The sequence below is a fragment of the Mytilus trossulus genome, chromosome 1, assembly GCF_036588685.1.
Source record: "Mytilus trossulus isolate FHL-02 chromosome 1, PNRI_Mtr1.1.1.hap1, whole genome shotgun sequence".
Classification (NCBI taxonomy): Eukaryota; Metazoa; Mollusca; class Bivalvia; order Mytilida; family Mytilidae; genus Mytilus; species Mytilus trossulus.
The window spans coordinates 61,645,534-61,717,622 of record NC_086373.1 but is presented as its reverse complement, the minus strand read 5'-3'; the positions used below and the strand labels follow the sequence as shown (position 1 = coordinate 61,717,622).

General features: G+C 32.2%; 2 protein-coding genes across 2 annotated transcripts; one reads left to right on the top strand and one right to left on the bottom strand.

Annotated features, from left to right (window-relative positions):
* Window positions 1–26,420: 26,420 nt before the first annotated feature.
* On the top strand, window positions 26,421–62,962 carry LOC134684564 (multiple epidermal growth factor-like domains protein 10). Its single transcript, XM_063543892.1, has 12 exons — window positions 26,421–26,521; window positions 28,834–29,076; window positions 32,259–32,486; window positions 43,556–43,753; window positions 47,956–48,090; window positions 50,951–51,088; window positions 51,561–51,704; window positions 53,607–53,741; window positions 56,777–56,885; window positions 59,051–59,112; window positions 59,499–59,529; window positions 61,589–62,962. The coding sequence occupies exons 1-12, from the start codon at window positions 26,467–26,469 to the stop codon at window positions 61,719–61,721; spliced, it is 1,611 nt and encodes a 536-aa protein (XP_063399962.1). The 5' UTR covers window positions 26,421–26,466; the 3' UTR covers window positions 61,722–62,962.
* Window positions 62,963–68,822: 5,860 nt separating this feature from the next.
* On the bottom strand, window positions 68,823–69,179 carry LOC134684473 (uncharacterized). The gene has a single exon (XM_063543797.1). It carries the CDS (start codon window positions 69,177–69,179, stop codon window positions 68,823–68,825), a length of 357 nt encoding a protein of 118 aa, XP_063399867.1.
* Window positions 69,180–72,089: the final 2,910 nt, after the last annotated feature.

Sequence of the window (72,089 nt, the reverse complement as noted above, 5' to 3'; positions counted from 1 at the left end):
CATTGAATTTTAGAATACATGAATGTCATCTGACTACAGAGCTTAAAATATTATAGCACATCTATCATTTTGTTCATCATGTATAAGAATTTCATCAATACCTGAGTTTTCATAAGGATTTTATTATTTCTATATTTTAAATTATAAGTCTGTCTAAAATTCAGGTAATTTCCATCTACATACCTTAATCCCCAGAAATTTGAATATCTTTAAACATATTCTAATGAATCTTTTTATACTTGATTCATATTAATGCATTTCGATTTACTGATAAAAGACAAGATGCAATCAAGTTACAGCTAATTTTCAATCGTTAACAAAACTGTTAGATTTAGTTTGAATGCAATGTCAACCAGAGACACACAAATACATGTATATATATTGTCTGTGTCCACGTATCACATTATGTGTGGCATTATACCTTAAATCAATTTATCACGCCAAGAAATAGCTGCAACTGCAAATCTGAGTTGTGGTGTTTCTCTCTTGAAATCGAGAAAGAGTAGTACCGAGACATCCCGGTCGATAGACGACTTCATAAAGTTTATATACATACATCTCAGACCTTGGAAGATGAAAGACACTTCATATTACATTGCCCTGCTTAAAATGTATTCATAACAGAGAAAGCGTATGTATATGGACTGTAAACAGAGAAATAATTGTAACTTTGAAAACATGTCTGATCTGGATGAATTCAATTTTTACTCAGTGTCGATGTTAAAATAGTGTCAAATTGTATTGTTGACGTTTCTAATAGCAGAATAAAAAACAATAATGAGAAAAAAAATTACCTGTTTATTGTACAAGAAAAAATTATATTTTATACTTATTACAGATGAGTATAAAACTTTAGAAGTGTAGTGCATCATAAGCCTATGAAGGCCGGATGACATTATACAATGTATTTCATATTTGTATTAATATGTTATATCAGGTTGTACTTGAATAAAACAATATAGTCCTGTCGAATTGTGAAACAATTGCTCAGATTGTGGCAAAGGCATCAAACTTTGCAGAGTGTTAGTTAAGGTCATAACTAACATTTTTAGCTATGGGTCCAATTTAGAAAATCAAAATGGCGGCTCTTGGCGGCCATTTTGAAATCATGTCCCAAAAAATAATGAAAATAATTTGAAAAAATATGAAAAATATATTTCTTTACCAATTTTGATAAACTTTTGTATTTCTTATGACAAATGATATCAACTGAGGACTATGGAAGTATTTAGTAGCCATCTTGAATGGTGGCCATTTTGGAAACGTAAATTTCCAATATATCATTATTTGCTATCCTAAATTGTTTTTTGAATTAATACTAAGTTTTATTTGCATTTAAAACTAGTTTTGCTAATCATTTATTTATGACTGCTAATATAGGATATATTCACTAAGTGCTCAAATAAGCCATGCGTATGTTAACATGGTTAACAAATAAATGTATGTAAAGAAATATGTAAATTCTTTTAATTGTGTATATACAATATGAGTTGTGACCACTGCATGTTGAAAATGAAAACAGCGTAGCTATTGAAATCACAGGAGCTGAAAAAAATTAATAAAAAATAGACTCGAAAGAATTCCGTAACGTGAAGAGAGGACACGTGAGGATTTACAATGCTAAGCAAATACAAAAAGAGCAGAAATAGACATTTGAGCTGGTAATCAGTCATTTGTTGTAAGCATACAACTGTTCCAAGTTGACGAAGGCCATGTAATGGGAGAATCACAAAGCAAAAGGTATTAATCCTTTCAAGGCAAATCTTTAGATCAAAATATATTTTGTCAGGAAAAACGAAAAAAGTCTAAGATGAGTCACGGATTAAAAAAAACAGTAAAATATCCAGCCACAGTTGTGATGAATCAACAAGAACAATGACTGCAGGGTGTTTTATTTTTCTTTTTTTTTGATGAGGTATCTGACTACCATTCATCATGAAGCATCGACAATTATGATCGACAATAGTGTACGTTACTGTCACTTGAACTACTAACCATTGTTCTTTTATCCATACTCAGTGCTGGAGATTAATATTTCAGGAGCAGATAACATGCTAAATGATTGTTAAAACTGCACGACAAGACAATTAGACACAATTCGAGACACAGAAAGAAAGTCAAGAACCTGTTATCAATGAAATGGGCCTCGCCAAAATGATAGAAAACAGTGAAGGCTCACAGTCTGGAGTTGATTTAATATTTGAAATTGATGATATCTGTAAATTGTATAGTATATGCTCTTAGTAAATATGAGTTGTTATGAAAGGAATGATTCATACAACACTACTAAAAATTGAAAACTACCTGCCATATATGAACTGCAAGCACACATGAATGGTTGCGTTTTTCTCCTGATTCTCAACGAATATGTTGAGGAAGTTCTGAATCAGGCCATGTCTTTCGGTCGTGATGTTGAAAGCCTCTCCATAGTCAAAGTAACTAGAATAGTTTGAAGAGTTAGGCTCGCTACTATAAAAAGGTATACAGGGACATTCAATGTAGGCTTTCAAAATGAATCAGTTCCACAATCTTTGAGACATCTTACTCTCTATCTGAGGACTGATAAGTTGCATTTGTATTCTTTCGACTACGAGTTGCACAATTGAACTATTATACTGAGAAATGGTATGTTTGTCTGCCACTCAACGATGTAAATAGACTGTGTCGCGATGTTTAGCCATCATGAATCATTCTTACTGAGGAAACTTATGTCTGTTGAACTGATTCGTGTTAACAGCGTTTACTGAGTGTCCCTGTAAAGCTATTTTTAGTATCAATGAAATTGAGAAAGGAAATGGGGAATGTGTCAAAGCGACAACAATCCGACCATAGAACAGACAACTTATATATTTTTCCTGCTATGGCTATGGTGATGCCTTTATTTTTACCCTTTTATTATGAGGTCTGTTTTAGAGCGTCACGATAACCATTGTTGAAAATCAAGAGAACTAACTTATATTGCTTTTATGCTTGCTATTGCAGCTATTTTGTGAACAGCGTTGTATCAATTCTTCCTTCCATGATAACTCCAAGTTGTTCCAGGCGTTAACTGTATGTACTCTGCAAGCTAGGAGATTAGTAATATACTTCTTCCAGACCGTGTGCCATCAATGTATTTTATTATTTTGGAAAGCACAGCTCCAAATAAAAGATTTCTGGCTTTCTTTCTGTGTTTTGTACTCTCTGATTTGCTATGTTGTCAAGTTTTATCAATCATCAAGCAGCATGTTCAGTTCTTACTTTGGCTAAGGGAATATGTCTTGTAGTACAGGTGCACAGTCATGCCCTATTTTTGTCGATTTGAAAATTTTGATGTATCATGGAGATCTTCAAATTCTGGAGTGCTTCTGCAGTTCCATAGCCCTCATTCAATTGTTTTAACGTGGATGGAAGGAAAAGCATTTCAAAACCCAACATCCTCATATGTTTGCATCAAAAGAGTGATTGCCAGCTCAAATGTCTATGTCTGTTCCATTTGTATCCGTTTTGCATTGCCCTCACATTTCCTCTCTTGCCGTTTCACACATTCCTTCCAGTCTAATCGCCCATAATAATCTTCTGATATCTAGCCCCAGGGTTTTCTCAATGTACCATTTTGACCTTTTCCAACAAAACTTCCGGTCATAAATTATATCATATATACTTATATTATGTTTTAAAAAGCTACTTAGGCAAATATGTTAGTAACAAAAATTCAGATACTGATATCTTTATTTTGTAAACATGTGCATGCCTTATCTGACTTCTTTGTGAATATCAAATATAGATTAGTAAAAAATGTATGAATGCAAACAGTGAATTAATATGATAAGCGAATAATGATATATTGGAAAATAATGTTTTCAAAATGGCCACCATTCAAGATGGCTACCCCAAAAAAATCATTATATATGAAGTTCTCAGATAAAAGGCCTTGCCATCTGTGATGAAAATACCATATGACTATATAATAACTTCCTGCAGTAAACGCGCAACTTATACAAGTTATAAATCAAAGTGAACACGGTTACAAAGGAAATGCAAATGTGTAAAGGCAGTATTAAGTAGTACTACGATATGTAAATGTGGATGACAATGTGGTCGAATTTGATAGACAGAGTGTGGTTTGGCAAAACATGTACATTTCATTTATTGGTAGATATTTTACCGTCAATTGAAAACATTTGAGTAATTGATGTTCTTTTAACATTACTTGCATGATGTGAAATTCATTCTGTCTGCAACTAAGGTTTTTGAAAGTTGTTTCAAATGAACAATATCAACAAAACGAATTATCCTGTAATCAGACAATTATTATAAACGACAGGTATACACATATTTTCTTGCTTTATTTGTACTTGTAAAATAAAATCTCCTGTTATTCTATGTTGAACAAGCGGTGGAACGAATATTGCTTTTAGAGTAATAGTTCATTTTATTATCCTCTTCGTGGTCCGCGTTTTAATGCTGTTATACCCAATACGAAACAGAAGAAAAAATCGGGGAGGGGGATATTCTCACTTTTTTTCCTGTTTATATAGCTCAAACAAATACATTTATATATCTTCAACAATACTTTTTTTTAATTTTTATCGAAAAATGACTACATATGTTGGCTGACAAAAACATGATATTTTCAAGATGGCCGCCATTCAATATGGGTAATATTTCTAAAACTTTTGTTCAACAAGACAATTGAAATCAGCACTGTTGTTCTATTAACCAGGTCACATATCAATATCTTCTCTAATATCATTTTCCTGATTTTTTTTATTAATATACAGAGATCAAACGGCCGCCATTTTAAAATGGCCGCCTCGTCCACAAATTTCGTCTTTTAGAGTGGGTCCATTGCTTAAAATGTTGTCCATGACATGTACTTCTACTATGCCAAATGTCATGCTTTTACCACAATCTGAGCAGTTTGTAAAAAATCTGCACAAATCGACTGGACTAATAATAAAACAATGTATACACTTGAAATACTTTCAACAGTGTCGTTTTTTCTCGCATATGATTGTCTTAATATTAATCTTTTGAGAAACCTTTAATATTTTAAACAATGAAAACATTACCAGGTCGTACCTGTATTTTACTACAATGTTTGGGTTTGTGAGTGAAAGACAAACAACAAATTAAAAACGATAAATTTTCAAAACAACGCAAATAACAAAACCACATACAACAACTCCCAGCCCCTAAAACAGGTGTACCAGTGCAACGACGATTTACAGCTGTAAACAATATTGGAGCAATGACCGTTTTGTCAAACAAAATGTCTCAGCTGAAGCGTTTACATAATACATGCAAATGTAAGTGATTCAGCCTTAAAGATAAATTTCTTATTTACGGGTCTTTCACTTGAATCGTAATTCAAATCAATTTTTTTGAGAGGTGTTTAAATAACGCTGTAAATGTTGTTAATGAATGTGACAGTTTTGACCGATAAACTATAATGTAGATCACTAATGATGGGACAAATTTTACTTATTAATTTAATTGAGTGTCAAGCGTTTATAAATTCCATGATTACACGAATGTGTAAAAGCTTAACCTTAAGAAAAATAACTTGATCGATGAAAACATTGTTTACATATATATATCCAAATTTGAACGATAATTTATAGTGCTTAGTTAATATAAAATTGAGAATGGAAATTGGGAATGTGTCAAAGAGACCACATCCTAACCAAAGAGCAGAAAACAGCCGAAGGCCACCAATGAGTCTTCAACACAGCGACAAATCTCGCACCGAAGGCGTGGTTCACCTGGCCCCTAAATAAACATTTGTACTACATGTAGTTCAGTGATAATGTACGTCATACTAAACTTCGAAATATGAATATGAACTAAAATTAAAAAGCATATACAAATACCAACAATTCAACACTTTAATTAGATATTTGAATATTGTTTTTTATTGGTATTAGTATTGATTTTGATACCAATAAAACAATAGTCAATGATCTAATTAAAGTGTTGAATTAGTAACCAGTTAGAATAAAGTTATTTAAAGGATCGATAAGTTTACCAGGATCGTTTCTAAACTTCCGGGCACGGTAAACAACATTTCCGTAAACATGAGGATTTGCTATCCCATTTAATATAAGTTTTTTTCAGGTATAACCGAACTTCAAAACCAAAACTTTATATCTATGGAAAAATTTCGTAAAAGATTTTAGTAATTTGATGTAACGAAATACCTGGTATGGTATAGGATATTAAATGCCTTTGTAATTTTCATCTGACTACGCCCGAATCAGGTCGGATGATAATGAATCTTAAAAATAAGCTGGACAAAGAAACACAAGTGTGTGCGTAAAATAACTACTTACATTTCCGTTCTTCAAATGGACTTCCAACTAAAAAAATAGTTAAGGAAATTAATCTTCAAAGCATTACGATAGAAAAATATTGCATAATGAGAAATCCATTTCTGTTGACAACGTTTGAGTACTACTAATCTGCAGAATCGGGTTATAAAACGTCTGTTTTATTCATCATGCATTTTCTATAGTTTTGGAACTGAACTTTGTTTCGTTCTCTTCGATATATAAAATTCAGTACACACAATCTGACATTTAAATTCCGAGTTTTACTTAGTTGACACAAGCGACTAAAATTTTTTTTTAAAATGCGTGTATCCCAGATGTATAGAAGTTGTATCGATGAATGCTTCATTTGTATGAACCTAATACAGGTATGTACAAGATCGAATTATATTTTAAAAGTAAACAGAAAATTGACATTACCGCAAAGCGGGACATAACAGAAACCCTGGAGTGTGTTTACATCTGTAGTATAACACCAAGGTCCACCCTTATCACTGTTTGGGTTTCGGCAGTAGTTGTGGTCTCCGACCCATGTATCACTGTGATTGTGAGGAGTATCAGCTGACCATTTCTGACAAGTGAATCCGTTTATGGTAGAGTTGATCGTGCCTTTATACGTAGTACCAAACAGATCAGACATACAGTTATTATCTGAGTTAAAAAAAACCAAAAAAAAACCCAAAGCAATGTTAAAATTACATGTGTAATACTATTATATAAAGCAACTTTACTTTCAATAACAGAATGCAATGATAACAAAAGGCCTAAAATAAAAAAAAATATTGTGTTTCCACAAACCCTATCGGAATGATTGTGTTTTGTTATTGTTTGGACACACGCTATTAAGGTCAGTTAAACTAATTTACGTGTTTAAGAGTGTTGAAAAAAAATAGTTTGTCTATAAAATTAAAGGTAGCTATCAACCCTCATTGTTATAAAATTCTGAGTGGAGAAACATTTATTACTTGTACTTTTTTTATTACTTAATTGGACCAAAGGTCAAGTAATATGTAAATATGGCTTATTTTTTACCAGATAATTTAACAGAAAATGAAACTATTCTCAGTTCTGTAAAAGGTCAATAAAAAAAAATCCGCAATACTTGTAATGGGTATACTGATATGATATATAAGCTGCGTTTTCAATTGGGCATTATTACTTGTTTAAGTAGATATAGGAAGGTGTGGTGTGAGTGTCAATGAGACAACTCTCCATCCAAATAACAATTAAAAAAAAAAAAAGTAAACCATTATAGGTCAATGTACGGCCTTCAACATAGAGCCTTGGCTCACACCGAACAACAAGCTATACAGGGCCCCAACATTACTAGTGTAGATCCATTCAAACGGGAAAACCAACGGTATAATCTGACTGTTTAAGGGTCTTTGTACTTCTATCTCATTGGTGTAAACCGAAATGCACCATATGTCATCAATGATATTAGCTTGTAATGACCGATCATCTTTATAGGTATTATTTTTCATAATTTAAGAACATGAAAACCAATCAGTTTTGTTGATTTTTAAATGTTTCAAGATTTTCTTAATCTTAACCAGCATTTCGTATTTTCATTTTCAGTTTAGTAGTTAAAATTGGTCTTTGGATGGCTCAAATAGATACTAGTACATTATTTTCAATATACAAGAGAAAGGAAATTCAAAACTGTTTGTGTCTGCCAGAAAACTGCAATGAAAGTGTAATGGTCAAAAGGTTTCGCGGTAGAACATACTTCAAATATAATTTAGTTTTCCTGAATTTAAAGGCAGCTGTAAACAATTGTCGGAAAGTCTATCCCTTTTGAGAGATAGAGTACATTGTAGGTTAATATTTATTCCGCTGTCTATTGTGGGTTTGTGTAGCCTTCTATTGTGTGCATGTGATAAGACCGCTCTTTATCAGATTCAATTACATGAATTATAAAGTCAAAATACTATTGATGAATGCTTGGCACACTTATATTTACCATTTTTAAAAAGTCATTTGAGAAATATGACAAATGTAGTTCCGAATATATACATGCAAGTGTTTTTGTCAAAAAAACCCACAAGTTAACGTTAGTAAACTTTTACGGCAAATCGTTTCAGTGAAACAACACTACTATTTAGTTATTTATTATGAAAAAAAGTATCTTTATCAAAACATAATTTTAAAGTTTATTTCATTTGGTCCCTAGCTAGTGGAGAGTTGTCTCTTTGTCAATCATACCACATTTTATTTATCTATTTAACAATAGTCCAGAAGGACTACTGTAGTACAAGACACATAACTCAACAGCGCCAGCATTTAAACATAAATAGAATATACAACAAGTAGTTTGAATTCTGAAATTAATTACTAGTAATTGTAAATGCATGTATCTTACCGTTGAATATTGTTGCCGGCATTATAACAGCATGGCAATGCCTAAACAGCCCAAAGGAAATTAGAACAGTTATGATCGTTTGCATCTTCGATTCAGTTCAGCACCCAGCAACATCGACCCATCTTGTCAATAGTCGTTTAAGATCTGTTCTAATTTATATATAACGACAAACACGTGATTATTTCATATTTATTTCAAACTAAATAACAGATAATTTCACGATTGGCACGAAAACAATGAACTAATATCATTTATAAAAGCAATTTTAATATTGGACATTATATTAGGTATTTAGCATTTTAAATAATAAGTGACTAATTTGATTTAAATAACAGTCATATTATTATTAATAAGCACATTTTTTTCATTCGATAAACTCGCTGCTTTTTCAAAGATTGTAGATACATGTAGAAGGTTAAAAGTTTGATTTTTTGGTCTTATGCAAGATGCTGTTATGACTGATCGTAATTCATTTCAGTTAAGGATCTTCGTAACTCTGTTTTAAAATAACAAAATCTTAAAAAGACTATTTTGAATTATTAGTATATAAATAACAAAACTATAACTTTTTGAAAGCAGACAGAAAGAAGGGTCCCTGTCCTTATTAAAGATATAAACCACAGAAAATTGATGGGAAATGATTCTCTCTAGATTTTTCATAAACTTAACATTATCTTTGAAAAGTATGGAAAAGTCACAAGGATTTTATAAGACTTTCAGAAAACTACTGTTAAAATATATGTTTAAAATTATGAAAAGAAAGGAAGGGGTATAGCCAGGGAAATTGCACCCAGTCTGGCATAACATGGATAAAACTAGAGAATTCCGAATATATATATCTATGTAAGAAAACATATATACGTACATTAATTGTCTGTGTATTGCATATGTAAGTGTTTATAATGATATTGTTTAAAGTTGAGAAAAGAAATGGGGAATTTGTCAAAGCGACAACAACCCGACCATAGAGTAGACAACAGCCGAAGGCCACCAATGGGTCTTCAATGTAACGAGAAACTCCCTCACCCGTAGGCGTCCTTTCTTTAAAAAAATATGTATACTAGTACAGTGATATTTGTATGCTATATGCACTCATGGGGACATAATTTGGTAAATGAAAATATTCTATTCTATTCTATATATTAATGGTAAGTTATTACGCCATGGGCCGGTTTCACGAAGCTATCCTAAGACCAGTCATAAGATATGTCTTATGACATGTCGTATGATCCTTTTATGACTTAAAGAGATCATGTCGTAATTTAGGACCGCTTTGTGAAACCCACTTAGGACTAAGATATGTCGACGTAAGACCATCCTAAGACATGACTTAGTCCTAAGACAGCTTTATGAAACTGGCCCCAGGTATTTTGTAACCAAAAATTGCTTAAAACGTTTACTAAATTCTTCCATAGATATAAAAATTTGGTTTTGGAGTTTGTTTGTTACTGAAGAAAACTTATATCAAAAGGGATGGCACATCTTCATTTTTACGGGAAATGTGTTAATTGCTGTGCCCGGAAAATTAAAAACGATCCCGGTAAATGCATCTATCTTTTAAATAATCTTATTCTAAAAAGTTACCAATTCAACACTGTAATTATATCATTTAATATTATTTGTATTGGTATTAATATTGATTTTATTATCAGTAAATTAAAAGCAAACTAAATATTATCGTTACACAGATATAGGCAGATTCGGTATGAGTACATGTATATGTTCCAGACCATATGAGTATTATGCGGTAAATATTACATATACTGAAAATGATCATAATTATATATCTTCAAGCAAACATATTATATAAATTTGCCACATGTCGATAAGAATCATCTTACTCATCCGGAGCACATACGAGCATCCACGGTTGTTGGTGCGGTTGGTAACCCTTTTCTACAAGAGGATAGATGGTGGGGCGGCTTAATAGAGAAATTTGACAAAATCATGCAAATGGTGATACAAGCAAACGATTTGGCACAGACGGTCCTTATGGTGTAATTTATCATATAAGAGGGGTAACCAACATGTTTTTGATTTTTTTTTTCACGGCGGCCATCTTGAATTAAAAATTGACATCATTTTGCTCAATAGTGGAGATTGAATAAATATCCTAACAATTTTCAACGTGATCTAGGTCATTATAACTATTTAAAATACAATAGAATTACATGAAAATATGTCAAACAGACAGCAATAATAAAAAAAAATCACAACTTCCGGCTAGGCCGTAAAAGTTCATACATTCGTGTTAAATATTAGTGGTAATGATATGCGATTAAAATGTTCGTTTGATATATCGGTAATTATGTAAGACCCGCTGGAGAATTGATCAATGTAATAATCTACCATATGTTCCCATGTATTCCGTTTCAACAGCTAAAGAACACGTACAATGTTGAACAGGTCAAGCCAGCTTTGTAACACTTACACCCACCAGAACAAGTGTTCCTGCAGCCACATTGGCGTAACTCCTAGCAAGAAGCAGCAATTGCTGCTAATTGTGTCCAATAAGGAATCCACAACCCATCTGCGTTTTCCTTTACCCATCCATAATTACCAGGACTAAGTAGATGTTGTTCATGTGTGACGTTCACCTTGGTATGCAGCTCGTTTGGTATATGCTCAGGCAGTGCAGGTCTAGTTGGCGGAATCGTGTCGTTGTTTGCTAGCAAACAGTTCAAGCCTGTATTCCTTGATGTCAAATATTGTGGTATTTCTGTCGTACAGAACCACAAACAATCAGTATGCCTCTATCAACTCCATATCAGCTTCATTGACCAATACAGGTTTCTTATTCAATCGTCTAAACGTCCGGTTCATTGAATATCTCCCACGTCTGCTATGCCGATTTCGTTCTCTTTCCGTGAAAAACGGAGACAGTGTTATACATATATCCAGTGAAAGCATGAAAACTTGGCAAAAGCTTTTGATTTAGGACCAAGAGCATGATCAATTTCGTGAATCGGAAGCCATCGCAGGTCTTTTTCTTTTCCAAATGCAACCCAAAGTTTTTCTACTTGTAATGTTTGTAAAGAGACATCGCCATAACTACTACATCAGTGTCTGAGCTGATTATCAGTGAAGACTTACACCCTTTTTTAGCTGCACATTTGACATTATGAACAAATATCCTTGTGTATGCTTCCTCGTAATAACAAAGACTGAGATCATTATGGTCATCAAAAGTTTTTGTCATAACATTTTCGCTTTTTGTCACACAAATAATTTTGTCAGATGGAATGTCGGCAAGGAAATGAAACAATTCCGTCTTGTTTTCATCCACTGGAAGGAAGATTGACCAAGCTTTCGGAGTCTTACTGGTGCCGACAATTTTCCACCTGGTTCCAGCACCCCTCACTTTACGTGTTTGTGCTTTAAAACTGTTTCTATGTAAATATCAAAGGTAACGTCTACTCTTGAATGTTTTGAAGTGAGGTGCACGTATATAATGTACGGCAGAATCCCATCTTTTGCGTATTTATCAAAAGAGTATGTTTCACGCGGTGGTCTCGAATTGGCCATAGCCGCACCATTAACTATACTACCAAGCCTGTCTAAGGTTCTTCTCTTTGTAAATATCCCTTTACTTCTAGAACTTCCATAAGCTATGACTTAACGCCAATGTCGATTTTTCCACTTTGAGACAAAAAGGAGGAAATTTCTGATTTTTTTGTGATCTTTCATTGGATGTTGGAAAATAGAGATTCCGTTCCCAATACAATACAAGCAAAAGGGATCATATATTTGATGTATATTCCCTTTAAAGACGTCATTTTGAAAATCCAAGATGGCCGCCAAGATCGAATGAATTGTTTTCGTGGCTACCCCCTTATATGATTACATTCACCTAAAAACATGTTCTTACAAAGTTTCGTGCTTGTATCACCATCTGCATGCTATTTTTAGTAAGCTGCCTAACTAAGACGATTTATATAAAATTTACATGAATTGTTTGAGTGTAATCCTTTTTTTGAAAAGTTGGTTGTATTCGGTTTCCACTTGTTGAAATTTTGTTGGATTAAACTGACAAATAGGAAGAGCTTACGTTAAAAATCTACATATTTCACGAATCAACATATACAATGTACAAAAAAGCGTTATTGTGAGTGCATACAAATTTTGATATCTAAGGCTCGGGCGATGACACATGCCAAAAGTAAAATACTGAAAATGAATCTTGGTTGTGTCGATCAAATAGTTGTGTGCTCTTAATTCCTATGCTATGTAAATTATACCTCTTTCCCGAAATGAGGAGCACAAAGTCATCATAACTATATTTTCAGTAGGACTTGTAGTTTATATTGTCAGATACATTTAATGGATTATTGTGGTGATGTTTTCATGGATATACAGACCCTATAGAGCGATGTGTGTATTACCAAATAGCTATATAAATTATAGTGTCGGCTTCCAAAAATTCTTGGGGGAGGTACTTGTAGATGCAAAATCTTTTCACTGTATTATATCAAATTAATTAACTGCGCTCAAAACCAAAAGAACGTGTAATTTTAGATGAGGTTAATTTTAGAAGGGAGCATTTTAAAATCCAAGTAAACACGCGTGAAAGTGTTCTTCCTTTCCAAACACCAGATGTAACAAATCGTCTGCATAGACCTATAGCCATGCGCACATGATTCCTTCTCTATTTTCGCGAGAGCTGTCGAAACCCCTTTGGTATGTCTTACTGAGATTTGTCGATTGGCCTATGGTCTGATCTGTAAGTCCATTTGGAAAGAAGCATAAAAAGAACATCAAAAACCTTAGTTCTAGTTATAATATACAGCACGTACCGTTGCCAAAAAGAAAAACGATGAATCGGAAAAAAAGATGAAAATAATATCGGAATTTGTTTTAATATTATGTTTTATAAAAGACGTGTGTTTAATTTTCCGATTTCTCTTAGGTTTCCGTTTTTCTGTTGCTTTTTTTTCTCCTCTTTTATGGACTGTTATTAATATCTTTCCTTTGTCGTCAGTTTTCGCCTTTTTCGAAATATTTTAGTTTTTTATTACCCTTAATTGTGATCTATATCGTCTTCATGGTTTTTTTGTTCTACTGAACAATATTAAATCACGATTGATATAAAAACTAAATTAAAAAAACCCCAGATGAGTCAATAAAATTTGAAATTGCCTTAAAACAAATGTAATATAATATTAAAAAATGCACCAATCTAGTAATAAGACACAGAATACTCCTTACGTTGAAGTCATCACGGAATGATTTTATTATTGTTATGGGGATAAATGTCGTGATGATATAAATTAGTTTTCTTATTTCAAATTACACAAGGGATACAAAGTTATTTTTTGTATCAATATTACAAACTTTAAAGTATTACTACATAAAAAGAGCATACAGTGTAGTATTACATTAGCTTCTGGGACAGGTAGTTCTTTTACAACATTGTTTCCCCGTGTTGATGCTTTGTAACTGCATAATGCACATTATATATGACATGATTAGCTATTTTATAACATTTCTATAGCAATACGTGTATTACATAGATCGAGATATTTAATTAGCTATTTAATAGTTTACCTTAATTAATGAGACATATCCACCTCGGTTGAAACTGTTACTTTGAATCTAGCAGTGTGTCGGTCAACTACCAAGCAATTAAGAATCATATGTATACATGCAAATCAAGTTACCTTATTCTCATCCTCAATATGAAATGTAATTACTATCACTGGTCATTTAACACACAATTTTATATCATGGCCATCATTTATAGACAGCATCCGAACAAGACAAACAAACGAACCCACACTTTTATAAGGTCAACGAACTATTTTCAAAAGTATGCGTATCTAAAGCAAACTCAAAATCAAACAACAATATATTTTTTCCAAAATTACACAGAAGCTCGATCTGATTTACGACGGACATTAAAACCGGAAGTAGTAATAAAGTTGTCTTTTACATCTGAAAATATGTATCCTACTGTAGCGTGGTCAGTTACTTCAAAGATGTGATTAACAACAATTGAAACTGTTTACTGATCTTTCATCTTTATTAATAATAACATTTCATGGGTTGCACTGCACATGTAGAGTTGCAATAACACAGATATGTTTGTGAACATAATATGTAACATAAGGAAAGTGTCTGATACTTAATAAACAAGACATGTCAGTAGGTTTCAATTGGAAAGTTACGACTGGTCATGCAGTTTTAATATAGATGAATAGTTTTGCACGCATATAAGTTTTAGATGGAATGTTAACTTGTGAAGCACGTACTGTAATTGTGGTATACTGTAACATATTATATGCTGTTGATGTATATTAAAGATTTGAATTAAATATTCTTAACATAAATGTATACCGTGAACTGATGGGAAAAGATGGGCACATAATTAATTGATATAGCTGGTGCAAGTGGATAATGTCACATGAAACAGACTAGATTATAGATTACGCGAGCCCGGACAAAAAAATAATTTTTAAAATGAATAGACATTCAAAACAAAATTCGTTAACATCACTTTGTCAACGTAAACGATTGTCCTAGTGGTTTCACTTAACTCTGTAATTCAAATAAAGATCACATTGAGAAATTAAAATAAGTAGGTACATGTATTGTATAAATATTTAGGCCTTAATATAGATAATTCTCTTTCTGGAGAATTTTTTTTTAATAATATTATTAAAAAGATAAATTCAAGATTGAAGTTCCTATACAGACAGACAATATGTTTATCAGAACAACCAAGAAATATTTTAGTAACAGCTTTAATTCAATTATGTCATTTTGACTGTGCCTGTACTGCATGGTATGCTGGTGTCAGCAAAAAATATAAAGATAAGTTACTAGTATTACAAAACAAATGTGTTAGATTTATAAAAAAAACCACTGGATATAGATAAAAAGTTGACCATAATGTATTGAATAGTATTGGTTATGTTGATATTGAAAATCGTGTTAAACAATTGAGATTAAACCATGTACATAATTTATTTTACCACCACTATCCTAATTATATGTACAATATTCAAATTTTACAAAGGTGAGACATGTACATCATCATTTCACACGAAATAGTGAATATAACTTCTGGGTTCCTCCAGTAAAGTCTCAACAAAAGGACACATTTAATTTTAATGGCATACAAGATTGGAATATGTTGCTAATTAAGGTTGAAAAAATAAAGAAAATAAAGGAATTCAAAATTAGCGTCAAAGAGCGCTTAACCAAAAGTCATAGTGCAGCTTCATCAGACTCCTTTTTATATTATTAATCATATTTTTATATAAATTACTTTTTATATAAATTTTATGTCATATTAAATAAATAAACAAATAAATAAATAATCTTTATTTCAAGAGGATGATCCCATTAGTTAAAAACAAATCTTCCTGAGAATAATGATAACATAGTTATAAGACTACAAACAGTATTATAAAGTTATATTATACACAATATACAATTGTATTGAAATAATAATTAAAAGGCATATTAATTTGCACAGTTGATGAAAAATTTGTAATATTTTGTTTTAAAAGATACAGGTGTACCACTCATATTAATGTGTGTGTTATCTTTTTTTGTATACTAAACACTATAAGCCGTTTACATGAAGGGACCCCATTGGAAACAAGCTTTAGAGTTTTCATGGGTTATCCCTGATAAAATATCAGCAAATTGTTTCATACACATATATAATAAGGATACTGCACTCATGAAATGCTAATATATTTTACCATTTATGTGTTAGTATTGTCTTTATATGTATCGTATATATTGTGTATTGTCATTATAAATATAACAGTCTCCGGGACAAGTTTGCAATTCCGCTGAGTGCAAAAGTTGTCACCTTAATTTTTGGAGTTAAGTCAAAACAAAGTTGATAACTTGGTAGGTATTGGTTCCCTGATATTTGTCCTAAAAAATATTGGCTCTAGCACCACTGTTGGAAAAGTTATGCCCCTTTTTTCAACAATTTCCTCAGAGGAAAAGTACTTTTCCTCAAGGGAAATCAAATTTCCCTGAAGGAAAAAGATTTTTCCTCAAGGGAAATTGTTTTTTCCTCAAGGGAAAAAGATTTCCCTTAGGGAATTTGCTGCATAATTATTTCCTTTGAGGAAATTCTATTTCCTTAGAGGATTTTTTTTTTCCTTAGAGGAAATTCTTTTTCCTTAGAGGAAATTCTTTTTCCTTTAAGGAAATTTGAAGCTTCAAATTTTCCTTTGAGGAAATTTGCAGCTTCAAATTTTCCTTTGAGGAAAAACTTTTTCCTGTGAGGAAATTTGTAGCTTCAAATTTTCCTTGGAGGAAATACTTTTTCCTGTGAGGAAATTTTTGACAAACACTTTTCCTTGGAGGAAAATTCAAAACAACAAATTTCCTCTGAGGAAATCATTGTTCTTCAAATTTCCTCTAGGGAAATTTCTGAACATCAAATTTCCCTTAAGGAAATGTTTTTCCTCTATGGAAATTTCATAACAGTACAAACAGTATTAATATATTTTCTTCTAGACTGAACTATTGATACAAAAGATAATTAAAACTTAAATACTGTAATACAAATTTCTATGGTGAGTATTAAACATACAAAAACAAAAGGCTGACTATTTAGCATGTTTAAGACAATACAATAATAAGCAAAACGCTATGAATATCATACCATTTGTGATGTTATTAATATTGTGCTCATATTTGAATATAAAATAAAATAAACACTTTTCATGTCAAATTAACTTGTCTTCTGTTTCAGCTGCTGTGTATTCGACCCCCTACATAACAGTTCAGTGCATAAATAATTCAATCCACATGACATCTTCCTTCAATTTGTTGAATAAATTTTGGCAACATGTTCTTCAAACATCTTCTTTGTATATTTGATATGATGGAGCCATGTACATGAATGGATAAAGCAGGTGTTTATTTCGACAACAAACATGACAAAGATACTATTATTTTTCTTAATTTCTCCATTATCCATCAGTGAATGAATGTAGGTTGTTACATTTTACACAATTGTGTTCTTTGATAGTACTCCATTTTGTTTATAGCAATTTTGTAGGATTTTTTCTATTTCTTTTTCCAGAAAAACACACAGTTGAGTTCATTTCACATAAATAATCCAATTAGCACATTATGTAGAAAAGTATTAACAATTAAAATTCCTCTTCAGTATAGACCTGCAGGACCTGTTGATGATCATAAAAACCAAGATATCTGACCTATAAATACACAAAATTAAAAAAAAATGTTATAAATTGAGAAAAAAACAGCAATTTAAATAAGCTTATTTTATCATGTTTTAATGAACATTTTGAGAAACTTTCATTTGATATTCTTACTTGTCATGCTTATGAGTTCTCTTATTTCAGTGCTTTGTGTCCAAGATTTAATATTCTTTGTTTAGTGCCTTGCAGTGATATTTAAAGTTGAGCCACTTGCAATAGTTGTTATAGAATGTTCATATGTTGTGTTAATATTTGAACCACTGTCCTATATTATGGTCAGGTTGAGTGCTCACAGACATGAGGCCTAAATTAATATATTGTTTGTTTCCCTAATCCCTATTCTGACAAGCCAGGTGTGGGTAGGTAGGTAGGTAAATAATTTTATTTTTCCTAAAAGCCTGAATATTATCTGATGATCTGGTAAGCCAGAAAAATCAGAAATGAATATAATAATATTTGGCTTAGTTTTGACAATAAAATTTTATGAGTAGGACCATTTTTGCAGGGTCAGTCGGGATTGGAGAAACAAACAATATTTTATATTAGGCCTGATTTTTTTTTTATTAATTATTATTGCCTTTGAACATGTTGAACTGAATTGGATTGTTTAAATCTTTATATGTTGAGATCTTTAATGAATGACCTATAAAGGAAGTGTTTTCTCATTATTGAAGGCAGGCACATGATTGGCCTTTAATTTCTTGCATCCGCTTCATTGAACTCTGGTGGATAAGTCACTCATTTACTATACCACATTTTCTTATTTTTATATGAGTCATCATTCAAAGGCAATTTCTTTTATTACTGTCATTCAGAAATTATCCAAACTTTTTAGTAATGTGAATAATGTGACTGGGTGAGTATTGCAGAAATAAGAAATCATATTTTGATAACAGAAACATATATATATATATATCATGTAACTATATAGATCTTTATGCAGATTTTTTTTGTAATCACAATAAGTTGTCCATTCCCTGAAAAATCAGAATTTACAGTATATAGAAGTGGTCTTACCAATGCATTTAGGCCTTGCTGTATTCTTTTTATCTTGTTTTGCGCTCATTTCTATTGTAACTGTTTATATTTTTCATTATTTTTCTATATTTCTTGTCCTATAAAACATAAAAAGGGTAAAAACTATTATTAAACATCAGTTTGTGTTTTTCTTTATATGCAGTTATATTTAAAAAGAATGGAATATTTGTACTATTTCATTTCACAAACTTTTTGCCAGTCATGACTTTCAAAGACTTTCACCCTGGTCAATAGTTTAAAAAACAAACATTCCCATACTTTTTCTTTGTGTTCGTACTAATTTTTCATTTGACAAAAAAGACATGATTCAACTATTCTTCTATAATTTGTTTCGCTTGACTACGTTAAACTTTGAAATATTGTTAACAGTATAATCTGTATGTGTCTCACTCGTCAAAATTTCAAATTAATATATAAATAACCAATAAAAATGCTATGCATGGCTCAGCTTGGTACAAACGTATAGGTTGAACCCAGAACAGTTAAGGCAAGTATGGACACAACATTCAAGCTCGATACAACTCTGAATTTTAAATTTTTATTGTGATTCAATAGTTGATGCAGCATAGGTTTCTGACACAGAATGAATGTGGTCTAAGTACTTAAAAAAATTTAAATTGACAATTAACCTCTAAAATGGTCCAATATTCAAAATCTCAATACATGGTTAGATGCAGCATATCAATATGATCAAAGAATCCCAATAATTCATTTTTTGATGAAATCAAATAAAGTTAAATTTTGGACCCTTTAGAACTCAATGTGGACCAATTTGATAATGGGCCAAAATATAAAAAATCTTAACTAATGGTTAGATTCAGCATATCAAAGAGCCCCATATAATCAATTTTTGTTGAAATCAAACAAAGTAAAATTTTGGACCCCGATTTGGACCAACTTGAAATTTGGGCCCATAATAAAAAAATCTAAGTAATTATTCAGATTCAGCATATTAATCTGAACACCAAGAAATTAAATATTGTTAAAATCAAAATAAGTTTATTTTTGGACCCTTTGGACCTTAAGGTAGACCAATTCAAACAAGACCAAAAAACTAGGAATCTAAATGCACAGTTAGAATTTGGCATATCAAAGAACTCCAATAATTCAATTTTATATAAAATCAAACAAAGTTTAATATTGGCCCCTTTTGGCCCCTAATTCATAAACTCTGAACAAAAACTCTGGTCACAAACCTTGTGTTTGAATTTCACAGATTTCTATCAACTTGTACTAAAGTAATTAAGCGGAAACTAAATGTCCTGGGACAACGACGACTACATGATAAAATTGAGAATGGAAAAAGGGAATGTGTCAAAGAGACAACAACCTGACCATAGATTCGAGGGTTGGAATACTTTTCTTTTACCAACCAATGCATTTGAATGGGAGATATTATAGTTGGAACCCCTCTTTACTCATGGTTGGGACCCCCCTTTGAAAATGGCTGGATCCGCCCCTGAGAAGCATTATAGAAAAATCTATAACATGTATAAGCTTTAACTCAAAATAAGGATCACTTTATTTTTAAAGGGCAGGCACAGATCCAGAGGGGGGTTCAAGGGATTGACAACCCCCTTTTTTTGGATTATCAATGCATTTGAATGGGGACATGTGATTGGTCCCCCCTTCCCCTTTTGTCCTGGGTTAGAATCCCACCCCACCCCTTTTTAAAATGACTGGATCCGCCCCTTAAGGGTCTATAATTAAGTTTGACAACATCAGACATACTACTTTAACATAAATAAATGCTGCATTTCATCCAATTTAATTTCATCTCTTACTTGCTATTTCATCCATAATATTTAAAGAAATATAAATTTGGGAGTAGTATGATTTTAATTTGCAAGTTATTAACTATCCAAACTAGAGACCTAATCATGCTAATAGAGTAGATATACTTGACTAATTCAAATCAAACTTGGGGTGACTGGGAACAAAGATTTAAGGGAATTGATGACAGTTTACCTACAATGACCTAGTTTCATAACAATAGCATACATTAATAAAGACTACATGGTCACTCTTATGTTAAAATTTTGGGTGTTCATTTCTTAATGTTTAAAGCTAACAATTTCAACTACATACAAGTATCAAGATTTGATCCTACATTATTTAAATATTGAAAAAAATAGCTTTTTAAATTTGGATCTAATCTAATCATATATAATTGTGTATGTCACATGGATGTATTTTAATGTAAAGCATCTAAAAAATCATTAGCCGTCTCATATTAATTTCAGTTCTTCAAAAGGCAAATTTATATGACATGTATGAGCTTATGAAGTTATGCTGAAAATAGAGATTTCTTATTAAGGAGAAATCCCTGCCCCCCTTTTTGTGTGAAAAAAATTGTTGATTATATAGGGAATCACAGAAACATGACTGAGGCAAGCATCCCCCATCTGAACCCCCCCCCCCCCCCAACCCCCCCCCCCCCCCCCCCCCAATAAAAAGTTCTGGATCCGCCCGTCAACCTTTCACTCAGGTCATTGGTGAAGAGTTGTCACACAAAATAAATGATACCAAATGTTCATATGAATATGTTTTTAGCTAGTGTAGGTGTAGGTCAGTCAGGAGGCAACCATTTGATTTGTACTGAGACTACTGTAACACATTATAGTAGTCTCAGATTTGTAGGGTGAAAAATGTGATTAATCTTGTTTGGTAAACTTGTGCTATAAATAAAAATTACCAATCCATTAAAAAATCCGTGAGCCCAATCTCATCCAATGAAATATATTATTGTCTGTTTTCGAAGTTATATGGAAGAAAGTTAGTAGTCCAGATAATTATGACGCATTGCAAGGCATTTTTTCTGAGGAGAAGTGTAGAACGGGGGAATGGAACCAATAAATTGATCGGATCCGAAATGTCCTTCCCAGTAAAGGAGCACCTATAATTTTGTATGTAATTATTATTAGTGTCGGTGGTATCACAAGTAAATCATAGTGAATATTGCATGCACATTAAAATTAGCAGAGAAGAGACAATTATCTTATATGACAGTTATATTCATTTTCTCGCAGTTATTTACGGTAAATCAGCTATATAGACCTGAGATATAGACATAGGAAGATGTGGTGTATGTATATATAACCCAAAACAGATGTTCGGTTCTAGTACTATATTATATATATAGTGGCTATGCGGCTATAGTATAGTATATGACTTTTACATAACAATAATCAATTATATCTGTATTCTGTGGCGGGTCGAAGGGGATGGAATCCGGGGTTGGACTCCCCTAGCTTTTTGTGAGCAATCATTGCATACATGATAATCTCGGGAATCCTCTCAAGTTCCTATATACAATATGCGCATTTCGACAATACATGTCTCTTCAGTGATGCTCGTGGCCAAAATATTTGAAATCCAAAGCATATATAAAAGATATACAAGGTGATAGGACGTTCCGTTGGAATAGGTTACCTGTGCATCAGGAAAAGTTTTAATATAGGAACCTTAAAAATATGTGAACAGGTCGTGAAAAACTCTCTTTTGACACGTAGGTATTGCACTGTTGCATTACACACCAATCAAAACGCAAACAATATGAAAAAAGATAACATTTTAACCTACACAATATATGAATAAGATATACACTTTTGAAATCTAAATTATATGAAAAGGGTGTGGTAACAGAAACCCAGCGGCAATGACACCCCTTATGTAATGGAGACATGTAGTTGGAACCCCCTTTATCATGGCTAGATCCGCCCATGATTTTTACATGTAAATCAAGCCTCGGGTATTTGTTGGCATAACGGTTACCACGAAAAAGGGGGGGGGGGGGGCTAATTAAAAGCACGAGGAATTATAAATATACAATTCAACAGGGGTAGAGTGCATGCAGGAATGGGAATTAAAATTGTCTCTTCACGATAATCGAAAAAAGTATCTTGCACGTTATTTTCATCATCTTGTCTGAAACACTCTGAATAATGAGCTTCAAGGCGAAAACAAGGCATGTGAAATACTAATAACATACACTTCTTTTTTTATACGTTGTATGGACAAACCCATAAATCCCTAAAATAAATGCTTGATTCATGTCATATCAAATAAATTACAGCGCAGAAAGGTAACTTTAATTTAATATCAAACCTAAATTTTTGTTATATTTTTCAATAAATTTAAAAATCTTAATTAGGCATGCGTGAGTTCCATTTCATGAGACCTACACAGATTTCTATAAAACAAATTAAAAAGTTTTTCAATTCTTTCCGGCATAGATTAAAAAAATATGTATATAATCTTTATACGAGTTTGGTTGAATTATTTCACTGCATTATAATGATAAATCTTTTAGTTCTTAAATTTTAAATTAAAAATAGATTTATCATTTTGATATCTAACGATAAACTTTTTAAATTGAAGTGACATGGTCAGTAACCCAATTAGTTGCATGGCTGATTATCATCTTACAGGTGACCCAGTAATTTTCCATATGACAGTAGCGTGTGCCCTCGGGGTTATATCGCGGTGTGTATAACTTATTTTCTGGGTAACATCCTGTCCACGTGTAGTACTTAGCATATATTGCAACAGATGACATTAAACAAATTTTCTTTGTAGCATCGGAGGCAATTTCATGTTCGACCACACAAAATATTTCACAAAAAAGATATGATAAAATCAAAAGAAAAAGATAAAGAAATATTAGCAAATAAAGGTGAAATTGAGTAAACGGGGATTCGTGTTTTTATGAGCTTATTTTTAAAGGACAACAACAGATGGAAGTTTTTAACGACCTTGTGTGACCTATAGTTGTTGATATGTTTGTGTCATTTTGGTCTGTTGTGGATAGTTGTCTCATTGGCAATCATACCACATCTTTTTTTTTAATATTGACTGGCTATATGCATAAATAAACAACGGTCGCTTGAAAAGTTAAATGTGGGAATATTAATTATAAGTAATTAACTAAGTTTAGTCGGATATAATTACTTTGACATACCGTATTAATAAACATTTATTTATTCCAGAGAGAATATGTCGCATTCGCCTTAAATTGTACCTATACAAGGTTAATATCGTAGCATTATAAATATTATATTTTTTTTAATTCCAGACTGCCAAAAATAAATTATCCTGATTTTAATGTTTAATGAATAACTTTTTGATAGGGTGTTCTCCTGGGGATATACCTATATCCTGTAACAAATTGTAGAGGAGTATAAAATCATCATTATTTTCGTTACCTAAAAAATGTAGGAAAGTTCTCTTATTATGTTGAAAAACTGTTTTACAAAGAAATTTATTGATTTCTAAAGGTCAGTCGTTCGAGTTTGAGATAGGTCTGAAACTTTTCGCGTCTAGTTTTGAAAAGCAAACTATTTATAGATTTGAAAAAAACTAACATTCACATTCCTAAATTGTTTGATTATTATTTTTCACCTAAAATATACACCCACACAAAATGCATTGTTGATCTAAACCACTCTTCGCTTGACTGGTTAATTAAGTTAGGTTTTAACGGATCGTATTCTATTTTAAATCATAGCAATTCAATCAACTTCCTAGTTTAAAAAACTGTTATTTACTGTAAAAGATTATCCTGGTACAAGGTACGTCCTCTTTCACAGAACTTCACTTTTTATTATTGTCAATTAGTAATATCTATAAGCATTTTGTGGTTTGTATCATCAATTTTTCATTGTCAACGACAACGTTATTTCTTCTGTATTACATGATTTATAAAAAGTAAGGGAGATGTGGTATTCTTGCCAATGAACCAACTATTCACTAAAGTTCAAATGAAGTGGATGTAAGCAAATACAGGCAATCGTACGTCCTTCAACAATGAAGGAAATTCATACCGTATAGTCGGTTAAAAGGCTCCGACAATATAAATATGAATCATTTCAACTGAGAAAAACGAAAGGCCTTGTTTATATCATTTTGTTTTTACGAAAGACAAATATGAAAGACATGAACCAAGTTGAATGACAAGCACTAAAATACAGGCTATTGACTTGAGCATGCACATACACGATGAGACGTGGTTAAACATGCTTGAAGGCGTCACCCTCCTCCTAACGCTTCAGATCGACCCTCAAAATTCACACCTACATTTGTACAATGTATACATGACATATTAAAGCATTAAAATGCTCAATTCGCTATCAAATTAATCATATGTGGCATGTCAGAGTTACATTTGTATGTATTGGACTCTACCATTTAGTACTTCATACATAACACAACTTTTTGAAAGACTTGTCTTGTATGTATCATTTACATATGCCATTTTATTATCACCTAAGTGTAGCAAATTAAAGGATATACAAACATAACTTTTGTATTAACTTTAGAAATTTTTTTATTTTTTTATTTACTAGAATTCACACTAAGTTTGCAATAATCACTAAATGCGTGAGGTGTGACTGAAGCGTTTTAGTTTAGTCGGTTTAGTCGACAAACAGTACTGTATTGTATTGTATGCATATTATTAGTTGCATAGTGTGTTAGTGACCAAATACGATATATATGGGGTCAGTAAATTCCATATGGAGAGAGAGCGAAGCTTGAATCCCCATATGAAATTTACCGACTCCATATATATATAATATCGTATTAGGTTACTAGCACACCGTGTAACGAATTTACCCTACCGACTGCCTTCACTTTGGGCAATATTTGTAAGTACCATTCATAAAAATTTCCGGCACACTGCATAAACATTCAAGATTGGTTGGACACGTAAGAATAATTATACCAGTTTGTTCATCATTAAACTGCACAAAATTTTCAAATTTATTTGACTGAATATTAATCTTCTTTAATGATTGGTGTGTTTCCTCTCTAGATTTAGGAAGTGCAGGGTGAGATTTACGCCTCTTTCTATATATAGCCTTTGAAACGCTGCCAATGTCTTCAGACTTTAGATTTGCTTCATCCATGTTCTGTAACTCTGTACGGATAATTTTTGAAGGACGTTGAGCAATATCATCATCCGCTTTTCTTTTTGATCGTACCCGCAGCAAGTGACGTTCATTGTCACGATCACTGGTATCATGGTTATGAGTATTTTTTTTTATGTTTTGAAAGGGAACTTGTTAGCTTTAATTATATTTTATGAACTTTTTCAACCTTTCATCACCAATTTCTTCGTCTGTTGAATCCTTTCTGACTTTTCCATAACACCGTGTTGTTTTTATAAAGGGTTGTGGCATCTTTTTTGTTTTGAAAGACTTACCTTACTTTAAAAAGAGTTAGCTAAGTCGTTTTAACAACTAAACTACATGTAAGTACTAGTCTCACGACTTAAAAATAAAACTTCACACTGATGCTTACCGGCTTCCGTATGACCGACAGTCTATTCGGACAGACATTTTCTACGTTGGCGCCTTACACAATGTTATATATTCCAGTCATAGTTTCCTGCTTTTATAAGATTGGATATAATTATTTATTTCAACAACTAAATTATTCATATTACTCTAAAGTCTTTCATTATTATCAACAGATTTTATCTATTAACAACTTTTCTTATTTTATTTTAGAATATCAATATTATTTCCAACTGCATCTGGCGGATGTCACCACTTCTGATATGGCGTTCGTTCTGATTATCCACGCAACTGTGCTGTTGACAATTACAGCACAAAGTAAGTCGGATTAATTGTCTTGTTACATTCTAGATTTTAAAACTTTTATATCAATGAAAATTGTAATCTTGTTCAAGTTACACCAAATTGAATCTTATATGTACTTATGAATAACGAGATATTATTTCAGATTTTACCAAGTATAAAATAAAAATATGTAGTGTTATTGCTAGGGGGATACTTATTTACCAGATACCAAATGACCTATATGTTACACCAACCTTGAAAAAATACCCATATAGCATATCAAATGCCAATCTTTAATAAAATGGTCCATGTAAAATAATTCAAATAAGAAAACAACGACCTGATTTATGTACAAAACAACAAACGAAAAAACAAACATGATATACAGTAACAAACGACAACCAAAGAATAACAGGATCATGAATTCGGAAAGACATTTGCAGAATTTGGTGGGGTTTAATATGTGTGTTGACGCCCAAACTTTCTATAACTTCATGTCTAAATTTTATGTCATTGAAAGATCAACTTTTAAATATTCTAATGACTAAAATATAGCACGAATATTAGATTAAGACATTCAATTACCGTGAATACTTGGTCCATAATTAAATAGTATCGAAACTAGTATACATTAGTATTCAAGAAAAAACAAGTTTCACATGCATTCTCATAACAGTTGTCAAAGCCTTAGTCATGATGCCTTCAGTTATAGTTATCGCTTGAGGTAATATGTATGTAGATGTGTTATGACTTTAAATGAGACAACTTTCCAGTATAATAGACTAAATACTTGGACATAAGCATCCTTAATCTTGACCGTTAGCTCTTCTTCTAGTAGCAAAACCAATATAACCTATAATAGAGCTTGGATTAACAAAATTTAAAACGATCCAAGCGTGAAACCAACAACCTCATTGCAGAAGAAAAAAATATGAGTAATATTGTTTATTACATGTATCTTTGGTGCTTCAATGCATAATTCCTTATTTTCTAGTGTTTCTATTAAATAATTTGGAAACTTGATGTTAAAGTGTAATTTTAAAAGCTGGCAATACAAGCACAAAACAAGGGATGGACATTCGATTTATTATCATCAACAATGCAATGAAATTGTACGTTAAATTTTCACTGTAGTACTGGACAGGATAAATATATTCATGTCATGTATTTCTTTATTTAAAAAAAAAGATTCATTCTGCACAATATCGTATAAGGATCCGTGAATTTGTTAGATAAGGGTTCGTTTTTAGAAAAAATCCTTGTATGTGAAGGGGCATTAGTTTTAAGAAAGGACGCAGACACCAGACTATTTTTAATTGCAATAAATACGTTCAAAGCTTTTCTAATACGAGTTCATGGAAAAAGATAGAATAAAAACCGAAACTGCTTAGATATCGTAAAGTCACTAGTTCATTCGCCTTAGGTTTGCCACTGGACGTATATATGTTACAGTGAATTTGTATAATCGGGGACATTTATTAAATTGTTATACGTAAGCTGATATTTAAACATAAATTTCAAAATAAATTGTTGATAAAAAAACTTAGCTGTCCTAATTATCATCATGGTCGTTGTAATTATAAGAAAATACCTTACACTGAATTTATGTAAAATCTTGAGAAAGATAACTCTTACCCAACCCAACTGTCTTCTGGTTACAACAGTGACTTAAAGAAATGAGACTCTTCTTTTTGCTGATTTTTTTAATTTTTTTTTTATTGTAAACCAATATTAACCTCCAAAATCATTAATAAATTGTTTGTATGTATCAAAATGCAATAAATAGTGATAAATCATAATAACAAATGATAAGAATATAATAGTCCTATTTTTATCTGAGAGGTATTATAAAGAAGAGAAAACAGTCAATTATGGCTATATCCAAAGGGTTTCAGAAAACATTAAGGATGTTTTTATAACATTTCATACTGTACGCTGTATAGGGTATTACAAACCATTCATATATAACATATACAAGTGTCATTTTTGCTTTATTTTAATGCCTGTGACTTAAAAAGACAAAATAATATTATGTATTTGCATGGTGATTTTTTTATGAGGACCCGGGTGTGTTCTAGTATTCCTTATAATTGATAAAAGTACTAGACTTGAGAACACATCCTTTAGATAGCAAAAAAACCCAACCCTTAGAAATATCTGAACGTCATCATATAATGCTTCAGATATTTAAATTTACAAACATTAGATATAAAAAAAAAACAATAAGATCATTCAACGTTATCTAGAAAATTGAATAAACTTCAAGCTTATGTATATGGTTTTTTTTATATTGATTATACGCTATGTCGTCATTTACGTTAAAAATTAATTACTCATTTTTACAGAAAACCTTACACCATTCGGACGGGCTTCACAAATTTCAACTATAGCCGCGGGGAAAACAGAAGCAATAAACGCCATACAGCCCCCTATATCAAATACATTCTCTTCAAATTCAAGCACTATAATATATTGTACCCACACAACTGGTTTTTACGACTCTAACCCGATGCCGGCTTGGTGGATGTTTGAATTTTCTTTTGAGTCTGCATACATCACAGAGATACAAATATACTACAGAGAAGGTCGTAAGTAAAGTGAATCATTACGAAATAATCTGTTTCAGAAAAGTAACATTAAACCCATGTAACGTTTGGTTGCATACAGGGACATGGGATTCTATTGAGATTATATCCACTTTGGTCAAATATGTGAAACAAGATATTTAAGAAACATCGTTAATTAATGATTGTTTTGCAAAACAACAGAACGACCTCCTTTTTGGGGCAACACATACATGTACTATATGCATGCCATTTGGAATTTGACCCTGTATATATTGTGCATTACAAGTCCATCATGTTCGCTGAACAAACAAAACAAGAAAAAATGTTTAAATTTAAAAGTGAAACAAGGAGGGCCTATTTCGTTGGTTAGATCGAATCACAATCATTCTTGTGGAGGTAAAACGAATGATAATGTACATTTGTGTTCACAAGGACTGATGTTTTTTCGGTTGGATTTATATGCCAGTTTATTGTTTGTGTTCTACAATGTGTTTATAACAACCACTATAATCACAATTCAGGCTACAAAATACAATACAATACAAAACAATATGTGTTTATTCCAATAAAGGTTCCCAGGGGCAAAGACTAAGATACAAACATAATTCAGTGCTACAAGCAATAGGGTACAAGAATATACTTGTAATAAATTAAACCGATGCTGTTAAACAAATACAATACTACAAAATGTAGCACACGATTATTCTAATCGTTGAGTTCTATGAAGAAAGGACGTTTGAGACAGTGCGACCCACGGGGAGACCAACATTTTGGTAAAATGATTGCTTCGGCTGGATCCAGCAAACTGAAACCCTCCTAGCATTTAAACTGTAGGAGAAGTTATGTGGAATAACTATATACCCATAATGGGATGTACAGACAGAAAGACGGACGGACAGGGGAAAAACAATAGCCCATCCCCCAACTTTCAGATGTGGGGACATAAAAATATATTTACATCGAGTGATGTTGCTTCGACAGTATTGAATATTCAAAATCAAATATTTAGCTCTGGGCGTTTCTGTGAGGACAATCAAGAACACGCATTTTTTTAGTCAGTTGTGATTAATTTATGTGCTGTTGGTTTGAACAGTTTTGGCTGCTGTGTCCCAGTTATGGTCAGATTATCACATACTGTCGTGGGGTATGATTGTCATTGAATCAAATATTCACCAGAGTAAAACTAATGTTGATGTTAGCAACCGTACGGCCTAACACAATGCACAAATAGAATCATACCATAGTGTCGGATATATAAAAGGCTCCGGCAGGAAACTGTTACATAGTTTGTAATAAAACAATGGAAACAAAGTGTTGCAGACATGAACTAACGACAACCACTGAATTCACCAACCATTTTTGTTCTCTAAATAGAGGAACTATTATAAACAAACGCATACCAGTTAAACAAGCTATACAATCAGATTAAACCAAAGTGTTCTTAGTCACATTTTCGTATCAAGGAATAGGACAGAAGCTTGCTATTCTTTCTATTTAGAAGATACTTGTATTGTATTCTATGCTCGGCATCAATTGGTTGACTGACGACGCGTTAGGAATATCGTTATCCCCATTCTAATGAAACTGGCAGAAAACAACGTTAAATCATACATTATTTAGTATGTGTCATACATCGTCTGTGCTGGCGCGAACATTTCATAGCATCAATTATAAATTGACGCCATGAAAATTGGTGACGTTATCCTTCTAAAAAGAACAAGTGATATTGCATTAGAATGGTTGATTACGTCTTACATGTAAGTCTGCCTCTAAGTTAAAATAAGATGTGGCATGAGTGCCAAAGAGACAATTCTCAATCCAAGTCACAATTTATAAAAGTAAATCATTATAGGCTAAAGTACTGTCTTCAACACGCAGCCTTGGCTTCACAGCATAAACAGACACACTATAAAGCCTCGGTCACACTTAACCAGATAGCTCGAACGAACGCCTAATGGATATTTTTTTTCAATCCGTTCGTGTCCGTTAGACGTCCGTCCATATCCGTTGCATGTCCGTTAAGCGTACGTTTTATCCGTCGACGTCCGTTCTGTCCGTTGGAAATTTTGAGCATAAAATTCCGTTGAACGTCCGTTGGGCGTCCGTTTTGTACTGTACTCGTCCGTTTCGTTTCCGTTTTGTATTCGTTACGTGTCCGTTATACACCCGTTGGAGGTCTGGAAGACAAATTCACCAACGGTCTTCTACCGGACGTTTAACGGATAAAACCGATGTTGAACGAGTGAGAAACGGTCTTCTATCGGACGTATAACGGATAAAACGGATGATGAACGGATCTGAAACGAATAAATGACAATTGAAAATTTCGCGTCAGAAATGCCAATTATTGGTATGTCAGATTTCTTAAGGTTCATGATTTATTATTATTAGAGTAAAGGCACGTCTTCACAATCAAGCAGTTCTTATTCAGGCCTGACACTGATCTTTGGCGGTATTTTGAAGAACAAACCAACACCAGTTACACAGAAACATTTTGAATATTTATGCGATTTACATGTATTATTATTGTCGCATTTAATTTTTTCTTATATCTTATTCATCCGTTTTATCCGGTACGCTTCCGTTAGGTGTCCGTTTAATGCGGTACTTGACCGTTGGATGTACGTCCGACATCCTTTCTGTCCGTTTCTCGTACGTTGCATATCCGGTGTGTGTCCGTAATGTATTCATTACACATTCGTTTTATTTGGTCAGTACATCAACGGACTCCCAACGAATAACAATTTTGTCAACGGACAATTTTTATTTTCATAAGACGTTCGTTCGTGCTTTCCGGTAAGGTGTGACCGAGGCTAGTATCTATCATTTAATAGAAACAGCTGCACTCAATCAAAAGACATATTAGCACAGAGAACATAAATTGAAAGAATAAACTTAGTCTGTTGTATGTTGTCATTGTCGGCTTCTTGCCTACCCATGAATAAGGGGCTTGATGAAATCGTTACTGTAACTCTCTTTCATAGTACTTAATTATACATTTCGTCTGTGGTATTTTATACGATTACTAATTTCTGCATAGTGCAATATCAGCGTAATTGGAGGTCTAAACAGATTGTAAACCAACTGTATACGCTATTATAATTAATGAAATACATGATATTTGTCTCTAATTATTTAATTCTGTTACAAATTGTCAAAGTGTGTTACAGTTCGAATTTATACTGGTGTCATTGTTATTGTAGAAGCTCTTCGTATGGATGGATTTAAATTATATGTGACTAATATATCAACTATTCCACCTGACGGTTACCTCTGTTATGAAGATCCTGACCCTGGTCTTCCAAACATCACACAGACAATACCTTGTAATCAACTTGGAAAATACGTCATTTATTACGATGATAAAGGATCTGATCACAATATGAGATATATTGGACCTATAGTTGAACTTTGTTACGTTGCCATTAATGGTTTGTTTAATAGCAACATTAATAATATTCATTCGTTTTTTATGTGTTTTATCATTTGATTTTGCTATTTGATTCGGGACTTTTAGTATTGAATTTTCCTCGGAGTTCAGTATATTTGTGATTGTACCTTGTTCATCTTTTGCCTTACACATTTACAGTTTTAAGTTCTTAGCTGCGTCTGTTCATAATTTTTATACATCTTTTCATACTTGCATTTCGTCCGTATCCACATGAATAATTGTATATTGAACATAACAGAAAAAAAGGAAAGAAGATCATAGAGTATTAGATTATTTCAGGTCACACTTGTGTGAGATAGTTAAAACCTCATATTCTTACAACAACAACAAACTGGAACGTATTATACATACATGTATGTTAATGAACTAGAACTTCAACAGCATTTTCAAAATTAAACCATTATTTTGTCGCTTTTAAACCTTTATTCTATATCAGTCGTTATAGATGTATATTATTTTTTTAGGATGTCAGAAGACCTTTTGGGGAAGTTCTTGCAAACAGTTATGTCCCGAAAATTGTATAGAGCGAAATTGTTACCCTCAAAATGGTTCTTGTGTATGGGGATGTCATGCTACAAACTGTTTAAATGATATGTGCGATAAACACACAGCAGTTTGTACAAACGGTTGTAAAAACAGTCGAACCGGAATCTACTGTATCAAATGTAAGTAATTGGGTATTAGTTTTGTTTCATACTTAACAATATTATAGTTTTTTTTATAGCGATGAAACAAATATATTATAGTTAACATGAACAACACGTATAAATTGTCACAGGTAGTACCTGCATGAACAAAACGACGTTTGCCACATGTAGAACAGCATATGGTAACCCGTCCGGAGAACTAGGGATCGCCCCCGATTTTTGGCGGTGATTGTTTTCCACAGTCTTTAATTTTCTATGTCATATATGTGTACTGTTCCATGTCTTTGTAACGTCAAGTAAAGATTTGTTTTTCAAAACGAAGGCTTGACTGATTGAAACAAACGTTCGAATGTAACCGTAAATGGTTTGAACAATTTGTTTTGGTCTTTTTTTTATTGCTGCTATTTAAAGTTGCATTTATTGTATTCTAAAATATAAGTCAGGAACGTATTGCTACAAGTTTAAGATTATTATATGAAGAAATGCCTTTCGTATTTTAAATAAGGTGTTCCAAATTAATTGACTGATGGACTTTAAGTCAAGGAGTACGTCATTCATTAAGCGTCAACTTTTAATGTAATTGGTATTCAAATGAATTCAATAAAACACTTTAACGGTACATTTTCAGTGTCAGGTTTATTTTTTTATGAACTCGTCTATTCTCTTTAGCTATTTTAGTTTGATTTTGATGCTCATACTAAACGCTCTGTACTTGGATTTAAATTGTTTGGAGGCAAACGTACTTATTACAAGTATCACTGTACGTACCAGAAACTCGTGTCCATTATAATGAAATCATGGTTTTATATTAAAAAAAAATGTATAAAGCTTTTGAAGATTTTCCAGTTATTGAAAAAAATAACTTGCACATTTATATAGAAAGCAAAACATTTTCATTTATCTTAATTACCTCCTATACATTTCTAGGAATATGATTGGCTAAAAACATCCGCGTGGTTAGTAGGGAGGCGGGAATTTTTCAATACACAGTTAGTAATGGAGTTATGACTTTGACACTATTTGATTATTTGAATGTATTGAAAGCTCTGTTATATCAAAGTTGTTGATATTAAATTGTTTTTGTTGACATAAGTGACTACACCATATTAACTGACATATGTATTTCATACATTTGTCTCCAATTTCATCGTCAATATATTTTTACAAGCAATAATCTAATTGCAATGGGCATCATCAAATTGCAGATAACATAGCATCTAACAGTTTAGTTTGGCAGAATCAAAGTGGAATTCAATCAGCTGATCTAGCAAACGATGGAGATATAACCACATGTTCCAAAACAAAAGGGTCTAGCGTAACATTTCACGTTGACCTTGAAGAGAAAAGCATTGTAACAGGATTATTTGTCCTTTTAGGTGGTATGTATAACGATCATATCGATTTAAAGAATGACTTTAATAATGCTTTTGTCTATAAATAGATAACATAAAAAATATGGTGCACACAAATCAAATCAAAGTTTTATTTATTGTCGATACATAGTAGACAAAGTAACACAGGCTCTAGTGAGCTTTTATAATCGCATTATAATAATTACACACAAGCAAATAACATGCAAACAAAACACACATATTAAGACAAACATACATACATTAAAGCAGGATATAATAAATATCAAGCACATATATGGCATAAGCAAATATAATAATACTGTTTATGCAGATAAAATATAAAATCATGGCTTAGCCGCTAGCTAATTTTAGTTAAAAAAACAGGGAAAAAAACAAGCTAAGCTCAAATCACAAAGCACTAATGGCATGCATTACATTGGCATGAGATGCCATTTTTAGTCTGTATAAGATTGGAAAATTGAGTTAGAGAATTTTTCCTGTCTTATGTGGTTTAGCAGCTCACTCCATAATTGTGCAACACTTCAACGAAATGACTTAACCCATATTTTGTTGTTTTAACTCTTGTTATGTCAGCTGTATCCTAAGATCTAAAATTATAACGTTGAGTTTTGATATTTATTAGGTCATGAAGTTAACTGGAACTTTTCTTGTGTACAATTTTAAATGTTTCAATTCCAATGGTTCTAAGTCTGAGAACTTTTAAAGATGGAAGTTTAGAAGTCGAAAGTAAATTTTCATATCTGCTTATTTAGTCTTCATATATGAAGCGGAGAGCTCTTTCTTGATTTTTTTCAATTTTGTGCGGTTTTTTTTCACTACCGAAATTCCAAATTACCGGACAATTATTACAATTTAAAAGAATACTAGAACAGTAAGCTGTTAGACGTCGCAACCGGTTGAGATATTTGCCAATACGTTTATGAATGTTAGGTTGTTTAGAAGCTTTTTTACAAATTTGTGTGATATGTTTATCAACATTTAGTTCAAAGTCTATCGTTACACCAATGAGTTTAACATCTTCATTACATAACATCGCTACTCGTGATGGCGTCCGAAATATTTTGAAAGGGATGACCTAAAATTCAGCACTTGTTAATTTATATTCTATGTACTTTGAAAGATCTTGAACACTTTTCAATCAGTTTTCATTGCTGCATTTGATATTTAAACCTTCTTTACATTCCCCATTAAATTATGAAGTGTATTTTCGTTTATTTTCGTTAACTCGTTCGTTGGCTATGATGTTAACGTAGCAATAGCTGTTTTCACGATTCAGCCGACAATTAAATATAGAGTTTGCAATTAAGATATCTTGATTGTTTTAAAGCAAAATTGCTTTCAATAATCTGCTGATCACCTCAAAACTTTTTATACCAAAAAAGATTCTAATCTAGTTGAACAATTTTATCAAACGTGTAAAATAATAACCTTCAATTTTATTTAGTTCTCAGAGTGAAATGTCGTAATATAATTTTATAAAGATTTTCACGATTAAGCCGACAGTTAAATATAGAGTTTGTAATTAAGATATCTTGATTTTTGTAATTTAGTTAATTGTTCCTTCTTTATAACAAAAACAGATTATAAAAAACTCACCAAACTACCAAACCTAAAGTTCTGTGTGTTTCTGTATTACGAGTTTAATCATCACAAATGTACTAGATGACAGAAAAATGATGAAAAATTCTGGAATTTACTTTTATTCAGTTGACGATAAATGTTTACATCTCTATCGATTTATGAGTTTTGAATAGCGGTATACTACTGTTGCCTTTATTTACGAGGAATAACGACTGAAATCGAGGATTCATAAGTTACATGGTCATCATCACGATACCGATTTAGTTGACAAATACCATGTGTTTTCCCGGTCATGGATCTTTATAATAACATTAACGGTACCAATTTTCTGCACAAGATGCATATTAATCACACTGGTTTATGTAAATGTAAATGAAATGTGCCCTTGCGTTTTCGGTGTAATTTCATTTTGCAGCACCAAATACAAACAGTACATAAAATTTGGTGTGTTTTTTCTGATCTATATTGATTCTTGACATTATAGTAATAGGGTTTATAACAGAACAAGGAATTGCACAATTCTTTAAACTGAATGAACGTTGCTTACATCAATTAAAAATTTTCCATAAACATGCCAATACAATATACACATATTTCGGTATATTGTATGAACGTGTGATAGCGATCGAGTATTTTTTGAAAATTAAGTTGAAAAACCTAGTTACAAATGCATTATTTTGGACATCGGTAAACTAATTTTGCCTTAATGTTAGAAGCTTACCACGCATGTATTTCCTGAAAAATTTCTAACTGCAATGATCAGCTGTCAAAATATTGTAAGCGTGTCAGTAATATATTAAAGGATTAAATGTTCTTTAAAAAAAATACAGCATTATTTCTTAAAAAAAGTGTTACCATATCGATAACTTATTGATTATTAATGATATGCTTGTTAAATTAAACATTAAGTTCCAAACAGCTTGCCTAATTTTTAGTTCACGGCAGATTAATGTCGTTTGTCTTTTATGTCAGCTGGAGAAGAATTTTGCGAGAAAGTTTGTTTACGATTTAAAGATTTAAAAGGTGTTTATTGTTATCATTTTCAATTATGTGGACTTTCAGATCAGTGCCATAATCAAACAGGAACAAGTACCCTTATTTTTGTTTACCTTACTTTGATTTGAGAAGGTATACGACCGGCAGCACAACATTCTAGAAAGAAGTACATGTTTAACACAAAGTGGTTCACATGCGTAGATATAAATTTCAACAAAATGTAGAATAACTTTGTAATTTTGGTACCAAATGATACTAATTGACTGGTGATCACTATCGAATCGTTTTGACTAATACTTATGAGTAATAAAAAAATGGATATTAAAAGGGAGGGTAAATTTTACCTGTCTATTTATGATATGAAATACTTGTTTTACTACTTCTGCAATTCCGTGAAACAGTTCTCTCTTATCTACCATTAATGGAACTTGGGTTTTATTCGATACAAAACACCTTATATTCTAATTCGTTACCTCAAACGTATATAAAGTATTTTTTAAAATAAAAACAAACACTTGTTTCATAAGGATAGCTCGCCAGCATGTGCAGCCTACTGTTATATTTTATTAAATCAAAATATTGAGTCCCGATGTCATGATATCAGCAACACCGCTGCGTAGTACACGACAGCCTACAAAATAGAAAAACAAAATCAGAAATAATATAAACATATAAATATGAATAATCAAACAAACAATGTCCTACTTATAGTATAAATATCTATATATCTATGCGTGAAAACATTTCGAACAAGCATCTAAATCCGGGGGGGGGGGGGGGGGGGGCTTTACCTGAACTTACTGAACGGTATACGAGCTTCGAATGACACTATATTTTAAATTACTTAAACAAAGACAACTATTCGCGCTTTAAAAATCCCGTGCTATTTACATAACAAATATCATACTCAATATATTTACTCAATGCGACAAATATTGACCAATCCGAAATATCATATATTTAAAACACAAACCTGTTTGTCTAATATAAACACCAATAGGTGACCACTATGCGGACACACAATCACGTGTGTTTGTTTACATAATAGAAAACACATGTATGCTCAACTTTAATACATACATATATTAAGATATTGCTTTGCCATGCAATGGTTGTAACTTTACTTGTACTTAAGAAAAAAGAGCTTTCCCTGCCTGAAATTGAGAAATTCAATATAGAAAGCAAGGAGGCAATTCATTGGTGGTGTACTCACAGAAAGGTTGTCTTTTATGTGTATTGTAATGTTCTCTAAAAATGCAGCTACTTTGGATAAACGATCAACGGTATACAGAACAAAACATACAAAAGAACTGAACAACACGTCCCACCAAATATGGGGAATTATTCCAGGTACTTTTCATGTGGCACCCAAAGAGGAAGCCCTTTAATATTATATCTATCTTATTGATAAATGTGGCAGCCGATACACATCGGAACCTTAAACACATGAAACACGACACAAATTACGTTTTTAAATGACTTTGTGTCAAAGTAGATATGATCAATGCCTAACCAAAAATAAATGTTTTTATCAATGTTATAAAGAACACGTGTATTTGTTGTGACATTTGTCACATGATTAGATATACCGGTTGAAGGTATACTCTAAAGTAATGAGTCTTTCACGAGCTAATATAAGCGGGAAGAATTGTAACGGTAAATCTGTGTGTAATTATGTGTCATTCGACGCTTGCATTTCGGACAGTTCAGTCTGGTCATTTGCTTCAATATGGCCGAACATACAGAAGAAAGTATACTTCTAGAAGACGACTCGTTACCTGATAAAAGCAGTGATGGTGCAAACAGATCATCTTCTGATAGGGACATACATGACACGTTCTCTCTATTCAAGTTGTACATGGACGGGAAAATGGATAGCTTGAATCCAAGTTTGTACGTAAACAAGACGCGATGTCCAAGAAGATAAAAGAGGAAGTCTCTATCAAGTTAAAGCACGAAGGAAACCAAATTCAATTTAAGTTTAACAAAGAAATTGTGAATGATCTCAATAATATCAATACCGTCAACAGAGGCACAGAGTATTCGTGTTGTTCTGGATTTTCTAGATAAAGTTAAAGGCCGTAATAAGCTTATACGGATTGCTGATTCTTCACCGGCAGGATGGTCAACCGTTCTTGAGTATGAGTCCAATGATATTGCTTCTGACAGTGAAGACGAGAAAAAACAAATCGCCAGGCGGAAAGTCGATCTATGCGCACGATGAAAAACAAGACAAAAGGGCGTCCCGCTCCGTATTCCAACAAACCCAGATTGCCACCAGCCGAAACCTATGCTAATCCTACCTACAATCAACAATTTCAGAGGCAGCCCTTTCGTTCCGTGAGCCGTGCCAGTGGGACATGTGCTTATATTGTAAGCAGTTCGGGCATTGGAGAAAAAAATGCCCCCTCAAATCTGGATCCGTTGGTGTCGGATCGTCTGGAGTTGCCAATCACAAGTAAATCTGCAGATGCACCCAGAAATGTAAATGATAAGTATAATTTTACTGATATAGATTGTTTTGAATGTGAATATGAGTCACAGTATGAATTAGATAATTTTTTAACTCAAATTCATTATTTTGAAAAAAATAGTCATAATTTCATGTCATTTACGGGTGTAAAAGGCAGGTTAGCCAAGCATTGGAGCAAATTCCTTTGTTATTGACACAAGAAGTAACGGTTATGTAATTCCATTATTATTGAACCGCCGGTAAAAATGTTCTTAAAGAATAACAAATCGGCACTGATGAATGAATCATTTGTCAATCAGATTGTTTCTGAGTTTGTAGTAACAGGTTGTGTTGTTGAAGTACCATTTCAACCTCATGTTGTCAATCCCTTAAGCGTAGCGATTCAAAAATCTGGCAAAAAACGGCTCATACTGACTTTTCTGTTTTAAATAAATCAATCAAAAAAGACAAAATAAAATTTTGGAAGATAGCAGTTCAGTATTTTCAGAAGGATTCGTACATGTATAAATTTGATTTAAGTTCTGGATATTTTCATTTGGACATTTGTCCGCAGCAACAAACCTTTTTAGGTTTCAGATGGAAAAATAGATTTTATTGTTTTACAGTTTTAGTATTTGGTATATGTACGGGCCCATATATATTTACAAAAGGTCTGAGACCTATGGTAAAATATTGGCGTGAAAACGGTATAGATGTTGTATTGTACCTTGATGATGGTTTTGGTATGTGTATAGATAAATCTAAGTGAATAGAAGATTCAAATTTTGTTAAGAAATCTCTAGAAGACGCCGGTTTTCTTATAAATGAAGGAAAGTCAATTTTCCCCCTGTACAGTCATTGGAATGGCTTGGTTTTGTTTGGAATGCTAGCGAATAGAGTCTTGTTATCCCAGACAGACGTGTAAATGGTTTGCGTGTATCACTAGTATCAGTTATTGGAAGATTTCCTAATATAACTGCTAGGACCTTAGCTCAGGTAGTAGGCAGAATCATTTCCATGGCTCCAGTCATTGGCAATGTAGCTAGAATTGTGACAACATTTTGTTATATGGCAATCGGGTGTAGAACTGAATGGGACAAATGGCTGTTATTTCCATGTCCGTACACATTCAGAACTGCATTTTTTGGTTAGAAAACATAAATAGTTTAAACATTAAATTGTGGGGTCACTACTCAAAGTCACATGTTGTAATTTACTCTGACGCAAGTGGTAAAGGGGCAGGTGCATATTCAGTAGAACATGACAAGAAAAAATTTCATGAAACGAGGGATTTTTCTGAAGCTGAAGAAGGTTCGACATGGAGGGAGTTGAAGGCTATAGATAATGTAACTTTTTTTCCTACTCATGTTAAGCTTCTTTTTTTTTTTAGAACAGAGCAAAACTGATGTTTACAGGGAAGGTGGTGATGTAGTTATTTCTAAAACTTGAAATAATTTTTGTCCAGTGGCTATGTTAGAACATTATATGAAGTTAGCTAAATTATCAGAAAATTCTGACGAATTAGTATTTTCAGGTCTTTAATTTATTTTAGTAAAAGTGATACTTATAAGTTAAGGAAAAATTCACCACTTTCATACACTAGAGCTAGAGAAGTGTTGTTGAATGCATTAGAAAGCATCGGTTTAGATAAAAAAAAAAAAAAAAAAACAACAGTTTGGTCTTCACAGTTTACGTTCAGGTGGAGCAACCGCTGCAGCAGCAGCAGGAGTTGAAGATCGTCTACTAAAAAAACATGGGCGATGGAAAAGCGAATATGCTAAAGATGGTTAAATAAAAGAGAGTATAGATAATAGATTGACAGTATCTAACAAAATGGAATATAAGACTATTTTATAGATATATGTATTGCTATAATATAACTAGTATCTGTTCCCTTTCTTTGTTTTCTTTCGATGCTTAACTGTACTGTCCAGGCGAGCTGATTTCCCAAATAGTGCTTGGTTTTTTATTTATAATTTTTTTATGTTCGTTTCAGTTGACGAACAAGAACATATATGTATTTATCAATGTTATAAAGAACACGTGTATTTGTTGTGACATTTGTCACATGACTAGATATACCGGTTAAAGGTATACTCTAGAGTAATGAGTATTTCACGAGCTAATATAAGCGGGAAGAATTGTAACGGTAAATCTGTGTGTAATTATGTGTCATTCGACGATTGCATTTCGGACAGTTCAGTCTGGTCATTTGACACCACCCACCCACCCACTTTTATTTTGTCAATATTTTAAATTGATGTATTCATGCTTATGATTGATGTGGATGTTTTTTAAGATTATACATGCTTGAAAAGATTGTTAACAAAGATATTTCTTTTGTAGATTGTGTTTAATTGAAAAATGATATGTTGAAGCAGCGGCTACGGGCGTGCAGACAAATATTCATATCTTGTAAATAAAATGAATAAACATGCTTAACTGTACTGTCCAGGCGAGCTGATATCCCAAATAGTGTTTTTTTTTTTATTTATAAATATTTTATGTTCGTTTGAGTTGACGAACAAGAACATAAGATATTTTACACATAGTTTCATCATGCGAAAACACATGGTTTAGATATCTTTTAGGGTAAAACTCTGGTAAATATCTTAATATCAATAATCAGATCAGGGATGGGCCCGACTACCGACAAATGTAATCGATTAATAATCGGTTACATGAAGGATTTTTGTGTAATCAATTAATTACCGATAACTCTGATTTTTTTTTATAAAATCGATTAGTTTATTAAAAAAAATGACAATTCTCTCAAATGCATCGTACAGAATTACAAAACAATAATTAAGGAAATTTAACACAATTATGTTGCTCAACTTTTGTATAACGAAAATTACGAACTTTACTAAAAACAGCATTTAAATCGTTATTTTTCAAATTTTAAGTTGACAGTCGTTTTCTAAATGGATTCTGTTACTGAAGGTCAGTAATGTTCAAAATTCTTGAAATTTTGACTTTCAACATGATTGAGTTGTCGTCGCATTGCATCAAAGACATATTTATATTGTTGGTTTTTTTTTTAATTAATTCTACTTTCATACTGCGTTAAGTTAGCTTTTAGTGTTTTACGAATTCAAACAGATATATTTACAGTTAATAACAATCATATTGAAATTTCGTCTGTAAAAGAAATGTTAAAAAAGTAGAATAATTAACTTGTTTATTTTTTTTTTAAATCGAAATTTATAATGATTATGACATGCATGAATAATCGTCTTGCTTAGATAATCTCCCTTATTACAGGTTAAAAAATTGTCAATGAAGTAGATTTTCTAACCTTGGGCAAATAATGTAAATTTCCTCAATTAGACATCATTGAAATGAACTCAAAGTCAACATCTATTTGATAAGTAGTCTTTGATCTTTTGATTAGTAAAAACAATAAGTTTGTTTAGATTTTTTATTCATTATTCAATTATAAACAAAATATGTATATTTATATAGTGTCAAAATGGAAAACATGTGTCTATTTCTGAAAAAAAAATTCTATGCATAGCCATTGGTTCATTGCTATAAGGATTGTGTGTACTTTATACTTTTTTCTTTTATATCATATAATTATCAGGAATTCAACTGTGTGTCTATTCCACGCTAAAATTATGCTCTGAATGATTTTAATACAAATAAGCTTACTACTTTAATGTAGGACATATAATCTAATTGAAGACTCCTTTCTTTTAAATCTATTTTCTTATTTCAAATCCATTTTTGAATAGATATTCTATTTTGCAGTATATCAACTTATACTACATAAATGAGACATGGTTTTAAATATTGCTTTACCACGGGTGTGTCCCATTGCTTTTTCTCTTTATCATTGGAAGAGTATTCTATTTATTTTCGATATTATTCTGTTTTTCAATTTATTTAGCAGAAAAACAAGATTTTTTTGCCAACTGAATTTTTATATATATTGCATTTAGAACATAAAAAAATATACTGGTTTTCTGAAATGAAACGTTCATTTTTGTTGTTTCAGATGGTACAACTACAGAGGGTTATCATACTGTTTACGCTTCAAATACTAGCAATAAGTGGACTAGTGGAACTGTTTTATACAATGGGACATCTCTGCCTAATGAAATCAAATTTCAATCCGTTTTTAGATTTCTAACCTATGTACCTCCAGTTGGAAATCAGTCTTCTGAACTTGAACTATGTGAAATTGGAATAATTGGTGAGTATTATTAGTAGACGGAAACACAAAGTGTTGAAAGTGAATGTATATTTTACCTGAAGTGGAAACGTTTAGGGATTCACTATTCCTGTTTGATGTAGAACGTTTTTGTTAAATTGCAAAGTAAAGACTTACATATATGTAGAATATATATGAACGGTTGAAAATAAATATTCGATACAAATTTCATTTTCAATCACGTCGCCAGCTCTGACAACGATGCTCCTTATACTGCGACCGCAATTTTTCTTCATGTGAAATAGGTAAGGCAAATGAAAAACCACTTAAAACAACTATGGCGACTGTTCGTGAGGAATCCATTGTTGACATATCAAGATCAAATGGTTTTTTTTTCTCAAAGCTACCAGAAATTCAGTAAACTTAATATCAATGTATACGAACTGAACAATAGTTTAATTCATACACTCATATCATTAACAAAAGGTGTAGATAATGCTACATTTCGACTGGAACCCTGGAACACACTACAGAGAGAAGAACATCAAAAGGAGCATCGAACGGTGTATATGAATATTTAAAATCGATATGTGGTATTTATCAATAATATACCAACCCTCCGATTAAACACACTAAATACAATTCGTTGCCAATCAACATTATTCTTCAACTTCATATATCTCACATGTTATAAAACAAGCATCGGTATTTTGATATGTTTTATTTCTTAATCAAAAATGTTTGGGAGCAAGAATCTACCCAACTCCTTCATATAGTACCTGCGATTTGTACATTTTCCTGTTAATACTCTCCTGGAGTACCAGAGATCCCCAAAAATGTTAATGGAATTCGTGTTGCGGTTGCAGTCTATCAGAACAACAGAGTCACGTGACCGTGACAATTCAGTAAAAGTACGGCTGAGACAAACCTCAATTGTACACAGTCATGATAAAGACCTATTGAACAAAATAATCTTGAAAATACAAAGTCTTCACTCTTCAAAACTTACACGTCCTATTTAATCCAATTTACAAAGTTTGGGAGCAAGAATCTACCCAACTCCTTCATATAGTACCTGCGATTTGTACATTTTCCTGTTAATACTCTCCTGGAGTACCAGAGATCCCCAAAAATGTTAGTGGAATTCGTGTTGCGGTTGCAGTCTATCAACTTCACTCTTTAAAACTTACACGTCCTACTTAATCCAATTTACAAAGTTTGAATTTGTGTGAAAATTGTCATATCTCCTGATCAAAAATTTAAATATTTTCGAGGAAACTTTACATATCGGGAGAAATCTAGATATGATGAGGTATCACATTCAGACAAACAAACAATACGAGTATCCATGCAATATAATTTTGGATACGTAAACGGCAAGTTATTTTTTATTGCATAGAGCACTGTTTGTTGCAGATATCACAAGTAAAAAATAAAACCACAAAAAAACAATCAAAAGCAGTTTAAAACATAACAAAAATCCTGAAAAAAATCATTTAAAGAACTGATTTACAACTATAGTATTATCGTATAAGGAGATACCGTCAATTCTTTTCCGAAAAGAATAAGAGGTCAAGATTAGAAGACAATAAATTGGTTAAACTTTTATTATGAAATATTCCTAGAAACATATCAGATTTAATATGAATTAGCCATGGTTGATGAAATTCTGATAGGGCATATAATCATGGTTGGTAGCTGTGGTAGAAACTCTCTTGGTAGAATTTGTGTAAACAATTGTTACAACAATTAAACATATCCTGTCACAATTTACACTATGTTTCTTTCGTAAAACAAAAGAAGTACTACTTATCATTTAGATTTAACTTTTAAGAACTTCCTTGGATCCAGAGTCACAATAAATTTTTTCATAGCAAATAGGCCTTTGTATGTTGTTAAACTCAATCTGTGTTTCTTAGTTGAACAGTGCAATACTGCCTAGAAAGAAAAGGGCTAAATTTATTAGAAATATTTCAGAATAACTTATTTCCTTTACAATAGAAATTCTGTTAACAAATTGATAGTATTTTAAGTGTACTCATTTTGAATTTTCAAAATCATTATATTAATTGCATGAAAGACAATTGTGATAAGCTACCATGCCGAGTTTTTCAGGGTATTTTATAAATCATGAAAGTAAAACTGTTTCGAACAATTCTACAAAAATGGGGATTCTACCTATTATAATAAAGAAGATGTAGTATGATTGCCAATGAGACAACTCCACAAGAGACCAAAATGACACAGAAATAAGCAACTATAGATCACCGTACGACATTCAACAATGAGCAAAGACCATACTGCATAGTCAGCTATGTTAGTCTACTCTTCTAGTGGCTGTGTAAGCTGGTAGAAATATTTTTGTATACACTGTATTTTAATCATGTTGATGCTTTATTTATATCACTAAAACAAGAAGAGGAATATCTAACAGTTGGTGGGACAGCTCTTACTCATTTTACGAAATGATTGAAAATTTGACAAGAATCTACCATGTGAATAAAGTCCTGTCCTGTCCTGTTTTTTTCACTTTTTAATACAACTTATTTAATAAGGAGATATTCAAGTCCCTTTGATATCTTTCGTCCCTCTTTTTTAAGTATTATTAACTGAGCTTACAACATGTATTTAAAAAAAGGCTTTTGGGTGTCATTTAATATTTTTTGACTTCTTTATCATGTTTATTGTATTTAAATACGCAAACATCAAATCATTTAAATTCGAGTTTTTTTGGCGAACAAAAAAGACGGTAGATATTTTTAGAACGGAAAGGATGAAGTAACTGCCAACAAAAGCTATTTTCAACAATGTTTATAATTATGTCGTTTTGAAATAAATTGTTCACAGAAAATATGCAAACCTTAGAAAGAATTATCATAAGAACAATACAAGTTAAAAAAAAAATAGTTTAAATTTCAATCATTAAGCAGATTGGTTTCGGGTATATTGTGTCGTCAGCTTATTAATACCCCCTACTATTGTTGCTGATAGAACTTGACAAACATGGACGTCGCCAGTTATTTACTTTCCAACCGATAGAATGCTTATCCGATAAATTGTCAAGTTTGATAATCGAAAATCCACCTTGTCTGTCTCCCATATTCCACAAAGTTGACAATAATAACACCTGTTAAGACTATTAAATTTACCCAGTAGTTTTTGAACCTTAAACATATCCAATCATCTACTTAGATCATAGCCTGCCACTCTTCAATTAATGTTTCTATACAATGGGGATTGATCGGGTTAAATTTTAACAAAATTGGAGAAAAATGTTTTTATACCGACTAAATTAGCTCTAAAATCAGCTCCCTTTAGAGGGTTCGCTTGCTTTTTCAACTAAATAATCTTAACTAAGAAAACATTTTTAACCCTTCTACATAAAACAAGGTATTGAATAAACCTGGAAATCAATATGAAGTTTAGCAAACCTCCATTTCTTTTTACCGGCTTATTTCATGATGTCAGTTCAATTATATTTGAATGTGATGTAACTGTCTTTTTTTTCTTTTCAGATGATATTTTTCATTTTCAACCTATTTATTATGATTTAAAGACATATTGTGCAATATAAATTATCTGTTAAGAAATAAATTGCAAACACTTGATAGTATGACTAAAACTTTTCATGTTATGTAAAAAGTAAAACTTATGAACTAAGCTTACTCCATGCATGCATGAACGAAGGCAACTAACGTTAACTTAGTCTATGCGTGCATGGACTAACACAAAAGACTTTGTCCATGAATGCATGGACGAAGGAAACTTACGTTAACGTAGTCCATACGTGCATGGACGAACTAAACAGACTTAGTTCTTGCATGCTTGAGCTAAACTGTCTTTACATTGACATTGGAAGATTGAAAGTATTGACGTTATTTCCTAAGTTTTCATGTTAACTTTACATAACACGAAAAGGTTGAGTCTACTATCAAGAGTTTGCAATTTATTTCTTTAGGTAAGTTATAATGCACAATATATCTTCAGATCATAATAAATAGGTTGAATATGAAAATAATCAATAATAAGAATGATAGTAACATGAAGTTTGTAATTAATCGAACTAAAATCATGCAATTTAGCAGTAAGAAGTAATGCAGGTTTTCTAAACATGATGTTGATTTCCAGTTTTATTTAATACTTTGTTGTAAGTAAGAAAACACTTAACACGACTCTGTTATATAAATTGAGTTCTTAATTTGATATCATCAATTATTTCGAATTTTTTATACTTGTTTTTTTAGGTTGTCCACCTACTCATTATGGTCCTTTGTGTAATATAACGTGCCCACTAAACTGTAAAGGTCCATGTGACCTCGATGTAGGGTATTGTACATTTGGTTGTATAAATGGTTGGACTGGTATAAGATGTGAACAAGGTAAAACATAGTAGTATGTTGATCATACATTTAAAGCGTTTAATAACAGTAGGTTTAGACAGATTGTACGGCTGTGAGTGTGCTAATGCTTATAACAACAATAGTTACTATGGTATTAATTGACTGATAACAAAATCAATAAGCACACCGATATACAATAAAAAAATGTGTTATGAGAGCCAGTGGGACAACTTCAACTTTCATGCACGTCACAATGTGTAAAAGTGTCTAATTAATAAAGGCGGCCTTCATCACGGGGCCTTGGCTCTCAACGAACAGCAAGCTATAAAGGGGCTCTAAATGACTAGCGAAATACCAACAGTCCAATTTAAAAATGAAAACAGGCGAATTACGACTGCATGGATTCTATGATTGACAATTTGTATTTGCACGAGACGCGCGATTCGTCTACCAAAGACTCCTCGGTGACGCTTGAATCAAAGAAAGTTAAAAACGACAAATAAAGTACGAAGAAGAAGAGTGTTGAGTACCAAATACTCCTAAGGAAGTTGCCAAAAACAGATGAGATAATCTATTTCTGAGATAGAAATTAAAACCCTGCGTATTTCAAAAATTCTAAGTTTTGTAAAAAAGTTAATTTATAATCATATGACAATATCATGTCAACACAGAAGTCCGAACTAAAGGGCTGGTGATGCTGTCGTTGAATAAAAACTCCATCAGCAGTGTCATCCACCCAGTTGTTGTAAATAATTTCATCATAGATTCAAGGATTGAAATTTTGTTCAAAAGACTCATTAGTGACGCTCGAATGATAAAAAGTTAAAAACGTTAAATAAAGTATGAAGTTAAAGAGCATACAGAACCAAAAATTCCTAATATTTTGAAAAAAAGTACAGCGTAGGTCATATCATATGTTCCTGAAATAGAAAAGCCCTAGTTTTTCAAATATTCAAATTTAGTAAAGCGTTAATTTATAATATGAATATATCAATGACCATTCAAGTCAACACATTCTACCTGGCTGTTAATACCACTAGGGAATAACAACATCCCTTCTTCCTACAAAGAGACAAATGACAAAAAACATAAGGTGAATACAGATATAAAAAGATGTGGTATGAGTTTCAATGAGACAACTCTCAATCAAAATCACATTTTGTAAAAAGTAAACCATTATCGGCCAAAGTACGGCCTTCAACACAGAGTCGTGGTTTACACCAAACAACGGGCTATAAAGGTCCACACAAATGAGTAATTTAATACTATTCAAACAGGAAATCACACAGTCTAATCTTTATAAAGCCCATCAACAAAGATTGACAAACAACAACCACTGAACAGCAGCTTCCAAAACAAATTTACGAAAAGCAAAATAAGAAGAATTTCAAGAAGAAAAATTGTGCTATTTAGTTTTAATCAACAAAAACATAAGTTACCTATAAATGCGAATATTGAAAAATTGAAAACGAAACTACCCATAAACGATAGACAGGTTTTGGTTTTAAACAATCACTTAATGTTTCACAAATAAAACAATTATGAAACAATTTTGGTTGCAAAATCAGTAGAAAAACATTTTAAGATATCAAAATCCATTGGTCGAAAACTAACGGACACTGCCATGGCAAAATAAGAAAAACTAACGAAAACGACAAAAAAGGCAAAAAAGATAAAAAGTAAAGAACCTCAACAGAAAAAGATAACCAATGACTAATCAACACAAGTTCCATAAAAAATGGAGAGATCTAATTTTATGAATTATGTTTTACAACAAAACCTAAAAAATAAAGAATTGTTTGATTTTTGTCACAATAACATTTTTTTTTAATTCAATTCATAAAGCAGTTGTTTTGATTATAAATGAAGATTACCAACATTGAAAAAAATATTCATCTACATCATACATGCCAAAAGATGTTTTTTTTATATTTTGCGATTGCGCAGGGTAATTTTAGGTTGTGTTTATTTTTGTGTTGCTTGGTTTTAAGTTTGATATGCATTTTGTATCGACAAGAAGTTGTCATTATCATATACATCAATCTTTTTCTGATATTGAAAATAAGATTAACGGTACCATTTTTCTTGCACCAGATGCGCATTTCGACAATACATGTCTCTTCAGTGATGCTCGTTGCCAAAATATTTGTAATCCAAAGCTCCAAAGCTTATATAAAAGATGAAGAGCTATAATCCAAAAGGTCCAAAAAGTATAGCCAAATCCGTGAAAGGAATCAGAGCTTTGCACGAGGGAGATACATTCCTTAATTTATTATAATTTCTATCATTTTGTAACAGCAAATTTAAATAACACAAAAAATCCGTATTTTCATGCCAGTACCGAAGTACTGGCTACTGGGCTGGTGATACCCTCGGGGACTAATAGTCCACCAGCAGAGGCATTGACCCAGTGGTAGTAATAAGATTAACGGTACCGATTTTCTTGCACCAGATGCGCATTTCGACAATACATGTCTCTTCAGTGATGCTCGTTGCCAAAATATTTGAAATCCAAAGCTTATATAAAAGATGAAGAGCTACAATCCAAAAGGTCCAAAAAGTATAGCCAAATCCGTGAAAGGAATCAGAGCTTTGCACGAGGGAGATACATTCCTTAATTTATCATAATTTCTATCATTTTGTAACAGCAAATTTTAATAACACAAAAAATCCGTATTTTCATGCCAGTACCGAAGTACTGGCTACTGGGCTGGTGATACCCTCGGGGACTAATAGTCCACCAGCAGAGGCATCGACCCAGTGGTAGTAATACGATTAACGGTACCAAATTAACATCAAGGAAGTTTAGTAAATCGTAAAGAAAATGTCTGCAAATTGTCTTAATGTAGTTTACATTTAAGATCTAATGTGTTTTCACGTAGTACACAATATTTTACAGTATGTCATGATGGATTCTACGGCAAAGAATGTCTAGAAATATGTTCAGCAACCTGTTTGAATTCACGATGTCATCACGCGACAGGAAAATGCATCGGTGGATGCAAAGATGGATGGCAAACATTCAATTGCTCACAAGGTGTGTGCATTTCATTTTAGAAATATGCTGTTAACTAGTTGTTGATATATTTTGTTATATAGTTAAGAAAAAGGAAGCGTTATTTGAAGTCAAAGGGTAACTAAAGTTACGCTTCAACTTGAATTAATGCAAACTACAATTAGAATATTCTATTAGGGTTGAGACCAATATTCACAGTAACATATTTAATTACGTTTTCAGTTGTACAAGAGACATAATTATATTATACAATTGATTTTCTTTTTTAAAAACTAAGTTGTTTAAATAGAAAAAAAATATAAAGAAATTTTACTGAACCATATGATTCTATTTTCTATTTCTACATGTAATTCTAACCTAAAAATTCGAAACCTATCTAAGTAGATACATGAATTAGTAATCAACTTGTAAATGATAACCTAAATTATACAATATCGGCATTTATAAATATCATGTAAAATATTATGATGTTGATTTGTATACATATTTTCAGAATGTCCCTATGGTCAATTTGGGAGAAACTGTTCTGAGTTTTGTGATGGATGTATAGCAAGAATGTGTAACCATATAAATGGATTGTGTGATAATGCATCCGCCTGTGATTATGGTTATAAATACTCTCCACACTGTAATATAGGTACGTAAAATTCGAAAATTTCGTTTAAATGAAAGTTTAACCTAGTTTTATGTCATTATAAACAAATCAGGAGACAAATATGATTTAAACAACGTTAAACCTCCGATTAGATCATTTGTAAATATATTTGCAAAAGATATACAGATAAAAACTACCTGTTTTTTTAACACTGATAAAAGAAAGTTTCGCTAGACAGAAACAGAAAAATAATCAGAAGTAAGCAATCACTATTGTCAGGAAATAAACATGTAAGCATTTAAAAAAATAGAAATATGACCGCGTCTTTCAACCTTAGTGAAAACCATGGGAGATCAAATTTTGAATGTATGTAAAGCCAAGATCGTGGTTCATTTCTTTTTTCTTTTTTGAAAGTACCTCATGTCAAAAAAGCCCTTTAGTTTACTATCGCAACATTAAAAAGAAATTTCATACCGGTACATAAAATAGCAATTCATGTAAAACGATGTTTTGCTGTCTGTCCTTTCGTATGCACACAATGCTTTAAACAAGATATGCAGCTTAAACTTTCTGTATAACTTTCCCAAAAAATTAACTACATTGTTTTATTTCACAATTCAAAGTGTTCTGTGTCAATCTCGTCCTCTTTTCTTAATTCAAGTATCAATCAACTTTTGCAATTCTCACACCTTACACAACCGACCTCGCAAATATTAGTTTCTCAAATTGTAAATAAAGGCAAAATACCACGAGAATAACAAATACAACATCAAAACCAAATACGTGAATTTGGGATAGACAAATACCGTGTCACGTCTTATCTCAATATCTCAAAATAAGAGAAAACACAAACGACTCAACGTTACAATGCAACACACACAGAAACGAACAATATTATAACAATGGCCATCTTCCTGACTTTGTACAGGGCACTTTTAAAGGGAATAAAAGTGGTGGGTTGAACCTGGTTTTATGGCATGCCAAACCTCGCACTTTAATGGCAAAGTTAAATATAACATTGAAATGACAACATAATATTACAGGACTACAATACAAATAAATAGGAGAACACATTAGACAAAGAAAAACATGATGAATAGATAACAAAAGGCATCAGGTTTAAAATATAAAAGTGTACTGAACAAAACTATCGACTTTGGTTGTTATAAATCAAATGTGTTCACTAAAATACTCAATGAATTTTCTTTGTGCGTTAACATACACATATTATTCATCTGAACGCTTTACTTTTTTTTTTATTTACAACTATTGAGAACAAATCAAAACACTCGGGGGGAATATCTTGAGTGCATTGCTTCTAAGCGTGGCTAATATATATATCCAAATAAATTTGTTTAGACATAGAAGAACACACCTTCAGAAAATCTGCTCGGAACTGAACAATCCTTTCTTTTGATTTGACGCCATCACTTGATATTTATTGTGATAATATGGGTCTTTTTTTTATCCTAGGGTCATGATATATTCACTTACCACACGAAACAGAAATGTGGCCCTGTCATTGCATCAAATAATTAATCCGCCTCGCATGAGTAAAATACTAAATCGGTGTTTGACTCTATATAGTTTTTTGTGAATTTTGTTATTTTCTCCTGTTGGTGAATTCCTTTATGCTATTCTTTCTTTTGGAATACTCATTGTGTTGTTTATTCATCTTTGTAAATCGGTTTGTGTAAGTTTGTCAGGTAGCGAACATATTTCGATAATTCAGAGTTTTCGTTATGTGCTTTGTACATTGTAAATACAAACAACAAAGGAATAATCGGCAAATGTAGTATCCCAATAATTACTTATGCTCTTTTTTTATATTCAGGCTTTTCAAAGATATAAAAATCTTAAAACCCCAAAAAAATAGTAGGATACATGTTCTATTTTATATTTTATATTTGATTTATTTGAAATCTATGCTTTCTTATCTATCAGCCTGTGACGATGGGAATTTTGGTAATGATTGTGCAAATAGATGTTTTTGTCTCACCGAGCCTTGCAACAAAAATGATGGAATATGTCCACCTAGCGGCTGTAGGGAAGGATGGTATGGTGAATCATGCAACAAAGGTAGGAAAATGCAACAAGCACTTAATACAATCACAGGAAGTCATATTTACAATTTGTATTCATAAAAAAAAACTGGCTTGCCTTTTTGACACGAATGAATCGAAAAAGAATTTAGATCAAATTGCAACATCTTCTGCCGAAATAACACCAATATCAGATGACTCTAAAGGAATTGATAGTTTGATCTTAAATATTACGAGATTGTTTGAACCGCCTTTATATATGCATTGCAAAATCAACCGTTGATTTTTAATTGTGATTGGATCGTTATCAATCATAGTGTTCATATGACATTAATGCCCTGATTACTCTGATCTCATAATTGGTGAAAGTTCATCATGTTCATAACAGATTTTACTTGTTTTTTTTCCTTTCAGGAGAAAGTTATATGAAATGAATACACTTTCACTTAGTGTCCATAGAACAAACAAATATAGTTGTAATTTTTGGAACATTTATCTTATCCAACAAGAGTACACATGAAATTGAAAATACATTCAAAATGAAAATAAATATCTATCACATAATTAAAAATAGTCATATAACATGAATCAATTGTGTCTAAAGTGAACTTGGTCACGACTTATAATTATGCTTTAAATAATTGTTTTGTTTGCATATTTAATGAACATTTACATGTATAAATTGGCATTGTCAGTTTATTTATGTTCCTCTGGTATCTTTCACTCCTCTTTTAAAGCTGTCATCGTTCTGCATCTTACAACTAAATGGGTGGTCCAAAAACAATACTTGCTCACTATTTTGGGACTATTGAATTATCCATTACTTTTCTCATCACTTGACGTTCGTCGTCCGTCATCCTTCGTTGTTAACTTTTACAAAAATCTTCTTCTCAGAAACTATTGGGCCAAATTTAACCAAACTTTGCCATAATCATCATTGTGGTATCTACTTTAAAAATATATCCGGCGACCAGGCCAATCAACCAAGATGGCCACCATGGCTAAAAATAGAACTTTGAAACCAAAGCATTAAGAGCAAATCTGACATGACTTAAATTGTTGATCAAGTGAAGATGTATCTGCTCTGACATTTTTCGATGAATCGGACAACCGGTTGTTGGGTTGCTGCTCCTGAATTTGTTAATTTAAAAAAAAAAGTCGTTTTTGTTTATTTTCTTGAATATTATTATAGATAGAGGCAAACTGTTAACAGCAATAATATTTAGCAAAGTAAGATTGACAAGTGAGTCAACATGATCAAAATGGTCAGTTGACCCCTTAAGGAGTTATTGTCATTTATAGACATTTTTTTCCAATTTTTCATAATTTTTTGTAATCTTTTACAAAAATCTTTTCCTCTGAAACTTCAGTTCCAAATTTTACCAAACTTGGTCACAATCATCATTTGGGTATTTTGTTAAAAAAATGTGTGCGGTGATCCAGCCAACCAAACAATATGGCCGCCATTGCTAAAATTAGAACATAGGGGTAAAATATACATTTTGGCTTATTACTCTGAAACCAAAGCATTTGGAACAATTATGACAAGTAGTAAAATTGTTTATCAAGTCAATATTTATCTGCCTTGAAATTTTCAGATGAATTGTACAAACGTTTGTTGGGTTACTGCCCCTAAATTGGTAATTTTAAAGAAATTTTGTCGTCTTTGGTTATATTCTTTAATACTATTATAGATAGAGATAAACTGTTAAAGCCATAATGTTCAGCAAAGTAAATAGGTCAACATGATCAAATGGTCAGTTGACCCCTTAAGGAGTCATTGCCCTTTATAGACATTTTTTACCAATTTTTATAAATTTTTGTGATCTTTAAGAAAAATAATCTCCTCTGAAACACCAGCGTCAAATTTTACCAAACTTGGTCACAGTCAACATTGGGGTATTTAGTTTAAAAAGGTGTGCAGTGATCCAGCCAACCACCAAAGATGGCCGCCATGGCTTAAATTATAATAAAGGGGTAAAATGTAGATATTTGGCTTATAACTCTGAAACTAAAGCATTTTTAACAAATCTTAATATTGGTTTAATTGTTTATCAAGTCAATATCTATATGCCCTGAAATTTTCAGATGAATTGGACAACCGGTTATTGGGTTGCTGCCCCCACATTGGAAACTTTTAAAGAAATTTTGCCTTTTTTGGTTTTTATCTTGAATACTGTTATAGATAGAGATAAACTATGACATCAATAATGTACAGTTAAGTAAGATCTACAAATAAGTCAACCTGACCAAAATAATCAGTTGACCCCTTAAGGAGTAATTGCTCTTTATAGTCATTTTTTAACAATTTTCATTAATTTGGTATTTTTTTGTAAATTTTTACAAAATAATTTCTTCTGTTACTAATGGGCAAAGTTCATTATAGATAGTGACAATTGTAAGTAGCAAGAATATTCAGTAAAGCAAGAACTACAAACACATCACCATTACCAAAACACATTTTTTCATGAATCCATCTGTGTCCTTTGTTTAATATGCACATAGACCAAGGTGAGCGACACAAGCTCTTAAGAGCCTCAAGTTGGTATTCCGGCTACATTTGTACATTTATCATGTGTGTGTGTGAAAATAACATTAACAGTTCCTTTTTCCACAAAGTACCAAAAAAGTACTCTTTTCATTTTTTTAAAAAATTATAATCTACAATTGTAATTAGTTTTTGCATTAAATATGTTTAGCAAAAACAAAATTTAAATGCACCATTATATCCATTTAGATGTGTTATCTTTAAGAATTTTCTCGAAGTGCATATACCTTTTAGAATACCTGGTTGCTTGTGAAATGAATTATCCGTTACCCCCTCCCTTAAGTTCGTTTCACATTGAGCATTGATTGGAATGTGACTGTTTAATACATGGCGAAAAATATAATTTGTATATTAAAGAGGAGAATATTTTAAACAAAGTTGACAATCGAACTTAAGTGACTTTTACGATCTGTGAGCGCAAATTTCTTCGCAATTGAAGGGATAGAGATATAGAGTATTTCGAATTATTTTGTTGAGATGCCTTGATCTCTATTGGATTTACCCTATATGTGTTTTTGTTAAAGATGGAACTCAATCACGACATAAAGAGACGTCTAACGCGGCTGCTATAGGCGGAGCTGTTGCTGCTTTCATAGTTGTCCTTATATTAGTGGCGGCTTTAATCGTTTACAAGTAAGTTTAAATCTCTATTAAATATAAAAAAATCTTTACTCAAAGAAAAATTCAAAACGGATTGCTCAAACAAATCAACATAATGGAAAATAATTGTCATTTTATTGACCTGGTACAGGCATTTCCCTTTGAGAAAATTGGTGGATGAAACCGCTGGTTTTATAGCTATATGTAGCTAAACTTCTCACTTGTATAACAGTCAGAAAAAATCATTATATTGCCAACAGTGTGTGAATAAAATAAACAAACAAACAGTAAGTTATATTTGCAGCCAAATGCAGTAATCTCGTTCACTTTATAATGATCATAACTTTAAATCAACCGAAACCTGTATTACTACAATATTTACACAAGGGCCATAGACAAATAAGTATCTAAATGGATGATAATTCTCTTCTGGTGTATAATATGGTCTACTGTTATTAGGCAACTTGTGGAAACTCATTTAATAAAGAAAACAAGATAAAAGCAGGAGACATATGACCCATTTTAAAATTATTTGTCTGCATTCCTTAGTATAAAATCAGGAATAAAAGCTTTTTTTATATATATTTCTCTAATTCTTTGACAATTTATACCTTTCTGTACTTATTGTATACAAATATTTAATCAAGGTGTGGTTGCCGATCATCTTTGAAAATGATTGGATGAGTTTAAGGGTCATAACTTCAATCAGCTAACTGAATGAATCAGAATATGCTTACAGGTAGGTGTTAATGAAGTTGACAACTTTGTGGAATGTGGAAGGCACTCGAAGGGAATTTTCGTTTAACAAAAAAAATATATATTTACTTTTTAATCATTAGAGAAACAGATTCTTACATGGTAACTCGTGGATTATCGGATTTATCCAATCTTGATAGTTAAATTATCGATGCTCGGACTTTGAAATTAATTTTTTAACCATCTCGATTGGTTAAATCCGATAATTCACTGGTATCAATGTAAGAATCTATATTTATACATGTACATGTATATTATTATAATTTTTTCTTAAAACTCTACAAATACATTTTAAGATTTAACCTATATAATTGTGTCCTTTTAAATCTTACAAAATACCAACAAAGCATGTAAAAAAGGTGCCACGCGTTACGAAAATGAAACAAACATTGAAAAACACAGTAAATGACAAACACGTCAAAATAATGCATAATTTAAATATTTGCAACAAGTCACCAAGAAGATTTAAACAACACGTATTTCAATGAAAACAGTCAGTTTTATCGTCTTCAATTTATATATTAGTCATGTATGTTATGCTAATCGCTATAGTTTTCCATCAGTTTTTACAGTACACAGAACTAGTAGGACGTCTTAAAATAGGCGACACTCGTTAATTTATTTACCATTTTCTATTTTTCACTCCATAAGGTTATGGTAACATGGTAAATCGAAATTCGAACTCGCCTTATACAACACAGTACAACTTTTTTAATTTACGAATGGCGAAGTTATCATTGTTTTTATTAGGAATGTATTACCCTAGAACACATTCTAATCTAAATTTCTTAAATAATAATTGTACCAAGATCTGCTTCTGTTTCGAAGTGTCGTCTTACTTGTGAGACATTGATTAAACCTTTCCAGTTACTATGAATTGTCATAATTTGTGTCATTTTGCTTCACACGGATTTGAACTAACTATTGCAGCTATGGCATGAAAATGATTATATATTATGACCGAAAAATTAAACACTTTCGTTGTGTTTTAAAGACGATGCATCTAATTTTCGATGATGCCTTCTTGCGTCAATTACAGATCATTTCAAATACACTCAACGTACAATATAATAAAATAACAATGTAGTCAAAGCTTTATAGTTTCCCGACTTACCTGATTGCCCTTCAAACCAGTTATTTTTATTGCAGCGCTTTATCGAGGCGTATGTAGAAGGAGGAACTTCCAGACATTCTTTATAATGAACCTTGTTTCTTTGATAAATGTTTTTATTTTCAATATTGACTATGTTACATACCAAACGGTCGGGTAAAATACTCAAAATATGAAATAGGACGTGGTGTGATTACCAATGAGACATTTATTCAACAAAACTCAAATGTAGCGATTTAGATTTATGTGTCGACTTATAATTAATTTTCAATAAATTCTCAAATTTCTATCTTAAAGGTCTTATAGTTCACTGTTATGTCTTACTTTACAGGCGCAGATGTATATCAACACAAGACGGAGTTCGGACAAAATCAAATGATGCGACCACCTACGGTGAGGAAACTATTGTAGTTTTTTTTTTAAGACAGAATAACATAGTTCTGTTTATACTAGTTATAACCTTAAGTGAGACTTAATTAACATGTTGCATACATATAAATCCCTTTGGGTTTAAGTTATATATTTTGTGTTCTAACAAACTTTGCATATACAATTGGCACTACTATCTATGAAAGCCAACACCCGTCCTTATCCAGAATCCAACAAAATCTTAAGACTCCGTATACAATGTTCAATTGTACTCATATTACAATACTAAGTAACAAAATATCTTAGTTTTACAGTAAAAAGAATACTTTTTAATAGAATTGTTTTAACAAAGTAGATTTTGTTTTGAATTTGACTACATATTACATTAATGTATTATGAATTTATTGTAGAAAATAGTAACACTACCAATAACTCTAATCGGTAAGTATATATAAATTTTGTAATGATTTGCCGTTCTTGATTTCAAAAATTATTGTATAAGAGGCAGCATTATAAAGCTTCTACATTAAATTGACAAAACCAGATACAAATTAAACGATTCTTCAGTATATTTTTCAATAGTGTTAATCATTTTTATTCCATTTATAATTCAATTTTGTAAGCATATGAAAAGCATTGATGACTATGAGAAGTTGATATTTATGATACTACAAAAACTAGAACTTGATAGAATGTTTCAATTTCCTGTTAATCCCTTGTTATTCGCCTGTTATAAAAACCAATCCTTCATCTATGTAGTTTGATATGGTAAGGAAACGGTTGGACCAATATTATGAATAGACTTGCATGATTCAAACACACAAGCAAATACAATAGTCTATGAGTAATTATATTTCTTGTCCATATATACTTTGTAGTTTCTATCACGAATTTTCAAGTCTCGTACTGTATAAGTGATATTAACTTACATATTTGCCTATGCCTACTGTACTTCTCTTGAAAACAAAACTTAACGACGAAAGGTATGATATCAGATTCAAAATTGTGAACATTCCATTTCTATTCAGTCACATTCCAGCAGCGGTTGCATATGGAGTATATGTCTCTCAGTGGATACGATATTCACAGGCATGTTTTTCCCATCATGATTAACTTGATACGGTGTTGCTGGTCACAAGAAGGCTATAGAACTTAGACTTCTAAGTAGTGAAGTTAAAATTATTCCTTTGTAAATTTAACGGAAACAATCATGAGACGGTTGACTGGTATGAAATATCTTGTTTATAAATGACGACGAATATGTTTCCAAATGTGACCTTTCGAATTAGACTTATCATCGGTATTGTACTCAAATGAGCAACCCGAAAGGTGCAAACCTATTAAGCAGGATATGTTTACCCTCCAGGAACACATGTGATCACCCCTTATCATAGATATAGGAAGATGTGGTGTGAGTGCCAATGAGACAACTCTCCATCCAAATAACAATTAAAAAATTAAACCATTATAGGTTAAAGTACGGCCTTCAACACGGAGCCTTGGCTCACACCGAACAACAAGCTATAAAGGGCCCCAAAATTACTAGTGTAAAACCATTCAAACGGGAAAACCAACGGTCTAATCTATATAAACAAAATGATCATTTCCAAGAAAGCGTGCGACTTCCAAATTATTTATTAAGTTTGAAAAAAGATCTTTGATCACAAAACTGTAAATGAAGGTATAAAATTAAAAATCAGTTCTTATCAATATTTTGCCTAGTTTTAAATGTCTTACACCATTCAATCACAACATTCCCGATCGCACGTTACACCATAACTACATTCCCCTCACACCATACACCATTCCATTATACTCCTTCTACCATTGCACCATAGGCCATAACCTTTACACCATACTCGTTTTGGGGGACATGTTTTACCATCAAAGGGCTGTAATACCACTGATTAGATACCTTTGAATTTGTTGCGACTGTCATACAAGTGAGTATATTTGTGATTTTACTTTTTTCGATACAGGAATTTCCGAAACTTGATTTTATTTAACTGAAGTTTGCTATTACACCTTTAAAATGAATTTAAATTAATAGTGTTACTCCGTCGTGCAGAATTCAAATTGCTAGATTGGTTTTATTGTTGGTACTTTTTGGTTCAATTTTATCTTTAACGTGTACATTGGGTTTTGGACTTTCAAGTATTTTAGTCTTGAACATCCTTGATGAGACATTTATGTAACGTTCGAAATGCGTATCTAGTGCAGTGATATATGTACCTTTTAGGTTATTAGGAAACTCAATTTGCATACATTAGCTTCCAATCTTAGTGTCTGAACTGTAATATGGTTAATTAAAAATATTGGAACGAAAGGGCACTTATTTTTACTTTCGGGTACAGTACAACTTTCTTTTAAATTAACTTATCGCGATTTGCATATATGAAATATAGCGCCAACAACATATTTAAACGTGTTAGTTAGTTTGAAAACATAGATGCCATTTTTTTAATTGTCAAATCCATGATATGTGTTTTGATTTTTTTAGAAACGAGCCACATTATGATGACCTTATAAGAATGGACCCCGCATCAACATATCAAGATCTGACTTCGCATTCAGAAGCAAATGAATATGAACAAATTGATAACACATATGTCAATCAAAGCTTACAAATATAACAATGTTTAATCAACTGCAATAAGAATTTAAATTTTCTTTGTGACCAATATAAGGTTGAATCAAAATTAATCTGCCTTTAAATAGGACACACGAAGACCGTAAGAAAAAAAACCGCATGATAAGTAAAATACAACATATTGAAATATTCTTAAAAGAGGGCAATAGTGTTAGCAAAATGCCAGAAGACTGGATGTTTTATCACTTCTAAGTGCTATTGTAAAAGATTTTAAAGGTCATAACTCCTGCACAGCTTAACTTTCAACCTGCATTTTGTCAAAAGAAACAATTATGGTTTTACATTTTAAATACAAAGAAAAGAAACTGTGTCTTAGTTTGCTAAAGCGGTGTTTATGTTTTCTTCCGACAAAACAAAATTAATCGAAGTTAAAATAGATGACACTTAAAGAATAACATATTGCATTTTCACAACCTAAATCAGCTGTACTTACGTCTCTCTGTTTAATGATCAAATATGTGTTTATAAATAAGATAATTGCAAATTAAGAAAGATGTCACGAAGGCTTGAATATATCGTGATTTTACCAGGGGTTGAACCTTTATGCCAAATATTTTAGAATATCGGCAAAAAAAATATAGTAATATGTTATTTGATCATGCAATGCATACATTTATAGGTATTTCATTTTTGATTAAAAGACCAATACTTTTTTTAGCCTATGAAATGTTTTTATTTTTCTTGGTGCCAATATTAATGTCATCATTGAAATGGCTGTAAGTTGGTTTAGTATCAAAAATGTTGAAATATTTGTTTACTTAATCCTACAATATTCTATATTCATGGCCATGATACATTTAACTGTTTTCAGTTTGTCTATGTAATGAATGTGAACCATAAGGATGGTTGTCGTTTTTTTTTCTTTATAGCTTTTGTAAATATGTTTCAGTTATTCTAATGACTTGGTGATACTTTAACATGTTTAATAAAGTAAAACAAAAAGAATAAGTACATCTTTTTGGCGTATCTCGGTATTTAAACATCCCGCGAATATGTGATTGTGATAATGTCATATTTTGTATTCAGGTTTGTCAATTTTGCATATGTGTTCCATAAGTCTCTATGCAATTTAATATTCCTTTGTTACATAGATGTCTGTTTTAATAGTTGGAATATAAGGTTATGACATAATGTTGACTCCTGTATCCAATATATACCTTTGATATAATATGTCTGTTTTGTTCACACATTTTTGTCCATATAATGATATATGATGTGATTATCCTATTAGAGATTTAACTAGTTCTAATACTAGGTTTACTCCACTATTTATTACGTAAGGAAATGTCTATATCACGTTAGGAAAACGACAGCTGACTTATATTCATTTGATTTGTTTCAACGTTTGCTTTAACCATTTGAAAAGGGACGTTTTGAAGTTTTCTTTGAGTTCGCCTTTTTTGTTATTTTCTTTATTATTAAATATTTGAAAGAAACCAACAGATGTCAATTTAGGGATTCGAGATACCAGATACAATATAACCCAAATTCATTGAAATCACTCGTAATATTTCGAATGACTCCAGATTACCTTTGTTATACAAATGTACACACATTTAGTTCGCATTGGAAAAGATGAAAAAGAGAAAAGATCTTTTCTAAATCTTTCCTTTTCCAACAAAGGTCTGGATGGCGTTAACCTATGCAATATCCTTCATCATAAATTAGTTCAATCGAAAATACCTCCTTATTTCAAAGACCAGTCTGTACCAATTATTTCTTATACCTATACCAAACCTATTGCAACTAAAACTTTCAATTACAAACGCATTTTGCAGGATCTCGATATTGACGACTTCAAGTCTAAACCTCCTGATTGCACTTGTGCTAGTTCCCAGTTCACATATAATCCTGCTGGCCACGTTATTACCGGTGACCTTAACATTGTTAATAACACTTCTCTACGAAATGTGTTATCGAAAGGTCCGAAATATCGTGAGCCTAAATCCATCAATTGGAAATACAACTTTGAAATTTTGATGGATTCAGCCGAGGATTATGCCAGGCAATGGGCTAAGCGCAAGAAGGAAGACGTAGACACTCTATCCGAATGGATTAAGGCAGTGAGGTCGTTAATACAAATCAGAATTAAGAAACTGAATGGGGCCATCAATGCCCATGCTACGTCAATCTTCAAAGACCCAAATGTTGCTAAACACCTATCCGACCTCCATGATAAATATGTTGTTGTCCCCGCAGACAAAGCCCCAAATAACATCGTTTTTGTCTGTAAAAGTCATTACATTAATTGCTTGATAAACGAATTAGGTATAGACAATTCACTTGGAAACTCAACATATACCCTCACGACACTTACCAAAGAGGAAATCCTGGATAATCATAGGTCTGTTCTTTGTTCCTTTAGTATTTTAACCAAAGATGAAGAACTGGATCTTCTATCACTGTATTGGATACCTAAACTACATAAGTGTCCTTACAAACAACGGTATAGTGCTGGGTCTTCCAAGTGCTCCACGAAACCCCTTTCTAAATTATAAACATCTATTTTATCAGAAATCAAAGACGGGCTTCAAAGTTATTGTGAAACTGCCTATTCTAGAGGTGGCGTGAATCAGATATGGATACTTCAAAATTCCAAAGATCTTTTAGAGTACATACAATCTAACTCCCTTTCATCTTGTAACATTATTAAAACATTTGACTTTTCTACTCTTTACACAAGTATTCCACATTCCAAACTAAAAGACAAATGAAAAGAGTTGGTATTACTTTGCTTCATAAAAAAGAATGGCCAACGTAGATACAAGTATCTTGTGTTAGGGAGGGATAAATCCTACTTTGTAAAGAATCACTCTGATTCAAACAAAAAATTCTCTGAAACCGATATTATCAAGATGCTTGATTTCGTGATTGACAACATAGTTGTTACGTTCGGAGGACGTGTTTTTTCAACAGACTGTCGACATCCCAATGGAAACAAACTGTGCTCCTCTACTTGCTGACTTGTTTCTTTATTATTATGAGGCTGACTTCCTGCAGGAACTTCTTAGGAAGAAAGATAAGAAGTTAGCAATATCCTTTAACTCTACTTTCCGCTATATAGATGACGTTCTTTCACTAAACAATTCAAAATTTGGTGACTATGTGGAACGCATATATCCCATCGAATTGGAGATAAAGGATACTACAGATACAGTTAAGTCGGCTTCATATCTTGACTTGCATCTAGAAATTGACAATGAGGGTCGGTTGAAGACAAAACTTACGACAAAAGAGATGATTTCAGCTTTCCAATTGTGAACTTTCCATTTCTTAATAGCAACATTCCAGCAGCACCTGCATACGGGGTATATATCTCCCAATTGATACGATATTCCCGTGCTTGCATTTCCTATCATGATTTTCTTGATAGAGGGTTACTGCTCACAAGGAAGCTATTAAACCAAGAGTTCCAAATGATGAAGTTGAAATCATCCCTTCGTAAATTTCGCCATCACGAGTTGGTTGACCGTTATGAAATAAAATGATATCGGATATGTTCCTTACGTCGTTACTACAATCCCCTTCCCTTTCATGAATTTGACCTACCGAATTAGACTATTTACCGGATTTGTAATCATATAAGCAACACGACGGGTGCCGCATGTGGACCTGAGATCACCCCTAGTTTTTGTTAGGGTTCGTGCTGTTTATTCGTTAGTTTTCTGTGTTGTGTCATGTGTACTATTGTTTTTCTGTTTGTCTTTTTCATTTTTAGCCATGGCGTTGTCAGTTTGTTTTAGATTTATGAGTTTGACTGTCCCTTTGGTATCTTTCGTCCCTCTTTTAAGACAAACTAATTAATTATCATAATAAGTTTGAATTTTAGCATTTTTTGTCATGGATTAGGACAGTTCCACTGTATATCAACCGGCCTATAAGTTTGCATTCATCTACAATGTATCATTAATGTGCAAAATAAAAACATTGAAGGGCAACCATCATATGTTTTCTCCAAATGGCAACTAGGCTTCCAGACGCCAACTGTGATAAATTCAGCCATTCAGTTAAGCAATATATTCAGTTCACATTCTGTCCAATCCATGACGCTTCTTTTAACAGTATCTGAAAATATACAACACACAGCAGAAAACATATTCTGAAGGTGGGGATAGGGTGGGGTTTTGTGTTCCCTCAGTTCGAATCACGCAATGAACAAATCAGGAAAAGCATGCAACTTTATATCAAATAAAAGCGGGAAAACCGCTTTCGAAATTATGTACTTAAATGAAAGACGCTCAATTCCTTCAAAATTAAAGAAAACTTAACACTAGTTAAGCAGACGATAATCTCAATTTATTAAATTGATTTAATACTTAATGATTAAATCTTATTAACACAAACAAAAACGGGAACATTTATTTTACACGGTAGGTAAAGTGTCCGGCTAGGATCGTGGTTTCTCAAGTGATTTGATCGGGCTTTTTCGAGTGTTACCACTTTTTTTCGAGTGATTATGATAAAAAAAAAAATCCAAACAGACTTCCTTTCTGACAAGACGAGTTAAAGACGCTTGATTTTAACCATATTTATAGATTATCGGTGATCATCTCAACGATATTGATTTTCTCACTTGAGCCGGGACGGCGAAAGCGAGAAAGGCAATCGAGTTGAGATGAACAATGATCATCTTATTATCGCTATTTTTCCTATCACTAAGTTGTCAATTTCATCTCAATTTCGTTAGAAAACGCCACGTGCATGCTTAGTTTCTAGCGATAAATTTCTATCTCAAGCGAGTAGCATGATATGACCATTATCACAAAAAAATATCAAAGGAAAAATGCACAAAATAGCGATAAAATGATATACAAGGTGTTAGTATTTAAGATAAAAAAATATTTTACCAATCCGACAATATTTTTTGTTTAAAAAGTTGAATTTAGCCTTAGAATGCTTTTATTAAAAAAAAACCAGAATAAAGCCAATTGTATACTTATACCAATGCAAATGTCGATAGAATCCTTATATCATTAGATATACAGACACTTTACAAAACTTCTTGTTTTTCCATTGAAAACGACATTTTGAGACTTAATTCATTTCCATGTGTTCGGTTTTTTTCGAGAGCAGTTCGGGCTTTTTCGAGTGCGTCCGTATTTTATCGAGTGATTATACAAATGTCCTTGGCTTAAAATGTTAAATGTCAGTGTATTTACGTTTAACAACAATAAACACTGGTATTAAAGAGATAATAGTAACTGCAATTACGATTATCCCAATATGGCGACGGTAGATATAGGTAAAATCTTTACACTCCTTTCTCTTAAATGTAGCATGCTTTTGTCAATAGTTACTCAGCTGCAAGGTTTATCTATACCATTACATCATATTTGAATCGTAACGGTGCACTGGAATCGTCTAAGCGCTTTGAAAATTGCCGTTGAAAAATTCGGGATGATAATCGTAACTCTATGGTATTTTTCTTCTTTGATAATCGTAATTTTCTTTATCGGATAATAGTAACTGAAACATAATAAATGTGTCTTTCAGCATTTCAATGGTATTTTGTGTGTTAAAAATGCAAATGTTGAACGATGACATAAACGCATATAAAAATAAATGAAGAAACTTACAGGTTAATATCTAGGACAAATGTACCTATATATATGAGAGCCCAGGTGGTCGTGTGGTCTAGCGGGACGGCTGCAGTGCAGGCGATTTGGTGTCACGATATCACAGTAGCATGGGTTCAAATCCGGGCGAGGGAAGAACCAAAAATTTGCGAAAGCAAATTTACAGATCTAACTTTGTTGGGTTGATGTTTAGACGAGTTGTATATATATATTGCGAAGGCAAATTTACAGATCTAACATTGTTGGGTTGATGTTTAGACGAGTTGTATATACATTATGTACACAGCCATGTATCACCATCATTGATGGCGATCCGATGGATACATCTGTTGTAGGGTTGCAGTCACTGACTCAGACGTACTTATGAATATAATTATTTTCTGTGACTGTATCTTACATTAATTTGTAGGATCCTTTACTATAGATAATTTAGCTGATCTGTAACAATAACATCTTCATGCCTTATATATCATGTACTGTAGTACGCCGCTAGATTAAAACTGACGTGGAAAGGTAACACATGCCCACCGAAAGCTCTTTTTTTGAGAGCCCAGGTGGTCGTGTGGTCTAGCGGGACGGCTGCAGTGCAGGCGATTTGGTGTCACGATATCACAGTAGCATGGGTTCGAATCCCGGCGAGGGAAGAACCAAAAATTTGCGAAAGCAAATTTACAGATCTAACTTTGTTGGGTTGATGTTTAGACGAGTTGTATATAATATATACAGTCATGGGACAAAAGTGAGTTCCCAGTAAAAAAAAGTCCTATCATTTCAACTTGTATATCTATTTATAACTGACAACAATATGCATAACCTTTTAGTTTAAACATATTTTTTTTGCAAAAGTAGCAAAAGGGATTGGACACAAGTCATAACAACATTAGAGACGTCCTCTCCCAATATAAATATAAACACAAAGTACATTAGATAATGGAGAAAAAAACAACAACATAGTAGTAATGCATGTAATACATACTTCAAACAAAAATTAGAAATAAAAAGAAAAAAGAAAAAAAAACAATATAATAAGGAATAATAATGAAACAACTAGACAAGTGAAAGGTTGTAAAGTAGAAATTTAGAATGTTAATTGATTGTTTTAAATCTTTGTGTTATTCTGATATAAGATTGTACGGACTCAAAAATGTCTTTGTTTTGCTGAAAAGAAAGGTCACCGTCACCATCAAATAGAAGCTCAATGGATATAGCATAACTTTCTAATTTTGAAAACAGTATTTCTCTGGCTTCGTTGTGAAGAGCGCACTCTAAAAAATAGTGTATACTATCCTCAACAGGGTGGCCACAGCTGCATGTGGGACTGGGTTTAATATTAACACGATGTAAATCTGAATTTAAAGAACTGCACATATTTCACAAACGTGTATGAATGATATTACGTTTGCTATCCCCACAACTAAAATAGGAAGGTGGCTGTATCAATTTGGACTTCATCTTTCTGTAAAAAATATTTATGTTTTGGACGTACGTATGTCGGGGGGAAGGCTATTTCATTCAATAGTAGTGGATGGGAAAAAGGATTTTCTAGTTATGTCTAGTCTATAACCGGGTACTACATAATTATTACTTTTTCGCAAATCGTAGTTAGATACTTGACCAACAAGCGGGGGCATTAAATCACAGAGGTAATCAGGGGCAGTCCCATTATGTAAAGAATAGAACATATTGAGCTTTCTGGATTTTCTTCTGTCCACAAGCAATTGCCAGCCAGTTTCAAAATATATAGCTTCCCTACTAGCAAACACGGGCAACCCAGTTACTAACCTCCCTGCTTCTAACTGATCATGTTCTAAATTGTCGGCTTCTTGTTGAGTACAACCATCCCATAACTCACATGCATATTCCATAACGGGTCTTATAAAAGTTAAATATATACGAGCAAGATAATTTTTATTCAATACATATTTCAATTTTTTAAGAACATTTAATCTCGTGCTTGCACACTTTAAAATATTTTCTATATGGGTATGGAATTTACCATTGGAATCAAAAGTAATCCCTAAGTGTTTATGACAGGAGACAAATCCTACTAATTGGTTTTGAAATTCTATTTCAATATCATCTGGGGAAGTATGGCAGGAGAATATCATAGCCTTTGTCTTATTAGGGTTAAAGTTAATAAGCCAATCTTTAGACGATACTGAAATTTGTTCTAAATCGCTGTTTAAGACAAGTCATCCTCTATAGTGTAAGGGTTATTGCTGGAATAAGAAAGAGATGTATCATCAGCAAACAATCGAGTTAGACTTGTCAAATTATCAGCTATGTCATTTACATAAAATAGAAATAGTAGGGGACCTAATACAGAGCCTTGCGGAACTCCTGCATTAGTATTATCAAAAGGCTTTGTTTTCTATTTGAAATGTAACTTTCAAACCATTTATACAAATTTCCATCAATACCATACGCTTTTAGTTTTATTAAGAGGCCACTATGCCGTACCCTATCAAAAGCTTTCGAGGTATCACATAGTATAAGAGATGTTATACAGCGATCATTAAGTGACATGCATATCCTATAATAAATTTCTATTAGCTGGTGAAACTTTTGATATATACATGTACCTGTTAAAGATACGGAAAATGAAGCAGCTGTCGAGTCAGCTATTGTGGTAAGTAGATATTTTGATTTTTTTCAAAGTTTCAAAGTTGTGTGCGCGTTTAAGTCCGTTTTTGTTTATTTTAGGACGTTTCTTTAAACAGTGTGGATGGTAAAGGATCTAAAATAGTTACAGTTTATTGTTACTATTGTTTATTGTTACTTTTGTTTATTGTTACTTTTGTTTATAGTTACTTTTTTTTTTAGCCTTACCTAAAGTCTTAATACGAAGCACTTGACTGACTGAAAAAAACAAACACAAATATGTATATTGATAAATTACATCAGAAGGCATAACATGTACATCATCACAGTCGGAACTTGTTTAATTACAAAGATTTTTATAGATTTTACAACAAATATTTTGTGCTTCAGAAAAATGCATGACAATTAGGTAAGGCTAATTTTTGTTTTCATTTAATAGAAAATAACTTATTAAATGGCAAGTATGCAAATACAAAAATGTTCCTTGTTAAGTACCTTCAATATTTTTCTCTACAATATCTTCCTTGCATATGTATGCATCATGCTTTTCATATACCGAGTATTTATGAATTTTTGAATTAGTTTGTTTCTAATATTGCAGAATATGCGTTATTTTATTCTCCACTTTGCAGTCATTCTTTGAATAAGTATTTCTTGTAAGACAATTTAAATCCACATCAACTTCATTTCTTCATTTTCAGGCTTTTGGCCAAACTATAAGAGAACACAAATCCATGTTTGTCAAAGAACTCCACGTTACTTAATTTCATAATTATTATACACAAAAAATCCCAACCTTTCTCTTTTTTTTTATATAGCATTAAATGTTTAAAGGATGGCATATTGTTATAATTCAAAATTAAATTTGTGTTCTTTATAGTTATTTTCTGAGATATCGAAATTTCAGTGACAGTCATGAAGTTGCTAAAATGCCAAAAAAAATATGGTATGATTAACACAAGAGACCAACATGACTCAGATATTAACAAAAATAGGTCACCGTACGGCCTTCAACAATGAGCAAAGCCCATACCGCATAGACAGCTATAAAAGGCTCCGAAATGACAATGTAAAAAACTTTAGACGAGAAAACTAACGGCATTATTTATTAAAAAACTAAATTTTATGAGAAACTAGTATGTAGATATAGGAAGATGTGGTGTGAGTGCCAATGAGACATGCAACTCTCCATCCAAATAACAATTTATAAAAAGGTAAACCATTATAGGTCAATGTACAACCTTCAACAGTACACGGAGCCTTGGCTCACACCGAACAACAAGCAATAAAGGGCCCCAAAATTACTAGTGTAAAAAACAATAGCATAACATCACAACATAGAAAAACACACGTTAAAATATCAATTGGCAGACTTAACTCAATCAAAAAACATAAATTAATACACATATGTAGCTGTTTTCCAAAGAACTGTTAATGATATATGCATAAAAAGAAATGTCATAAGATGTTGGAACGTTTCGTAAATAATTCATCGACATAACTTCATTATATGCTATCAGATATATGTTTACAGTGTCAATATCAATAAAACACTTTCCAGTTACGATTATCTTTCCATTTTTAAATACCATAATTACGATAATTATCTTTTTTTCCGAGTTACGATTATCATCCCGAATTTTTCGACGGCAATTTTCAAAGCGCTTATACAAATCCAGTGCACCTTTACGATTCAAATATGATGTTATGGTATAGGTAAACCTTGCAGCTGAGTAACTATTGACAAAAGCATGCTACAATTAAGAAAAATGAGTGTAAATATTTTACCTATATCTACCGTCGCCATATTGGGATAATCGTAATTGCAGTTACTATTATCTCTTTAATACCAGTGAATAAAGAAGAGTTCAAACTGTGTACTCTTTTAAGGCACGAAACCAACATATACATCAGTTTGATAATGGTGTACAACGATTGAACTTCATAAACAAGTATCGCACATTTATTTTGTATTTGTCACTTCTATATGATAATTCGGTAACTGGGAACAAAAGCTGGTCGGATGTAGTGTGTGTATACATGTGTTTTGTTTTTGTTTTTGATGATTTTATTTTGTGGAGGCATGAAGCAGACTTCTTTCATTAGAATATTGTTTATTACATAGCATTTGTTTGATTCTGTCTGCTTTCCAGTAGGTTTCTTAATGTGGCTTT

What these genes read in the sequence shown, in the direction of transcription:
- LOC134684564 (XM_063543892.1), top strand. Translation starts at nt 26,467, where the DNA reads ATGGCGTTCGTTCTGATTATCCACGCAACTGTGCTGTTGACAATTACA. An exon ending in GTTGACAATTACAGCACAAA is followed by an intron (nt 26,522 to 28,833) that starts GTAAGTCGGATT and finishes TCATTTTTACAG; the next exon opens with AAAACCTTACACCATTCGGA. An exon ending in AACATTCAATTGCTCACAAG is followed by an intron (nt 51,089 to 51,560) that starts GTGTGTGCATTT and finishes ACATATTTTCAG; the next exon opens with AATGTCCCTATGGTCAATTT.
- LOC134684473 (XM_063543797.1), bottom strand. Translation starts at nt 69,179, where the DNA reads ATGGAATATGCATGTGAGTTATGGGATGGTTGTACTCAACAAGAAGCC.